Genomic DNA, 60,986 nt, shown 5'->3' with positions numbered 1-60,986 from the left:
AAGTCGCCGGGGCTGAGCGGGAGATTCGTGGTCACCGCGCTGCCTACGATCTTCCAGTGAGTAGGCTTACTATCTTCTAGCTAATAACACTAGGTTTTCAAGCAAGAAGAGGTACTTAAAAAGACTAACAGAGGTACTTAAAAGGACTAACAGAGCTAAGCTGGAGACGTCACCAAGTCGCCGGGGCTGAGCGGGAGATTCGTGGTCACCGCGCTGCCTACGATCTTCCAGTGAGTAGGCTTACTATCTTCTAGCTAATAACACTAGGTTTTCAAGCAAGAAGAGGTACTTAAAAAGACTAACAGAGGTACTTAAAAGGACTAACAGAGCTAAGCTGGAGACGTCACCAAGTCGCCGGGGCTGAGCGGGAGATTCGTGGTCACCGCGCTGCCTACGATCTTCCAGTGAGTAGGCTTACTATCTTCTAGCTAATAACACTAGGTTTTCAAGCAAGAAGAGGTACTTAAAAAGACTAAGAGAGGTGCTTACTGACTTATTACCCTCTAGGTCTAGCTGATGGGAGTAGGTTTATTAAGTAAGGCAACTATCTTATTAAAGAGAGGTAGGACTAACAGAGCTAAGCTGGAGACGCCACCGAGTCACCAGGGTTGAGCGGTCGGTTCGTGGTCACCGCGCTGCCTACGATCTTCTAGTGAGTGGACTTACTATCCTCTAGGTAATGGGAGTAGGTTTATTAAGCAAGGCGGCAATCTTAATAAAAAGAGGTACTTAAAAGGACTAACAGAACTAGGCTGGAGACGTCAGGAAGTTACCGGGGCTGAGCGGGAGATTCGTGGTCACCGCGCTGCCTACGATCTTCCAGTGAGTATTGTGGTATTATTGACTAATGCAGAAGAAATATTTAGAAATACAAACAAAGCCAATAAAGATGTTACATATTTACAACATAGACATAAGCACAAAAATTGCTAGTTCAAGGAACAATAACGCACCCACAAGGTGGACAAATAAACCTTATAAAATATCGAATTTACCAATCCGGAAACATTTTGCACCTATGATCAGAAGTAGACGTTTTGTAAATGATGTAAATAAGATAGCCTGTTTTGAAATTGAATACAAATCTATAGCTAATACTGGGACAGTGTAAAAGCGCTTTTTAAAGCCCCTTTTTTTGCATATAATAAATGACTTCATCATCATCATCATTTCAGCTACAGGACGTCCATTGCTGACCTCATACTCTCCTCTTATAATTTCCACATCGCCCAGTTGGCAGCGGCCTGCATCCAACGCCTTTCTGCTACCTTTATAGAGGTCGTCGCCACCTTGTTGGTGGACGTCTCACGCTGCGTTTTCTACATAAATGACTTACATGACTTTTTATTCTCTCCAGCGTGAAAGACGGCGAGTTCCGCCAGTACAAAGGCCCGCGCGACGCGGATTCAATGCTCGGCTTCGTGCAGCAGCAGCGGTGGAAGCAGACGGAACCCATCCCCGGCTGGAAGGCGCCTAACTCGCTGCAGATGACGCTGGTGGCTGAGTTCTTTAAGCTCAGTCAGGCTTTAAGGGTGAGTGGATTAATGATTGCTCCGTTCATTTCAGCCTAAGGCCGTCCACAAGTAGACAAATGCCACCCCCAAAGATTTCCACTACAATCAGTCCTGTACTGTCTCCATATTGGTGCTTCCATTCTTATACTTTTAATGCTATAACTTTTTATATTGTATACCTTTAATGTTAGACATTTATCTTTTTATTTGTATTTTACAACACATTAGTGTTATACTTGGGAGTTTTGTATTGTAATCAAATATGAACTTTTCATATTTAATTTATCCACGAGTAAACGGTGAGCATATTCAAGCTGTTCGCTCGCCAGAGACCTAATAAAAATAACGAAAATATAAAAACTTGCAACTTTATTCAGTTGTTTTTATTTTCTGTGGCCCACTTTCAGCTCATAATCTGTGTCGAGTGGCCCCTGGTCTGTGCATCCCTGAATTAAAACTTGCATATTAAACAGTTTCTATCTATCCGTTGCAGAGCGTGCACAATACTTTGATGGAGACGTACGGGCTGCCCACGTGGGGCTCGTACCTGATCTTCGCCATCGCCACCATCTTCATCGGCGCGCTGCTCGGACTGGTGAGGACATAAACATAATACATGTATATATATACATTTTAGTTAGGCCCACTGGCCACGGTGAAACGCAATTGCAACGAAACTGCAACTTCAAGTTACTTTTGAGTTGCATCTAAGTTTCTACCATAGATTCCGTTGAGAGACCACACATGACGCGACCAGTTTGAAACCGGTTTGACTCATACACCTTTACCACGTACTGGCTTGCATTACGTGGAGGTCCCTTAAGGTGGGCAGGTGACCTTATGAAGGCTGCAGAAAGGTCCGCTTTCAAATCTTGGAGCGGTCTTCTTATGTTTTTACATTATTTTTGCGCTTGTTCTCATCCAGTCACACCATTACTCGATGGGACATCTCTTTACAATGTTTTGTCCCGACAAGTCACACTGCTACTGGCTGCACTGTTACTCGTTAAGACTTCTTTCATTACGATTATTTCCCAACGGGTCACACCTTAAGTTTAAGAGAGGATAAGGAGATTTCGTTAATGCGAAAGAAACAATATCACTTGTTGGGAACAAGCAATTTGTTGTCGCATTATTTCGTTTACATTATCGGCGGCCATTGAAAAAGTACTCTTGACATTTGAAATTTTGCATCTGTCCTTATTGATACTGGAAGGGCCTTCCTTACAAGATACCTTCAGGCTATTTTCAAGTTTTTAATATAATTTTCCCTTACCCAGGTGTTGGTGTGCGTGATCGACCTGCTATATCCAGTCAGACGCTCCGACAAAGTGCTGGTGACGCGCGCCGAGCTCGACCGCCTGGCTAAGGGCGACCAGGGCAAGAAGCCCGACGACCAGGTACGACAAAAGACAATGCCGGAAATTGGAGTCTTTTTTTTTCGCGCGGCTATCGACCAAACCATGTTTTTTGGTTACAAAATAGTGTAATAAACCAAACTTACTATGACATGCATACCTCTAAACTCAGTCTGAACTGAGTTACGAGCATTAGAAGTTTGATGATTTTACATACTAGATTTGCTTTTAGCGCGCAAGTTTTGTAAGAAATTGCAACAAAATAGTGACGTATTTTTTTATTCCGCTGATTCTGCTCCACACTGATGGCTGGAGCCTATAATGGATGGTATTGTTTGTTTTTACATACAATGTCACTATTTTGTTGCAATTTCTTACAAAACTTGCGCACAGAAAGCAAATCTAGTAGCAAATGTAAAATCATCAAACTTCTAATGCTCGTAACTCAGTTCAGACTGAATTTAGAGGTATACATGTCATAGTAAGTTTGGTTTATTACACTATTTTGTAATAAAAAAATAAGGTTTGGTCAATGGCCGTGCGAAAAAAAAGACGCCACCTTCCATACAAAATCTGGCATTGCCATTTTTTATATTATTGAACGTTATACATCACTATGCACTGCGCTATCTTGGCCCAAACTCAATAAAGCTTCAAATACTTCGTGATGCCTGTGGCCAAAAGTTGACAACACAACCTTATGACGTGTTGCGAACTTATTGGCTACTTTAATACAGTACCCGGCAATAAATATTGCACATCGACCTTTGGAAAGAGAATCGGTTAATTTCGGCTCGTAGAGCGTTATCTCTCTCGCACACTACCTATACGATTGACTAAACATTATTCAATGAAAATATAGTCTAAACTCTTAGTATTTCTCTTCGACAAACACTTTAACACATTGTAAACCACTTTTCTTTCACGACTATAAAAAGTTTTTAGCAATTTAATTCACAAAATCAATTGCACACATTTAATATAAAGTTTGTTTACACTTTGACAAAACGTCATTGTCAGTCATTGTTCAAGTGCGACAGTGATAACGCTCTACGAAACCGAAATTAGCCGATTGTCTCTTTCTAAAGGTCGATGTGCAATGTTTATTGCCGGGTATTGTACATATTTGTATCGTGCGGGGATTGAAACCGCGACCTCGGGAATAGTTTTCCGATATGCGAACCACTACACCAAACGGGCATCTTATAATTTTGTAGATATGTAAATTGCTGTTTTACGAATTTACGACCTAGCTCCAGATTGAAGATTGTAATTTATGTCTAAATAGGTAATAGTCATCACAAATTGTTTGTCTAATCTTTATTTAGTATAAGTTTCTTCCGCCAGTTCTCAGCACCAGCCCATAATATGGTGACTCAAAGTAGTGGTAGGGTAAGCTGATTGGGAAGAGTATAAGCGCCCTAAAAACTTTGACTTCCAAATATTTTAATTTTTTTTTTGTTTACAGGAACTCCTGAACGACGATATAGTGGATGATGCCGATAACGCCAACAGTGACGCTGAGAAGAACTCCCCGAGCGACGTAAGTTTTTGTATTTTTATTTTATTATGTATTTAGATTACATATTCATTTGAATAAAGCGATGCGCTTACTTATGACCTAGCTATTTGTGTCATAGAAGTGATTTAACATAATTAGGTACCTTAATAAATATTTATTTAGGCAAATTAATAAACTTATTCTTACTGCGCTATTAAGTCTCAAATTAATCAACATTTGTAAGTACTAATACAAAAATATTATTAACTTTTTTGTAAATCATTATCATCATTCTATAATTTGTGTAGTGACCCGCTTTTGGACTAAGTCTCGTGTAATATTATGTTACGTAACTATAGACAGTTTGACACCATACCCCAATAATTCAAAACCACAACTGTTTTAAAAAGACTCTTCATTCTGCTCTTAAAAACCTAATTTATTTTAAATAACCTGTAAATTTAGATTTTTGTTCGAATTGTAATTGAAAAAATTAGTTTAATTGGGTTTCAAATTCAAATTCAAAACGTTTATTGCATGTCACATTACAATTTATATGTTGTTGCAAAATAGAGGTAGGTATACATGTGACGCCCTGCAAGGGCACAGCAAAACATCAGAGAGAGGGTTAGTATTTACCTTAAAAATAATTTTAAATAACATTTATGCATTTAACATTTATGGATGCAGTATGGTTAATTTCAACATAGCGAGTGTTATTTAATGCCACAATCGCGAAATCTTATGCGTAGTACGTATACATCGATGATATTTTGTATGTAAATAATTCAAAACAAAACTTTTTTTCTCTTAACTCCAGGGATAAATTTCAGTGCGCTCCGGTTTATAAATTAGTATTGGCCTGAGGAACAAAATGCACTATGGTTTCATTCTGGGCAGCACTTGGTCCAACTTCCATACATGGATTGGCACTGTCCTTTGATAAATCAAATGAAAGGAAAACCATGAAATCTTAAATTATTTTAATTATGTACACNATAACAAGTTTTTCTCTAAAACTGATAGTTTGGCTAGAAAAAAATATTTTCTATCCACGCAGTACGCCGGCAGCGTTCGGATCGGATATAGTGACGTCATCGGTCCCGCGCCGGGCGGTCAGTGAACTTTTTTAGTAATTTGGCCATAACTTCGTCAATTTTTGTCGTAGAACAAAAATTTTTGGACTGTGTATTAAGGATTTCTTAGACCTATAAATCTGCATTCACAGCTAAAAATCGAAATGATCCTCATTGTATACTCGTAAGCCCGGATGTGCCTCAGAAGGAACTGAAACTTTGTAGTCAGTAACGCCGAGACATTTTCGGAGGTGATTTCGAAGTATCGCCGGATGTGCCTTCAGAGGAACTAAAACTTTAGCGATAAATTTAAGTTCAAAAATTCGCGCCTATCGAAAAAAAAGAGTGATACTCTATGGCTTAAACTGTTCAAAATTAAGTATCCGAACCTATCAATATAAAAAAAACAAAATGTCACTGTCAAATTATCATTTTTCTTTGACAGAGTGGTTCGTCGGAGAAGACGTGATGAGCGATTAATTTTTTTTCTTCACGTAAACGTAGTTTAATTGCAAAACTGACCAGTATAATTTAAGTTAAAATACTGCTTAACAAGCAAAAAAATTTTTTTTCCCAATTTGAAGTAGTTATGTAAGATTTTTTTTCGTTTGAAAATAATAGTTCTTTGCAAGGAACATTCGGTCTTGATGGTGAAAGTATTGTTTTTGTATATTTTTTCTTTTAAGATGAAATTGAATATTGGACTTTTAAAATTATCATATGATTGAGAAAATTTACCATAAGAACATACTGATTTTTAGTTTAGTAAATATTATAATTAACATGAATATTCACTTTACTTCTTATAAATTCTAACCTATCATTAGTGTATATTATAAAACCGATAGTACTTTTAAAAGTACTAATTATGAAACATTAAATATAATTAAAACCGTTGTAACTTTTCAGTTACATTTATTAATATCATTATTGTATCTTTATGTAGTATTAATTTATTAAGAAAGTTACATTTATGTTTTGCTTTAAAGTATAAAATACAATTTATTTACTTTTTCTTTTTAAAGTCTGCAATACCGAATGTTCTTTTAAGAGAAAACATTTTTTTATTATTTTTCACCTAAAATAAGCTCTATGCACTATTATATAGGGCCCCTGAAAATATGAATGCAAAAGAAAATCTCTAACATAGAAATTTTTTTACTCGAAGTGCTCGGCGTTTACTACTACAAATTATTCGTTCTTCTGAAAGCACATTCGGCGATACTTAGATGTCGACAATATTTACTCTTCGGTCTTACGAGGGTATGGTATGGTACAGAAATTTCGAAAATTTTTCGAAAATCTTTGAATGCAGTTCTCTTTATTTTCAAAAATAAAGGAATGTTTTCTTTCAGTAAAATTTTCTATCTACTTGTATAATACTACTGTATTAAGAGTACTTTCCCTCCAGGTGGCATTACAAAATTCCACCCTGTATTTTGTGTAATGTTATAATCTTTATTCCAGTCGTCTGGTTCGGAGGCGGCGGCGGCGGGCGCGGCGGCGGGCGACGCGCGGCGCGAGGTGCGGCGGCGGCGCGCGCGCAAGGCCGACTGAGCGCGCCTCACTCCTCACTCTCACTCCTTGTACACGAACAACCATGTTGACCGCTGTCTAGTGTTGCCAGTATAGTCTGGTCTGCGAGCACGTAGAATTTTGTCCAATGACCCCAAGCTGCCCATCCTTATTGCTCGCGCGTAATTATATTGCTATCGCGCTCGCACACTCACTGCGGGCGCGCGTCGCACAGTCGCGACGGCAATATAATTACGCGCAAGCGATAAGGATGGGTAGCGTGGGGTCAATGGACAAAATTCTACGTGCTCAGCGACCTATCGAAATATCAATAATTATTGAAAATCTGCTACTCCTTCCAATACTAGTGATGTGATACACCATTTACCCACAACAATAGTAGCACATAATAATGTTTTTTAGATCTTCAATAAACTTCGTCAATATCACATCCTTGTCGGGAACGCCTACACGTTAAAATAACACATGTTCTGCCAGCGTAGGTCTGGACATTTAAAGCCTACTTTGTCATATTTACTTCCCAGAACCACGTCAAAAGTTGTTCGTCTACAAGGATCTTAATCAGCTTGTCGTTTAAAAATTTCCAATTTAAAACGACAGCTATACATCAGTTCTGCAGGACAAAAAAATCATAAACGATTTGTCGAAATCACACAAAAAATCATTGTAACTTGTCCTAAAGAATTTTAGTCTCAAATATTACTGGGCTGGGACTAGAAATGTAAAAGCTGAACCCATTGAGTTCTTATGAAAAAAATCGAAAAATTTAAATGTAATAAACCTACATTTCTCTGGTACACATTATGTATACCAGAGACATGATGGATTATAAATGATTGTATTGTAATATTATTGGTTTGATATGTTTGTTAATTCGAAGTGTCACATCAAATATTTAATTTGTGCCAGTAACTTTTCTTTCAGCCAAAATATGCTATGTAGATGATAAACATATCAACCCAATATGTTATCAATTTTGCTAAACACGCTCCTGAATAGTGCGACAACGAGTGTGGCACACAGTCAGCGTCAAATAGTGCAAGACATCGAAAGTGGTCAAAAAGTTGACAACACAACCTCCAAATTGTAACAAAGACGTGTTGCGAACTTATTGGCCACTTTGTGTGTCACGAACTATTTGACGCCGACTGTACCGATGCAAATGCAATGTGACAGGACGTCGTATGACGTCTGCGCACGTCGTATCCAGCTCGTCATGTGGCAGTGTCCAAAACCGTGTCAAAATTTAGGTACGGACGTAAGACTGGCATTTATTTTGTGAGCTAGCTCAAAATATGCATTTTACGGGACACGGCTCTGAATCACCAAGCTTGCACCTTCAAAATATAATGCAATATAAAAGGTCCGCACGGTCATAAGACCCGTGTCCCCTAGAACGTCGGAACAATCTCATCCTAACCGTATATTCATAGCATTTACCGTTCACTAGTGTTTTGTTTCTCGCACCAAATTCTAGCGTATCTTACAATTAATTTTAGGTGTATCGTCCATTATGTAATTAAAAGTATTATTCGTCATTTTATAATTTAAATTAACTCTTCATAATTTTAAGTTTTCTTACAGAAATAATACGAAAAATTCGAAGAAGCGACGCCGAAGTCATGGTCGATTCGCTTTATAACTGCACATTCCTATTTGTAACCGAAAGCTCAAACTGACAGTGAATAAATTTCCATACGTACTTACGAGATTTTTTTATTTATGTTGAAATACTCAAATTGTTGTGTTGTGGTCACTTCATGTTTAGGCTTGTCAATCTGCAGCAATTATAAATATGTAGTGTAGTAAATGTTTAATTAACTACGAGGTCGCGGCGTCAGCGGGAAGCAAAATATACTGTTTTTGAACCATTTTATTCGTGCAATACTCACATTTTGTACACTTGGGTTCGATAAAATCAACCCAATTTTATCCGATCGATGTAATCGTTGTGTTCTGCAATTATATTGTTTATTCGCCTTTTATTTATAACATTATTGATGAATTTTTGCTTCCCATTGATTGTGAATATTGTTGATACAAAATTGCCTTGTACAAAGACTTAAGATTGTTTTAAGTGTTGCGTTTATATTAACTATTGACGGTAGTGACTTGCTGAATAAAAGTGTATTTATACATTTGCGTTTTATTTATTGAAAAAGGAATCCTTTAATAAAACATACAGATTCATTCAAATGTTTCTTTATTTAGGTATTTACATAAAATAATTAAGTATTGAATTTCATGTAATTGCAATTAATATTAGTCAATAATTTAGATTTACATACAAATTATAATATAGTGTATGAACCGTTAGATACAAGGAAGATATCCGCGAAGGCTATAATACTATTTCTTGCAATAAAACTACGCAACTTTGTTCGTAAATGGCGGACGTGTGAAAACTGCAAACGACTGGATAACCGATTAGTTTCAACGCCCGCGAGAAAGCGATCTTAAATCGCTTTTATATCGATTTCGGATTTCACTTTATTTTCCTGAATGATCGATTCATCAGATCTGAAATATGCTGTGCGTATACTGAACAAATGAGCTACATTTAGGCCAACTCATTCAAAATAAACACATACGTTTCAAGTCTGAGAAATGATCAAAATTGATGGCACCTATTTCAAAAAGCACTTCAGATTAATGTCGCACTTAAATTGAATACAGTTTATTTATATTATTTATAGCAAAATATTACTCTAAAAACTTGCTTTTTCTGTAAATACTGAGAGGGTTATTAGATAGAATAATACTTTGCTATAGCGCAAAACAGGAGCGTTACAGACTAAGAGGTACATAGAGATATAATTACTTTCGCTTTACTAGTATATTGTCCAATAATTAACAAATAAATGATAGTGGAAAGCTTACGTTTTCGCAATATATGTGTTCTCGATTATAAAATGCATAACTCTTTATATTAATTTTAGCAAAATCTACATTATATAAAGTCTGGTGTACAACCGTGGGCAACATTTTGCGGAAGTAAATCAAAATCCTACTTTTAAGGGTACGTATCATTTAAAAAAAAAACTGTGTTATATATTTTTCGTTACAGATATGAATAAATGTAGTGTGCAATCAACGATAATGTGCAATCTTTGTAAAAATTCACAAATATCCAAGTCGCCCGCAGTTGTACGCTCACCTTTATTTTATTAATTACAATGTTCAACAATACCCCCCGTATGGGGTCATAATTCAACAAATTTTCGTTTTCACATTTATTAGGTTACAAAATCACAATTGCCAATTTTTAAGTCACTGTAAATATAATTTCATCAATTGACTATCATTACATATGGGTGGACATAATGGAAGATTAAAATTTGCAAAATACAAAATAAAACTGTATTAGAAAATAGATTATGCTAGTTACTATTTCATTGTAAGTGACATACATTATATCATACATAATAGGTTTCGCGAGAATAATATGTGGAAAATACAACTCATTGAGAAATCCATTTTAACTTGGCGTAATAATAAAACAGCTTATTTTTTAAAATTTGGTGTTTCGCGTTCATAATACACATTGGTACCCAAAAATTTTGATTACATTTTATATGTCGAAATAAGATACATAATTTCAACTCGCTTCACGCAATAAGAACTGGGAACCTATTTTTGAATCATTCTAATTCACATAAAAATCGTATACGACATTTTGTACGCGATTCACAATTCGAATGCTTCGAAAATACGTCTCCTTTAATAGCCATACAATTATCAAACTAGGCGTCATACAATCCAAGCCGTAAATAAGTCCATTTCTGCCAATTAAAGCAATAATTATAAAATTCAGTTCTCGTACAAAATTTAATAAATTTCAATTTCATATAAAAAAGCTAATTATTTTACTAAATTACCGACACACGATCTTTTAAGTCTGACAGACAGATCTTTGGATAACTTATAAAATCGATGTTTTAAACGTAAAAAATAAAATAAAAAATTGCGAATTACACTGTTTTAAAAATATTTATGGAAGTCATTTTTGATTGAGCAAAACTACATCTAGTATCCTTTTAAGTCTCGTCATAATCATAAGGCTATAAATATCCAAACATGTTGCTTAAATCAATTTGCTCGACCAAAAATGTTGTTCTAGTCACCAGACGACCATCCAATATCAATTATTCTAAAAATCTCAGTGTTCATCTAAACGAAACTAATATTACGCTTACAACATACAGCGAAGATACAAAAATCATAATAATACATTATGGTCATAATATAAACAAACAAAAAGACTAGATTGTTAAAAATAACAATTATTTAATTATTCATTGACTTAAATTTAAATATATAATCACATAATATAATGAGATAAGAACGTCGAAGGGTTCGCAAATTAAATCGGGCAGTCTCGGAGACAGGGCCAATACTGGAGGAAATTAATGCAAAAAGTATAGTTTTGCTTCTGTATTCGCGATACAGAATGCAATATTCGTGAGCTGGCTTTTTGATATTATAATTAATATCAATAGAGCCCATTTTCTGATTAAATAACTTTTTTTTGTCAATCAGTGAATAAAACTCCCAAGCTTTTGGACCCTGTGGTAGTTGTGAATTATAACCGAGTCTAAAATTTAAGGAGATTCTCAATTTATCTGTATTTAAAAATATTTCACGAATTGTTGTTTGTACAAAAGAATTACAAACTTCGCCCTTTATCAACCAAAGGTTGCTCTATTAGCTATGGTTATGCTTCGAAACCACAGACAAAATTCTACAAACTGTAAGAACTAATTTTGATACGTATTCGAATAAAGATTCTATACCGAGATTTTTTTTTTGTTTTTATAAAAACATATTCACAACTATAAATCTCGAGACTGTTAGCCCCGCAGAAACGTTATCAAAGTAAAATGTGACAAGCGACATTGTGTTAACGGATATACATACTCCAACTTAAGGTAAAAATGTGACAATTATTTTGGTAAAGTAATTATAAAATAATCACGTTGCTAATTTCATTGAAACGGTCTTATTAAAGGTAGCCTCATTTAATTTGTGCAGTTTTTGATCTCATTTTGATTCTCAATTTTTTGTTTACTACTAAAAGGGTTTACTTTTCAAAAAACACGACCGTTCAATGAAATTGACCAACTCTGAAATTAATAAAATTCTATGTAATATTTCCATCAAAACTAGCTTAGCATTAGAGAAACCTGGAAGCGATTTCATGTTATTTATACAATTTATTTGTTAGCTAAACTATCTAGCGCAAACATGGAACCGATCTAATCTTCCTACTTCATACATTTTCATTCAAAAAACTTTATTTTCTAAATGAAAATACATGTTCGTAACACTCTTAAATTACAAGGCAAACCTATACTTTTATTATCATACGAGATTTTGTATTCGAGATTATTTTGAATATATTTTAGTCAAACGAAAATAAAATGTAGGTATACGTTGTCGAAAAAACTATTCGAAATATTATGTCATAGATTTCATCGTATTATTAGGTACACCTGTAAGTTGGCAGTGATATTTGTTCACGCTAGCCGTCAATGTTAAACTAAAACTAAAAACAACGCCATTTCGTTTGATTAAATTAAATAAAATCGGCGGTGCAAGAATGGTAACAAAATGGCGTACAGAGTATTCTTAGGGCCTTAGAAGCAAATAAATACAATTTGGTTAATAAAATCTACACCTATTTTTTATTTATAATATTTGTTAATTCATATAAAATACGATATACAAATAGCCTTGACGGTGTCATTGGAAATCGTCAATAATACCGGGTGGTAAAATATAAAATCACTAAGTTTATCAACTTACAATACATTTGGTCAAATGCGAACTCCGCGGTTGCATTAGGGATTTTGAAGACAAATTGTGAAAAAGAGACTATTTTGTAGTGTTTACAAAATTAATATTCTACATTTCAGTTATTTACAAATCGTGTTTGATTTCAATGAACACGAGAAGGCTATGAAACAGTTCATAAATAGTAGTTTTGACGATTCGTTATCACCGAACGAAATAAAATCTTGAATAAATAATATCCCCATTAATTTCAATGGTCATTTAAAAATATCGTTAATTTCTGTCCGAAATCGTGTCAATTCTATTATTTACAAACGTACATACACACGTATGTTAGCATGAGATTACATTGGGACGTCCCAAACTGTTTCTAATTGACCTACAAGCCACATCGGGTATTAACTAATCCAACTATTTTATTATCATATATTGGAAGGTATTGTGTTATCTGTCATGTTGATATCTCCGTTTTTATATAATAAATATTGCAAATAATTTCATTTATATATAGGAACCAAATTCGTGAATAAATTATGCGTAACGCCTTCGCGATAAGGTCGACTTTCGCGCGTCTCGCAGGCGCCGAGCGCGGTCGCTCAACAGAAGCAAGCGTAAAAACGGGACATGTCGATATTCCATGACGAATTGAGTTGGTTTCTGGAATATAGATAACAATTAATTGCACAAGTTTAGTGAGTATGGCTTTTGTGTAGAAATATACATTAAGATAAATACAATAAAAACAGCTGTTTAATCGTGAACTAATATCTTTCGTTGTACCTACTTCTAATAACCATCGAAGTAGTTTTACATTAAGGAGTAATAAATAAATATCTATCTTCACGAACTTTCGCATTTATCATATTATACATACAATACATGACTTTAATGTAAAGTATCATTTTTTTTTTGTGTAAAGGTTTTTCCAGACGCAGCGGCCAACGCTCTTATCAACATTGATTGGTTAAATTAATAGTTAACTTTATTTTTTTGTCCTTCAGACATGATAAGAAATGAAAATATTGAATACGTATTTTTTCTTTTTTTCATACTCAAATAATTACAGTGTTAAATGGAGTTCAAACACGTGACGTCACTATTGTGTAGAATATTACAGAGTGGTGACATTTGAACTCGACGTTGAAAAAAGAAAGAAAAAGTACGTGCCCAAATTTTTTCTATTATCTGTCTGAGGGACTAAATACAATTTTTATAAGACCAAATCATGTTGCTCTGCAATATGTTTTCACACATGTTTAATGTTTATGTAAATAAATATCTTTATCTTTATTTCACTACCGAGGAATCATTCCTTTTATAATATTAGTAGGATGGTGACGTAACTCACCATCAGGGGTCAAGCGGGTGCGGCGGGGAGGCGCCGCAGCTGCTGCCTTCAGAGTGCGGCTCGCCCTCGCCCACCTGTGGGCAAAGCTGACGCAATCACGTGACAAGGGGGTAGTGAGTGCGTGCGAGCGAAGGTGATAATATAACAACTGTCTACAGCATTTTTGCGCACGGGTTATGCATAGCTTATTTTTATTGCTTTATGACCTAGAATTAAGAATAACAACAAAAAATTGTTCTGAATTTGCTTTTATGTGTAAAAAATAGAAAAATTCATATCAATGAATGTATGAAACATGAACATAGAGACGATTCAATTTGTTGCCAAATATATTTTTTTCTTTCTTTCTTTCATTCTTTTTAATTATTAAAACATACCAAAAATCCATTTAAGATTAATTCTCACAAGAGAAGATTTAAAATAGAGTCCAAATATTTATTAAAAATGAAAAGTTCTAATTTCCTGTCATGTTCCATAGAAGATTTTTCGCATAAAAATCTAACCCTATCATGCTTTCAGTATAATGGCCTTGGTAACGTCGTCTCTCAAATCTCACGATATTTTGATGAAAGCGTGCCCCTTGTTCTTGCGAATAAGCCCCCATAATTATTTATAAATATATCCCAATGAGAATGGGACGTGCATCTTTAGAGACATTCTACTATGAAGATGGAAAATTCAAATCGCTATAACTTCTTAAAAAGCAAATATTTTCGATTTGTAATCGCACTTTTTTATATAAATTTACTTATATAATTAGAATATAATAAGTAAAATCCATGCGCAAAAAAAAATTTTTTTTTTGTTGACCGGTGATATAATATCTTTGGACAATCTCACACAGCGCCATCTAGCCCCAAAGTAAGCAATTAATATGCTTGTGTTATGGGTGCTAGCTTAACGGATATACTACTTATATACTTTTTTTTAAATACATACATATTATACATAGTGACACCCAGACCCGTCACAGAAATTAAAATTCATCATTTCAATTTCTGCCCGGCCGGGAATCGAACCCGGGACCTCTCGGCATAGTAGTACGTTCTGAACCACTACACCAAACGGCCGACAAATGTGATGCGGCAAGAGATGTGTCATCAATCGGTTATCTTGTGATCTCAGGGCCATAATATCAAGAGACACTACGGTTCGTGTGATGAAATGAATTCCAAAACTCGATTCTAAGGCAGGATTCACATTGACCGGCGCGAGTCGTCGCGCAGCGTAGCGTAAAAATCCGATGGAATACGCTCGGAAGGGACCGGCTGCCGACGCATGCTCGCGCATCCGTCAGAATTGAAATGTCAGTTGATTAGTTGTAAGCAATTACGATACTAAAAACTGTTAATAAAATACTATTTTCTTTACGACCGTATAAGTGCGCTCCGACGTGCACTGGTCAATGGACATCGTAACTAAATCTGAGCTCTATTCATATTCAAGGTCTGTAATTTGTTAGATTCAATATTATAGATCAATCAAAAGACAATCTATTTCCAGTGTGAATCGAATTTTGAACGTCATTTCATTTATGATGAACCTTTAAATCTATATTCAATATTGATCGAATTAATATTTATATCATTCACAGGTCTGTACATTTGAATGCGAAGAATCAATTTAATCAAACTTAGTTATTAAATACACAAAGTTACATTCGTAACAAAGTCAACTACACTACCGCTTACGGAGCAGTTTGTCTTTTTTACGGGACTATTCCCACCGCTGCAACTTTTGTATAGCCAGAAACTACAGCTTGACCGCCTATAAAACCCAACCAGTGAAGGTCAAATTTGTCCCGGGGGAAAGTTAAACTGTCATTGGACCCGCAAAGAAATTAATTAGAAGAACAAAGGAGGAGTTCGAAGTTAAGATGCGACTTCCGAAGATTGACTTGTGTGAGCTACTCAATGAAGATGAATGATGATGATAATAATTACCTTGAGCACGTCGTGCAGCGAACTCATGGAGCCGAGGCTGAGCGGCGTGATGGAGCGCTCAAGCAGCGAGCCGCTGCCAGCGGAACCACCGCCGATTGACCTGCGGGAGGTATTGTTAGATCAGCGAGGTATTTCGGGTCTATTCATCAGGCGAAGTTATAGATGACCCACGCTGAACTGTCCCACCAAACTCAATGACAGGGGGGCGCTACCATCGTTCAACTAATGGTTTCCAACATGGCAAAAATAGGAACCAGTGATCCGGTATTGACGGTGGCGCCCCACTGTCAATGTCATGGATAGGACAGTTCAGTATTTTGGAATTATATGAGAAGTGATGACATTTATCAACGATAGCAGCCCGACGCGAAGTACCGTATTTGTGGTGTCAAGCCCCAGAAGGGAGAGAATTGACTATGAGAAGGGACATGGATCAGAGAAATTTGTAGGGAGTCAAGCTAAGCGCCCGGGGAAAGCCCAGAGCGAGTACCCGCGCGCTCTCCCGAGATTCGGTTCGTACGCCGTGAGGCAGGAAGAACCATGGGTGGTGGTGGGTCTATTTCGGGTCTATTGTCAAGGCTAGTAAATACATAAAAAAAAATCAAGGTCACGAAAATTCATAATTTCGGCCGGGAATCGAACCCGGGACCTCTCGGCATAGTAGTCCGTTTTATAACCACTACACCAAATGACCGACGAATGTATATTGACTTTATTATGTACCTTTTGTAAACATTATGGAAGCAATAAACTATTGTGTATTATCTAACGAAGGAAACCTATAAACTGGGCAGAATGATAGGCTTTATCCTAACTAGTGAGGGTTCAGTAAGATAAGCGAAGAGGTTAGTGGAAGCATTTCTTTGTGACCTCCCACTTGCGATAACCGTACTTCCCGCGAACTTCACCAGATTGTCGGTCTACCCACAATACGTGTTCCGGCCCGTGTGCCAATAGCCATCAGCTCTGCGAGCTATGCGCCCTGCCCACTACCACTTGATTTTTGCAACTATGCGGGCTACATCGGTCACTTAAGAGCATTTGACGATTTGCAAGAACTAATTTAATTAGTCTAAACAAATAAAGAAAATTTTGACTTTGGTTTTCCTGCCTGTTGGCATCTTACCAGGCCTGTTCATCTCCGCGAGTTCACATCGAAAACAAAACACGCACGATGGCCCCCTACAGGATACTATTCGACAAGGCCTCACATACGAGCGAACATTGACTCACGCACGCGTATTCTTGTGTATGATGGAAAAAATAAAGAAAATAGTGTACTAAATACTGTGCAGTATTTAACTGCCTAAATAATTATAAAAACACAGAATGTACTTTTTTAAGTTGCCTGAAGACACTGAGAGGTAAATAAGTAGTTAATATTATTCACGATAAGTCATGTTATATTATGTACTTCCTCCGCCATTTTTTGCAGTTTGCAGCACCTCACGTCACATCATTTCACCGAAGTCAGCCCTATAGCTTCGGCGCAGTGCCGATCACTGACGTTTGTCAACAAAATGGTGCTTGACTCTTGAGACAAGCTAAATAACACCATATTAGTTATTATTATTCTGTGATCTAACATCGCGGTAACTGGAGCGGTTCCACAATGAATATCAACAAGTTGTTAGTACTGACCTCTCCATGGGGCGGTGGATGGACAGCGGCGGCGAGGGCGGCGCGTCGGGCGCGGCCGGCGGCAACTCTCGCGGACGCGCGCCTCGCCACGAGCCTAGGGCAGTTAAGACATTATTATACAGGGTGGAATTTTGTAATGCCACCTGGAAGAAAAGTACCCTTAATACTGTAGATAGAAAAGTTTACTCAAAGAAAACATTCCTTTATTTTCGAAAAGAAAAAAAAACTGCATTCAAAGATTTTCGAAAATTTACCACCATACCATACAATTTTCTGTAAATAATTACAATAATTTAAGATTTCATGGTTTTCATTTCATTTGATTTATCAAGTTTGTTTGAGAGATTTCATCTTTATACTTAACCCTAACGATCGATGCAATAAAAATACAGGGTGTAATTTTTAACAGATTTTAGTTGGTTCGATTCCCGAGTGTAGCAAGCAATTTTTTGAAAATCTTTGAATGCAGTTCTATTTCTATTCAAAAATTAAGGAATGTTTTCTTTGATTAAAATTTTCTATCTACAGTATTAAGAGTACTTTCCCTTTCCTCCCAGAGGTGGCATTACAAAAATCCACCCTGTAGAGGCATTCAACGCCGTGGGGGTCACCGGTGAGTCCCACACAATAAACCTTCTATTGAGAGTAGTCTAAACAGTTAAGGTCCTTACACAATAGTATAGTCTGGTCGCGGAGCAGATAGAATTTCGTCCAATGACCCCAAGCTACCAATCCTTATCGCTCGCGCGTAATTTTATTGCTGTCGCGACTGTGCGACGGGCGGCCGCAGTGAGTGTGCGAGCGCGACAGCAACATAATTACGCGCGAGCGATAAGGATGGGTAACTTGGAGTCATTGGACAAAATTCTACGTGCTCAGCGATCGCACTTTAGTTAGTAATAGTAACCAGTCAATAGTTTTTTTACTCGTAGTAGACAATTCGTAACAATACTACATCGGATACTGTTAAAACTCGTTTTTTTTTCTTGCAAATAGGCTTTTTTAAAGTTTTTATTCTTAAATAATTACTTGAAGTGACTCAAAACAAGATTAAAAGCTTTTTGTTTTATTTTAAATTAGTATCATTAAATCACTTCTTGACTTAAAAAACATAAATTAAAATTACTTCATGCATAAATCTACGAAAGAGTACATGAAAAAAATTGAGAGCTAATAAAAAGTATCTCAATAGACATCAGTAACATCACATCATCATAATGATATTATCAAATTACTGACGAGAAGAATATTTTGAACAAATCAATTTCAATTAAAAGGGACCAAAACCACAAACAACTCACCATTATAAGAACCCGTCCCGTGCGATATCGTTAGCGGTGACGTTCGTTTACTGCTCTCTCGACTGCTGTACATCTGTAACAAACATACAGTTCAAAATATTTGTAACATTACCGTTAGGGTCAATTATTATAAGGATGAAATTTTAGTAGATTTTAATCCGTTCTATTTTCGGGTGTGGCAAGCGAATTATCGGAAATCTTTGAATGCAGTTTTCTTTCTTTTCAAAAACAAAGATTTTTTTTCTTTAGGGGCAATTTCTATGTACTTCGATCTCACTCTAAGGCTGGCATACTTTTAGTATGGAAGCTGGAAACATAGTTTTTTTTTTATATAAATCCAGTTTATTCTGCAACCTATTTATTGATACCGTTAAAGCACGTGGAGCACTTTCAGGATCAGTAACCAATTTTTCAATATCTAGTATTGTTTAGAAGTAATCCACCTTCGGCCTGATCATCACATACCATCAGGTCAGATACAGGCTTTCCTTGTTGTGGATTAAAAAAAAATTGAGTGAGATCGCTTATCAATTCCACCCTGTATATTCTTAAGAGTACTTTCCCTTCAGATGGCATTACGAAATTCCATTCTGTATACTGTATACCTGCTGCTGCTCGTCGGCTGTTTCCACGGTGGTGGGCAAGTCAAGCAGACGCTGCGAACGGATTCCATCACCAGGACCCATGTGTGATAGGTGCGCGAAGTTGGTAGGCGCTGAGATCAAGCGCGACCGGCCCTGGGACCTACGGTATGAAGCAAAAAAGTATTTAAACATTATGCATTACCATTTGTTTTTAACGATGTTTCAACAGCTTCTAGTTGTATACATGCGTAGAAAGAAAGTTGCTACTTAAACATGGGAAAAATATATTTAAAATGGAACGGTGAGTTTGGGAGTTTTGGGGCGCAAATATTCGGTCAGTGCTGAAACCCATGTGGACAACGTGCTGAGTCAAGTCGCAGACAGAGATATCAAATTTTTGTCAAAATAGGAATCGTAGAAAATTACAGCTTAGTATACACGTTATCAACTATTTAGGCTATCGTTTTAGTGCTCACCACTGTCTTCGCCACTAGGAAGTGACTGACTTTACTTTACAGTACTATCGGCAACAGTGTTAACTGTCCATTGCCAGTCATGTCGTCTTGTTCTATCGCAAAGAATCACCATTTGATGAGAGCGAGAGCAAAAACGGAAATGGATAGTTAAGGTCTCTACCCACTACACCGTATCATACCATGGCCGTGCTAGGAACGTGTCAGGCACGAAAAGCAACACGACACGCTCTACTATGCCCACTGAACGGATCGAAAATATTCTCGCCGACATTTGTTGACGCTCCGTGCATGGCACGCGTCGGTGTTGGTCGGTGACGGAACGGTCTACTGCAGTCTTTTCCAAAGTGGGCGATAACGCCCCCTTGTGGGCGCTGCAGGCTTAAAGGGGGGCGGTAAGAGACCCAGAAAAAAAATCGGGACGTTGTGTAGAGGAGGCTTGGGAGGCGTCATCTACTAGGAGGACTCTTAGACATAGACTGAGCTCGACTCTTGACTACAAAAAAGGGGGGGCGCTAAAAAATAATTTATTCTCAAAGTGGGCAGTAGACTAAATAAGTTTGGGAACCACTGGTCTACTGGGAACAGTGTCATACTTTTCAATACAAATAATATTTATTTGCCTGACACGTTCCTAGCACGGTCATGGTATGATACGGTGTAGTGGGTAGAGCAACTGGTGAGACTGAAGCGGTAGGTGGACTCTCATTTACACTCACCATGATAACGCCAATGCAAATGGTGCCAACATTAGGTATAAAAACGATAGCATTCATTCAGCCTCATTAATAAACGATATCAATATCACGTATATCTATACTCACAGTCGGTTATGCGCCTCGATGGCCTGGTGGGATTGTTCTCGCACAGAGTAGCGCCTCTTGTGCGCGCCCCACGCACCTAACGCCTCTACGCTTAGTGGCCCCTCTGTAAAGAAATAAAACAAATGATATATTATTAGCATTATAATACATTTTTCAACAGTAAATAGCGTGATTCTAGAGGAAGGTTTACATGTATAGTACCCGTGCGAAGCAGGGCGGAACGCTAGTTATGAATAAACAATTAGAAAATCAGAAATAAGTCGACCCCATTCGTCGGAGATCTGACGAAAGGTAGTTCTCTAAGGCCCAGAACAGACGGTGAAACGCAACTGCAACGAAACTGCAACTTTCTGATGATTCTGATGAATGAAACTGAAACTGAAAGTCTCTCAACGGACGCTATGGCAGAAACTTAGATGCAACTCAAAAGTAACGAGCAGTTGCAGTTGCTATTCTATGAACTGGAGGCGTAGTATGGTTTATGTCATTCGGATTCAATGTCAGCTGCGTAAAAAAGTGACATCAAATGTATGGCGGATTGTACAACGCCCCTAGCGGAAACTTTCAAGAACTAAAATCTTTATTTTTTTAACGCACTCACTAGTGACGACATTTGATGTAAACTCACACTAAGCCAACAGTGGTCGAATTGTTCAAAACTTTACGGAATTCGGTAGAAATGATTTAACACTAGAGTACACGCGTGGCCTACTATAGTAAACCAGGGTAACATTTTACGGCATAACTTTTTAAAACTTGCGCCAGAGAGCTGGCATTCCAGGAAAGCCTTGTTTACTAAATTTGTCAATAAGCCAGTAAAGCTTGGGTCGCTAGCGTCTGCGCATTTTTCTAAAATTGGCCGTCAAAACTGCGGGTCTACTCAAAAGCCCGAAATCACTCGACAAAAAAATATGGAAGACTTGCAAAAAATGGATTTACCCCGTGTACCAGGTAGTAGAAAGTCTTGGATACTATAAAAGATAAAAAAAAACACATTTTTTCAGTAAATAATTTTTTTGCTAACATGGATTTCAGAGTGCAATTTTGGTCCAAAAAAATTACAAATTTTAAATCCGTTTATAATGTTTAATCCCAAATAGTATTATAAAGAAACTTTGATTATAAAATAACTATAATAAACACTTTTATTATTTACATAGTAATTTTATTCATAAATTGCTTACAAACTGATTTACAGTGATTTTAAATTGGCTTACCAGAGTAGGCCGCGCGTGTATTGGTATAAAAAAAGGGGCGCGTGTACTGTAGTGTTAATGATAACGTACCTACGTGCTAGCAGCGGCCGTAGGTAGATAATGTATGGCGCCGCCTCGCTTCCGAAGGGGAATCCATTGCCTCCGTTGCCGCCGCCTACGGCGCATATCCAACCACACTCGTCTACTGGCCAGCCAGTCACGATAAAATCTTATCGCACTCGTCTAATGGCTCTCATAATTCTACCAGCCTCTTTTTATCATCGGGGAACACAGGTCACCGCACACCGACATGCTACTTTTAGCATTGGCGATCGGCGATTTTGCGACTGTATCGATGCAGTATCACGATTTCGCGACTTCATGCGTACGGACGCGCTATCGGAATCGCGCTTTAAGCGACTGCTGTCGATGCATCGAGCTTCCAAAAAGCAACTCATTGCCGCTTTTGGCGTGCGGTGTGGAATGTATGGTCGTTGCTTACATCTTCTAAACAGAGGCTAATGCCCGTTTTGACCATCAATCCTATTTTTTTAATCCCTATGGTAACACATAACAGGCATTTTGTTTTCATAAGGGTCACTTATGAGGGATAGATGGTGAAAACGGGCATAAAATAGCATGTATGCTGTGGCTCAAATGTATCATACAAAATCGATAAAAGTTTATCGTGCCGCACATCCCAAGCCTACTGACATTCGCTGTCGAATCTAAATAAGTACTAAAAGTAATACGTACGAGCTAACAGCGGCCGTAAGTAAATGATGTATGGCGCCGCCTCGCTTCCGAAGGGGAATCCGTTGCCTCCGTTGCCGCCGCCCACGGCGCATATCCAACCACACTCGTCTAGTGGCCTGGCGTTTGCTGTCGAAGGAAAATAAATATTAGGATTACGAGAGCTTATAGCAAATACAGGTTTAGAGCATAACTGAATCAGTGCCTGAGGTATTGAAGCGACACGGGAGGGGTGACATAAATTATGACGTGACAGAACATACAAGTCTGAAACACATCTGAAGTCTCGCTGACGTTTGACGTCATAAAAACACCCCCTGTATGTATAGTTCCAAAATACTGGACTGTCCTGTCGATGACATTGACAGTGGGGCGCCACTGTCAATACCGGATCGCTGGTTCAGATTTTTGCCATGTTGGAAACCATATAGTTGAACGATGGTAGCGCCCCCCTGTCATTGAGTTTGGCGGGACAGTTCAGCGTGGGTCATCTATACCGCTGCCTTACCTTAGTCACTGACTTAGTTTAATTATGCATAAGACCTTTAATAAATAAATATTTTCTTCCAAAAGATATAGCCCTAAAGACAATAATTATTAACATTTTATTTTCACAACAAAATTGAAGATAATATGTACAATAAATGAACGTAAAGAACGTTTCTTCTTAGCACTGGCCCATTTATTGTCCTGAAGCAGTGGTAGGGTTAATACTGGGACGTGTAAAACTGCGTTTTAAAAGCCTATTTGCAAAAATAAATAAGTTTTTTATTTTAATTTTACATAACTTTTTTTTTTATATATATTTTTTATTTTACAATGTAAAATGCGGGTTAACTTAACATTGTTTACTACTGGCGCCACTAACGAGTGGCAGGACAATACTCGTCAGCGGCGCCAACTGGTTCGTTTAACACTATAAAAACAAAATAATAATAAAACTCACGTATATTGATGGTCTGCACCCACTCTCCCGACTCGATGTCGTAGATATCGATATGCGTCGTCGTGAAGATCAGCAGGTGCGTTTCGTTTATAGCTGTAAAGGAAAAAACGTTTATTTAATAAAAGGTTCTTGCATAAAACAATGTTCAAAGACTCGTTGAACTACGTGAATGTCGTGTTCTAAGAGCAGCATCGTAGTTTTAATAGTCGTCGACGTCAAAGTTTAAGCAACGATGTTATTTATTATTAACGCTTACGCTGATTAGAAATAAATTAATTATATTCTTGCTTCACATGAGAATCCTCCTTGACATCGATTAAACTTGTTGATACGCGAACTCAGTAAAAAAAAAAAAGTTTCGTCTCAGACTCAGTTTCCGAAGCAATGTGTGACGAGCAAGTAGGTAACTCGCAGCTCACAGAGCGTGTAGCTCGCAGCCACTAGCTCAGAGCATCATATAGCTCACTCACCATGGTATGCCGGGTGCTGCGTACACATTAGCTCGGTGTCCCTTGCTAGATGTCGCTCGCGGTCCGATGTCTAACGCCAGTGAACCGAACACAAGTAGCGTGTTGGAAGAGCGAGTAGGTAGCTCGCAGCGACAGAGCGTGTGGCTCGCAGCAACAGTCACAGTTACTCACTTGCTCACTCGCTAGCTCACAGCGCAGTTACTCACCATGATATGCCGGGTGCAGCGTATACATTAGCTCGGTGTCGCTTGCCCGATGTCCAGCGCGGTCTACGTATAACGCCAGGTAACTAAACACGAGTAGCGTGTCGGACGACCGAGGAACTGGAGCGCAAACTAGCATAACGGGAGCATGTAGCTCGCGGGAGCATGTAGCTCGCAGGAGTGTGTAGCTCGCAGGAGCGTGTAGCTCGCAGGAGCGTGTAGCTCACAAGAGCATGTAGCTCGCGGGAGCATGTAGCTCGCAGGAATATCTAGCTCGAAGGAGCATGTAGCTCGCAGGAGCGTGTAGCTCTCAGCTACGTAGTGTATAGCTCACTCACCATGATATGCCGGGTGCTGCGTATACATGAGCTCGGTGTCCCTCGCCCGATGTCCGGCGCGGTCCACGTATAGTGCCAAGGAACTGAACACGAGAAGCGTGTCGGACGACCGAGGCACGGGAGCGCAGGCCAGCGGCCGCGCGCCGGAGTTTGTAGCTCGCAGGAGCGTGTAGCTCGCGGGAGCGTGTAGCTCGCAGGAATATCTAGCTCGCAGCGACGAAGAGCTAACTCACTCACCATGGTATGCTGGGTGCTGCGTACACATTAGTTCGGTGTCCCTTGCTAGATGTCGCGCGCGGTCCGATGTCTAACGCCAGTGAACCGAACACAAGTAGCGTGTTGGAAGAGCGAGTAGGTAGCTCGCAGCGACAGAGCGTGTAGCTCGCAGCGACCTTGCGTGTAGCTCAGTGTCAGAGCGCGTAGCTCGCAGCGCCGGAGCGTGTAGCTCGCTGCTAGCTCACAGCGTAGTCACTCACCATGGTAGGCCGGATGCTGTGTATACATGAGCTCGGTGTCCCTCGCCCGATGTCCGGCGCGGTCCACGTACAATGCCAGGGAACTATACACGAGTAGCGTGTCGGACGAGCGAGGCACGGGAGCGCAGGCGAGTGGTCGCGCGCCGGAGTGAGATAAGAACATGTTACTCGCAGGAGCATGTAGCTCACAAGAGCATGTAGCTCGACGGAGCATGTTGCTCTCAGGAGCATGTAGCTCACAAGAGCATGTAGCTCGCAGCTACGTAGTGGCACTCACCATGGTAGGAACTGAACACGAGTAGCATATCGAAGGAGTAAGTAGCTCGAGCGTGTAGCTCACAGCGCCGAAGAATGTAACTCGCAGGAGCGTGTAGCTCACAGGCATATCTAGCTCACAGGAGCATATAGCTCGCAGTAATATCTACTATCTAGCTCGTAGAAGCGTGTAGCTCTTAGTTACGTAGTGTCTAACTCGCTCACCATGATAAGCCGGATGCTGCGTATACATTAACTCCGTGTCCCTCGCCCGATGTCCAGCGCGGTCCACGTATAACGCCAGGGAACTGAACACGAGTAGCGTGTCGGAAGAGCGAGTAGGTAGCTCGCAGCGACCTTGCGTGTAGCTCAGTGTCAGAGCGCGTAACGAGCGTGTAGCTCGCAGGAGCGTGTAGCTCGCAGGAGCGTGTAGCTCGCAGGAGCGTGTAGCTCGCAGGAGCGTGTAGCTCGCAGTAATATCTACTATCTAGCTCGCAGGAGCGTGTAGCTCGCAGTAATATCTACTATCTAGCTCGCAGAAGCGTGTAGCTCTTAACTACGTAGTGCTCACTCACCATGGTAGGCCGGGTGCTGCGTATACATTAACTCCGTGTCCCTCGCCCGATGTCCGGCGCGGTCCACGTACAGTGCCAGGGAACTGAACACGAGTAGCGTGTCGGACGAGCGAGGCACGGGAGCGCAGGCTAATGGCCGCGCGCCGGAGTGAGATAAGAACATGTTCACTTGGTTCTCGGGGTGGACTAGAGCTGTGAACAGAAACATCGTTTTGATTAAAGTCAGTCGTGATAATACAGCTCTGTGTTGAACAATATAAGAGCTTGGTAGTTGACTATAACAATCAATAGAGGTGAAACGACAAATTAAATACGTCAGTCAGTCAAAAAATGTGTCTGAATATATTGATGTACGGGCGAAGGCAACAAAAGGCGGAAGGGAGAGGAATATAATATTGATATTCACGAGTTGGCGCCACTGGTGAAACACATAATTTATTCGTCAGAGGCGGTATCTCGTGAACGCTGTTAAGTTGAAACTCATATTTAGATTGGTCGCGTTTAAATGAATGTAATTCTTAAACACAATGGTGAACTTAAATGTAATTTTTACCAGTTTCTAGTAAAGAATTAAGTTATCTGCCCAATTTTTTTCTGATTTTTGTGATGGCTAGAAACGAATGATGGCTTGTAATACGAATTCAGCGTAAAAAATCTCGTCATTGGCTGATATGACTTTCCTCGCTAAATTGGCATTGAAATAGCACCTGAAGTCAACCATTTGGGCATATTTTGCAGTTGTAAAAAGCGATATTTTACTACTCACAGACGGCGGGGTGGTCGACTGCAGTCCGACGCGGGTCATTTTGGCATCTTTTGCACTTGTAACAGGTGTTATTTTGCAATGCACACTCATATACGGTGGTCGACTGGGCCTTGGACTTTGGGCCAGTTATTTTGCCATCTTCTGCTGTTGTAATACGCGTTATTTTCCAACTCACAGACGGCAGGCTGGTCGGCTTGGGTACCCCAGCAGCAGGCGGCCGCGCTGTGCTGTGCTACAGCTCGTGAGACACTCACAGACGGCGGGCTGGTCGGGCTGGGCGCGGCGCGGGTCGGGCAGCTGGTGCTGCGCGAAGCCGCCGCGGTAGCCCAGCAGCAGGCGGCCGCGCGCCAGCTGCACGCTGAGCACGGCGCCGGGCGCGCGGAGCTCGGCCACGCGGCAGCGGCGTGCAGCCGTGCGCGTTATCTCGTACACGTTCACTACGTACGTGTTCTGGAAGACAGACAAATGTTTTTTTAATGCCGACTGTACACTCTCGTTAAAGTCTCGCCCGAATGTCTCACGAATGTGCGAACACGAAAGCGAAAGCAAATTCAAAGAAGAACGGTCACGCCCCATACAAAAAAAACCCAGGCCCGACAGAAACGAGACATACCTCAGTTTTTTTGTCATGTCTTAATTAGTTAAATGATATATTTTTTATATTTGAAATCTATGTATAACACCAAAATATTACCCTTTGTTTTTGTTCAGGCGTTATACAAAAACTAATACAAAATGCCTATTTATCACCAAAATTGGTAAATGTATGTACCTAAATGTCTATTACAGCTGCTATGGAATGTATCTAGGTGACCTGGAGATACAGCCGGACTATACAGGGTGGTTATACATATGAAACGATAAGTGATCTCACTCGATTATTTCTAAACTATACAAGATATCGAAAAACTAGTTACTGATTCTGAAAGTGCTTCACGAGCTTTTTCAAATGGTACCAATAATAGGTTACAGATTATGGAAGCTGGTAACACTGAATTTTTGGATTTTGTAACTTCTCGTTTCCACCCTGTATAATCCGGCTGTATCTCCAGGTCACCTAGATACATTCCATAGCAGCTGTAATAGACATTTAGGTACATACATTTACCAATTTTGGTGATAAATAGGCATTTTGTATTAGTTTTTGTATAACGCCTGAACAAAAACAAAGGGTAATATATTGGTGTTATACATAGATTTCGAATATAAAAAACATATAATTTAACTAATTAAGACATGACAAAAAAACTGAGGTATGTCTCGTTTCTGTCGGGCCTGGGTCACAGATGACCGTTCTTCTTTCTCGATGAGAATCTCGTACGTTACAAGCGCAAAGCATGTCACAATGTTATGAAAAAAAGAAATGACAGTTGACATAAATTTAACAATAAAAGTACCAAATCAATTTTCGTATTCCTCCTGAAATGAATTATATCTAAAATTGACCGATATTGATGATAGGAAATTGTCTTCGTATTCATATCAAGATATGAATACAAAGACAATTACCTTGCGTAAGCTTTAGTGCGAAAGGGAACCATAACATACCCTACATCACTTGATACTAAGATGACGATGATGTGTGATGAATAAGTGAGTGAATGTTGAATGAATGAATGAACATATCTGTCGCTTGCAAACCTGTGGTCTGGTGTGGTATGGTGAAGCCTTTGGCATGCATCCGGAACTCTCTCACATCGATGATGTGTGATGAATGAGTGAGTGAATGTTGAATGAATGAACATACCTGTCGCTTGCAGACCACAGCGAAGCCTTTAGCGTGAGCGTGCAAGTCTCCTGCAGCGATGTCGACCGCGCCTTTGGTCTCAGCCAGCTTCACGCATTCCAGAACGAATGAGTGAACGTTGAACGAATGAACATACCTGTCGCTTGCAGACCACAGCGAAGCCTTTAGCGTGAGCGTGCAAGTCTCCTGCAGCGATGTCGACCGCGCCTTTGGTCTCAGCCAGCTTCACGCACTCCACTTCGCTGCATTCCAGCGCCCGAATCGGGACCAGACGCACGTGCCGGCCTCGGCCCGCTATCACCACTGCAATAGGGTTGAAAATTGATGAGCAAGTATGCAAACAATCGTGGTTGATGATAAAGCATATAAAAGACAACTCATACGAGTCTTAGGCCCAGAACAGACGGTGAAACGCAACTACAACGAAACTGCAACTGTTAGTTACTTTTGAGTTGCATCTAAGTTTCTGCCATAGCATCCGTTGAGAGACCACACATGACGCGACCAGTTTGAAAGTTTCAAACTGTTGTCGTTTCGTTGCAGTTGCGTTTCACCGTCTGTTCTGGGCCTTAGAATGCTACAAATCTTGACTATAAAGGAATTGCAGTGGTTGGAGCGAAAGGGAGATTAGACCCGTAGTTGTTAATTTACATAAGGTCTAATAGCTATAGAACCATCTCAACTCTCTCCGTGGATGTCATAAGAAACGAAAGGGATAAACGCGCGAGCATCAGGCCAGCATGGGAAAACTTACGCCAAATTCATTTCATTCTAGTAAATTGGGAGAGGGTCGCGCAGTGGATGTTAGCATCGTTTGCTTCATTACTGAAGATCTCGTGAATCTCCATTATGTTTCTCCTGCCTGCTGTTCTTGCAGTTTCAGTTTCCTAGGAGCCGCCTAGCGGGCTATCTATTTGCCGCTGGTAAAATTGAAGATGGTCATGTTCCTACTGAGACTACATGGAGACTGAATGACCTGATGATGAAAGACACCCCCCATTCGTTGAGCGGATGCTCTGAAACGTGGGTTACGAGTACGATACGATTGCTTTGTACGGGACTACCTGGAGCGGGTCGCGTGCGCACTAATCCGCGTCGCTGTGAAATGATGTTCTAGCTCCTCATGTGTGCCCCTGTTCCGGGAGCCCGTAGTAACAGCCCGTACGGGTTTCCCGGACAGCTGTGAAATCAGCCTCACTCCAGGTCCCGTCACCAGCGACACTCACCCAGCAGCGCCAGGCCGCCGTCGCCGCCCACGCACGCACAGCGCGGCGCACAGTGCAGGCCCCTGCCGGTGACTCACCCAGCAGCTGCTCGGCGGGCACAGGCCAGCGTGAGTACGCCACATCTGGAGCATTTGGCAAACTGAAGGGTAGTGTTTCTGTCTTTGATGAAAGTATCTATTTCTCCTGTCTGCAGTTCCTGCATTGTAGACTAAATGACCTGATGATAACTCGCTCCAGGTCCAGCAGCGCCAGGCCGCCGTCGCCGCGCACGCACAGCGCGGCGCACAGTGCAGGCCCTGCTGACTCACCCAGCAGCTGCTCGGCGGGCACGTGCAGCAGCTTGGCCACGGGCGCGTGCTGCCGGCGCGGCGTGAGCTCGGCGCGCTCCAGGTCCAGCAGCGCCAGGCCGCCGTCGCCGCCCACGCACACGCGGCCGCCTTCCAGCACGCACGCGCACAGCGCGCCGCGGAGTGCAGTCGCCGCGGCGCCCGCGCCGTCTACTAAGACGCATGCGCTGTACACCTGGAAAGGACCCGAAATATACACACGGATTCGGGACAAAGTCAAAGGGAGCATTCAAGTTTTACGTAACGCAATTTTTGAAGATTTTAGACCCCTCATCCCCCTCTTGTAACGCACCGTAACGTTTTTCTGTACCCCCCCTCCTCCTCCCTAAACGTTACGTAACACTCAAGTGACCATTTAACAGATGGATAGCGATTAATCCCAACTTAACAGTTTTATAGCAATAAAAGTTGGCTCGACAGATTAGCAAGCTGAAGTGGCAACGGGCAGGGCACATAGTGCGCAGAACTGACGGCCGATGGGGCAGCAAGGTTCTGGAATGGAGGCCGCGTACCGGAAGGCGCAGCGTGGGACGTCCACCTACAAGGTGGACCGACGACATCGTGAAGGTAGCAGGGAAGCGCTGGATGCAGGCCGCTACCAATCGATCAATGTGGAAAGCATTAGGGGAGGCCTATGTTCAGCAGTGGACGTCCTATGGCTGACATGATGATGATGATGAAAAGTTGGCTCAAGCGTAACTACCTATTTTTTGAAGAAGTGACTCTGGATCCTTCTAAAGACACATTTTTGGGGCAAAAACCTTTCCTTTAATGAAATTAAGTTTAGAACTATGCTTTTAAATGGTGCCAATATTGGTGAGAAGTGGGGATACATACTTATGAAAATGCTTGTCGCGGGAGGTACGATTTATTTGATGTCGAGTGTATAAACAAAAAGGTTTGCCAACTTGCGAGAATAAATGAAAAATGTCGACCAGACTATAATACAATCGAAGGATTCCCCGTAAAACGTAAACGGTTGCCAATTTGGGAGTTTTCATTCCCTAAATTTTTATTAAATAAAAGAAACAATGTTACGTAACGTCTTGTAAGAAAGACCCCCTCCCGCCCCTGTAACGCATCATAACGTTTTACGAGACCCCCCTCCCCCCCAAATTGCGTTACGTAATACTTGAATGCTCCCAAACCTATCACAACTATAGACAAAAGTGCAGTCGCCGCGGCGCCCGCGCCGTCGACCAAAACGCAAGCGCTGTACACCTGCTAAGAAACCGCGGAATATACACACGGATTCGGGAAAAAGTCAAACCTATCACGATTATAGACAAAAGTGCAGTCGCGCAAGCGCTGTACACCTGTTAAGAAACCGCAGAATATACACACGGATTCGGGACAAAGTCAAACCTATCACGACTATAGACAAAAGTGCAGACGCCGCGGCCCCCGCGCCGTTGACCAGAACGCAAGCGCTGTACACCTGTTAAGAAACCGCGGAATATACACACGGATTCGGGACAAAGTCAAACCTATCACGACTATAGACAAAAGTGCAGACGCCGCGGCGCCTGCGCCGTCGACGAATACGCATGCGCTGTACACCTGGAAAGAACCCGAAATATACACACGGATTCGGGACAAAGTCAAACCTATCACGACTACAGAAAAAGGTGCAGTCGCCGCGGCGCTCGCGCCGTCGACCAAAACGCAAGCGCTGTACACCTGGAAAGAACCCGGAATATACACACGGATTCGGGACAAAGTCAAACCTATCACGACTATAGACAAAAGTGCAGTCGCCGCGGCGCCTGCGCCGTCGACTAGGACGCATGCGCTGTACACCTGTTAAGAAACCGCGGAATATACACACGGATTCGGGACAAAGTCAAACCCATCACGATAATAAACGAAAGATATTATTGCCATTATATTACAGTGTGGACGCTACGGCTACGGTTGTAGTACGAGACCGTAAGCACTCCTGCCCCCCTAGACAAAACGCACTTTTTGATCGAATCGAAAATCGAATCCGTCAAAACTCCATACAAAAAAGGGGCTTTTCGACCACTTTTCGACTGGTTTGCGATTATAATTTGCACTTTGTCTAGAACACCTGCACACGACGCCGCTTTATTATGCTTTGATGGTGCGGCGGCGGCTTTGCTCGACTCGTATGAACAGTGTGGCGGCGTCGTGTGCAGGAGCCCTAAGATACGCTACGTCGCTTCATTATTATTTCAACCTTTTTTAACCGGAAACAGACATTTTTTTGTACTTTCAGTCAAATCGGAGTGTATTAATTAATTGTCCCAAGCTTAGCACAACTTTTCTGAACGTGTGCCATGGAGTTTATCATAGTATCAAGTACCGTAGGGTATCTTACGGTTCCCTCTCGTACAGCATTCATTTTCTGTACACATCTGTTACACAATCGCTTGCTGTACCTATGACATATTAGTACACTAACGCATGCGAAGTGCACCTGCCAAGGAACCTCAGAACTATACAACCAAATTCAGAACAGATTCAATACGAAATGAAATGAAGATATTTGTTATGTTTTGTGTGTATGCAATAGTAAATATTGCCAATATATTGTTTATATTGCCAATAGCACTCAAATAATATTGGTGTTAACAAGTTGGCGCCATTGGAATCGTGAACTTTGACAGAATAATTATAATATTAAAATAAATACACCTGTTTTTAAAGGTTCTGTGAGCTATGCAAAACCATTTTAATGAATCCACAAAATCTCGTACAAAACTGATATGAATATTTGGAAAAAAATACTAGTTACAAAAGTTACTTACACATTTGTCTGGCAAATTGTTTCTTTTCAATATCCTATGTAATTCGCTAAGGGCGACCACCCACTTCGTCTTCTCAGACTCGGATTCCGCTAACATTAATGTATGAGATCGCTTCCCTCCTTCTAGTTGTGACGTTGATATCTGTGGACAAAAATATACTTATGTTTCAAAATACTTGTATGTATAGCAGCTAGGAAATCAATGCTTGATTGTATTATGGTCAAGAAGTGTCACCTAATAATGCATTGTTAAACAATAAGATGCACAAATATACTTGGTTCGCAGTGACGTTGGTAAAATCAGAAAATTCGAAGAAACAAATGATAAAAAAGCAAGTTGATTATAATAAGGATGCAAAAAATTATAGCAAGTCATTGTGTACCAGGTTTTCTCTGGTACACAAACTTTATATTGTAAACAAAGTCCTCAAATCGTCCTTCAGGGAGGCATCACTTTAAGTAGACACAAATCAGAATTTTTTTAGTCTCAGACTTACTGACATTTTAAAACAAACTTTATTTTACACTTACCCTAAATATACACGGTATATCCCTCTTGCTGGCGTGTATGACGTCAGACTCCTTGACTGACGTCACACTGAACTCTGGGTCTCGCATGTCTAGCACTTGACTGACGCACACTGACGGTAAGGCGTTCCTGGGAAGGTAAAGGTATGTTAATAAATGGTAAGAACGTTTGATAACAACGACGAAAATAGTATAGAAGCAAAAACGTACACAATTTACAAGTTGATAAATGTTTATATCACAAATTCATACAAAATAGCACTTTGAAAATAAACTAAGTACTTATGAGTATGGAGTAGCTCGAATAATGAACATATCAGTAGGAAAATGACAATTTTTACCTCCAGTTTCTGAATGGTCATTTTTAACATGAGCGTACTCATTTTCTGCTTAAGTATGAATTTAAGCCTACAAAAATAGGCTTATGTATAAAATAGGCGCGCTCAAGCTAAAAATCTCTAACCAGAAACTGGGGGTTAGAGTTACAATTTAATTTTACAAATTGGTTTATTACAATAATGAACAGTACTAACAGTAAAACTATGGTTTGCTTCTATACTTTTTTCGTGAGTTGTCTGGCTCTTGAATTCTGGCAACATGAGTATAATAGTTATTAACGTGGTTATCTAACTAGCAGTATACGACGACGTTTACCGTTGGTGTCTTCCAATGTAAGACCTATTGAGAAAAAGTTTTCTTCTAAGTTTATCCCACAACCTGTTTTTTAAATAGCTGCAACAAGGCATTCTCTGATTTTATGCAATAATCGATCTCCATCAAAGCATTGAAGCACAAAAGAGAAGGTGAAAGGATATAAATATAAAAATTCAAGCAACAGTGTCCATAATATAGTCCGCACTATTAGAATTTGGTACAGTCCGCGTCAAATAGTTGGTGACACCCAAAGTAGTCAAGAAGTTGAAAACACAACCTTAATCCAATTGTAACAAAGACGTGTTGTGGGCTTTTTGGCTACTTTGGGTGTTACGAACTATTTGAAGTTGACTGTACATGAAATAAATGAGAGACATCAGTTGGCGCCACTAATGAGTCACAGAACTTTACTCGCCATGACGCCAACTGGTGGACGTGAATTTTAAATAAAAAAGTGAAACAGATACTGACTCAGTGATATCAAACATACTCATGTAATATTAATCATCCTACTCTACTAGCGAAACCTTTATGTAAAGTTACTTAGAAAGTATGAATGAAATAGAGATTAAGAATAGGGTTTATTAACTAAATATCGCAAGAAGCGGCCATAAAGAGCTTAGGCTTTTGGTGTTTGCTGAAGAGGGTTAATAGTAATTTGGTATTTGCTAGCGGAAAGTGGCGTGGCAACATCAAACATGCATTTTTTTGCTAACAAAAATACCCCACATTCTGCAAAACATTTTACTGTTAGTATCATAATCTGGGCCCAATATTTCATCAATCCTTTTGATACACTTTGACTAGGCATTTGTATAATTCCTTTCTCATACTTAGAACTCTATGAAACACTGTGAGGATAAAAAAAACTAAAATAACAAAAAAAATAATTCAATTCATACCTGTCTTGTGAAATATCGTAGAGGAACAACTTGAAATCGCACACCACCACAAACTGTCGCATCCAACCTTTCTTCACCCCGCCCGGTTTGGGTACCTGGAACAAAGATAGCAGTATAATGAAGTGAATAGATAGCCTATAATCATTGTGCACTGTAGCCTATACGTCATTGTACACGATGACGTATACGTCACCTTTGCCGTACGTTGACGTAGCCCTCGTAGGCCGTGCTTTGGCCACAGGCAGCTCAATAACTAGCGGATACTGTGCATTGTTACCTATACGTCAATGTGTACTATAGCCTATACGTCATTGTATACTATAGCCTATACGTCATTGCGTACCTTGACGTATCCCTCGTAGGCAGTGCCCTGTCCACGAGCGGGGTCGATCCCCAGCGGGCGCCGCGATCGCTCAGGCGGTAGCGGACAACGCGCCGCAACTCGCGCACAGCACCGCGTGTGGACCGCTAGGCCGCACGTCTCGCATACCACGCCTTGACGGGTTAGGCCGATCTGGAAGGGAAATTCAAATGATTTATACGCAGGCCCTTGGAGCACTAACATACGTACCGAATATAGCTTGTTTAACACCCTTTTGGGAGTACATATCGGCTGGTGCTGACAAGTGACAGAAGTAATGCATATCTGTCACTCTAGTTCACAAAAACTCCGACGTAATGCAGAATGAATGACTATTTCCAACAGTGGTTCATATAAAATTCATTTAACACCTTTCATCAACACCAAGGCTGTTATAAAAACACAAACACAAAATATTTCGTTCACAAATCGATTCTGATAATTGCCGGTGTCGTGGGACAAATGTAGAAAACGATTATTACATAAACAAAAAAACACACAAATTCGCTGTATTTGTATTGAAAAGAGACAAATATAAATCAAAAACAGTTTAAATCGGCTGGTATTGTAACATCAATTAGAAATCACACTAAGGATATTTGTTAGTAAATGAATATGATTTCACAAGTAAATCGAAATTGAACATGATTGGATAACACACGAGAAATCAACACACTAATATCTGATACATACAACCTATTTGTCCTTGTTTTCTCCTGAAATTAAGATTAAATAAAAATATTTGTATTTTTCTTCTACGAAACCATGACATATGACTTACCACGATTGCTAAAAGGTCAACTACAACCTGACATCATAAAAATTCAAAATATAGTACCCGTAAACATCACAGTAGCAGCTTATTTATAGAAAAAGATACTTAACTCACCATGAGAGAAGTACAGTGGTTACATTTGGTGGGACTGCTGAACGTTCTGACGAGGAACTGGTGGACTTTCTGCTTGCCTGGCACCGCGGGACCTATTGACGGGTCCTGCAAACAAAAAGAAATAAAGATTTTTAAATTCTATTTCATTCCCTTTTATCTTCAATTATGATAAAATTGATAATTTATTACGTTCGTTTTAAAAGTGAGTTCACTACAATATTCCAGCTGTCGATGGGGATCGAACTATAGAACTTAATCGCCAGTCCCATGCGTCGTGGTAAGTTTAAGAGTAGCTGAAGACCTTAAGTCTGTCCACACTGACCACCAGCCACCAGTCTTCTTATGACTACGACTGTAGAAATACAGTGTGAGTCACGTTAAAGTGTACATATGAAAATAGATGAAATTAGACCTATTTTTATCGACAAAAAAGAGGTCAAAAAATTTTTGAGATTTTTTTTTAATTTTTTATAGAATTTTTTTTCTTCCAATTACTTATTGTAAAGAAAACGTAATAACTTTTAAACTAAGCGGTATATCCTGATAAAATAAAAACAGTGATAATGCTAAATAACAGGCAATACTAAAAACATACATAAAATACATAAAAAAGGCCAACAAATAATAAAAAATTAAACTTTTTGAAAAAAATTTGCTTTTAAATTCGTGTTTTTTGGTTATTTGATAAATTTCTCCAAAAAATGCCCCTATAACCGGTGGTTTTTATTGCTTTGTATTATTCTCTATCGTATTACCTTCGTAAAACCAAAAATCGCATGTCTCTATCCCTATCACAACGTTTGCAATGATCGTTTGAACTAAGCCTCTCCGGGCGCGCCATTCAACGCTTCGTTAACAACGAAACTGAAAATGGCTCTAGATTTGTTATTTTGATAAAGACAAGTTAGATTTCAAATAAAAACAAAAGATTTCAAAGTAAAATAAGCATTTTAGTTAAAATTAAAATTGTCTCTAACTGTAGCGGAGAAAAATGTTGTGGCAGGCCTTTGTTCAAACGATCATAGCAAATGTTGTAATAGGGATAGAGGTATGCGATTTTTGGTTTTACGAAGGTAATACGATAGAGAATAATACAAAGCAATAAAAACCACCGGTTATAGGGGCATTTTTTGGAGAAATTTATCAAATAACCAAAAAACACGAATTTAAAAGCAAATTTTTTTCAAAAAGTTTAATTTTTTATTATTTGTTGGCCTTTTTTATGTATTTTATGTATGTTTTTAGTATTGCCTGTTATTTAGCATTATTACTGTTTTTATTTTATCAGGATATACCGCTTAGTTTAAAAGTTATTACGTTTTCTTTACAATAAGTAATTGGAAGAAAAAAAATTCTATAAAAATTTAAAAAAAAATCTCAAAAATTTTTTGACCTCTTTTTTGTCGATAAAAATAGGTCTACTTTCATCTATTTTCATATGTACACTTTAACGTGACTCACACTGTATATCCAGTACGTCAAACTGTAAAACTCATTATACCTACTATAGGTCTAGCCTTTAACTCAGTCAGTGCCCGAGGTATGAAAAGCGGCACGGGAGGGGTGACATTGACATAATATTATGACGTGACAGGACATGCAAATATGAAGTCTCGCTGACGTTTGACCGTCACAAAACACTATCTGCACACAGAAAAAGCAATAAATTATATTCTATTCTATTGAAAAAACACCCTCCCGGTCCGCTCCCATACCTCAGACGTTGAGTACTGCAACTTCTTTGAAACAAATAAATACAATCCATTCCTATTCATCAGTAAGCACATAGATAACATGAATTAACATACCGTAGACATTTCACTAGGCGAACTCTTGCTCGACGCGGGTGACGCGGCGCGTGGTTCTATCGAGTCTTGCGAGTCTATCGACCCACTCAACACTGCCGACTGCTGAGATCCGTACATCACCTGGAAACAGTTTGAGTGTTAATACCTCTTTATAAGGGATAATGTATTTTTTAAACGGAAAATGTATTTAAAAAAAAAGATTTAATAACACCATTCCGTTGTCGAACACACGATTATGTTAGTTCAAATTACGAAATTAGTTTGGAAAGGGGAAAATGCAGAATAAGGATGTTGGATTATTTCCAAATACATAAAATAATAATTCAAAGAGGATATTGAGTTTGGTTGTGGTAGACACCACCGCACATAACATGCCTTTTTTAAGTAAAGTAACAAAAATTTTAAGTGAGATGTGTGTAAGCATAGCAATAATTGTAATGTAATGATCAACCCTGTTCAATCATCTTTGCTCCAATTTAGTACTATGATCTGTTATTAAATACTCGCCTAGTTCCAATAAATATCGTTTAAACGAGACTGACGTATTCTATAGTTAAAAAGAAGCATTAATAAAGCATGAAATAAAATACAAACACCACAAATATGAAACAAAAATGCAAAAAATAAAAACACAAAAATACCTTTGAGTTACAACAGTACTGGTTATTTCTGTAACGGTACTGCGGCGACATCTGTGCGGGAATAAACGAAACTAAAATTGCAACACAAAACATAAGCATGATGGGTATTAGCAAAGACCGAGGAATATACTATAGATTGTGAAACTTTGGGACTACTCCGAAAAACGTTATCCGAAGTTTCGAATGTTGCCATCCTTCTCACACAAAGCGAGATGCCAGCATGAGCGACGGTGACAGATATGACCGAAACTATGTAAACAGCGTTTCGGAGTAGCCCCCCTTACTACAAAGTGTTAAGGTTTGAATTTACAAAATTTCAAATTGTTATCATTTTGGATTAAATTAGATTTTAATAATGAGGTTTTAGTCTTTGCCAAGTAAAGGTAAATAAAAGCAGTCACCTAGAATTAGTCACAAATTATTTCGGTGATATGTAAAACAATTAATATGAATTATACGTGTAGATGATTTATTGCATTGTATCGAAACTTCAATGGATGTCAAATACATTTCAAACAATTTTAGACTTTAACAGCTTGACATTAAGGCCCTTTCACTCTATCCATTGAAATTCCGATCCAATACAAGCGTTATTCACAGTAAATAAAAAACTTGCCAAAGCAAAACCAACCTTCTGCTCGTTGTTGATAGAGGGCACATTGTCGTAATGCCTTTCCGTGGGTGCTTCTTTCAAAAACTGATCCAGATAGCTCATTTGTGAAGGGGGCCGGTCCAAGACTGAAACGAATAAAGATAGATTAGATATTGAAAGATTATGTGTGAGTTTTGGTTGTGTGAGTAAATGAGTGAGGTGTACCATACCACAAGCACAAGAACTAAAGTGATTACTTATATTTTTGTAAAAAAAAAATGTTCTTTTCGCGGATAACAGTTTTTAGATCTCAATAGCGGTCTCTAGAAGCTGTGTTTTAGTTCATCAGTGGAACTTAAAAACTATGTTGTTTTCTTTAATTTGTAATTTTGTACCTAATAGAAGTTATTCTTTAAAATATAGGGTTTAGATACACAAAATTATATTATTAAAAATTCGCCCTATTTTTGAGCTTTTGAGAAATTGGCTCTGTATTTTTATCCGACTGTGCCAGAAGAGGGTTATTATTCAGACTTTTACAAAATATGAGGTACGGTACACTGGTGAATAAATGTATGTTTTGAATGTGTGCATTAATATGTGTATTGGATAAAAAGGAACATAAACCAATCCCAACCGAAACCAAACGTCACAAAACGATGATACAAATACAAATCGTGGAAGTGAATACACATTACAATTTAGTCAAATGAAAAAGCGCTTTGATACCAACAAAATAAAAATATATTTAGTTTATTTTTTAATTTTTAGCACTTTTGCACCCGACTGCACATAAAGCACAGTTTAGTCAAGAAAAAAACCGGGAATATGACATGCACAATGGACTTAAACGCAATTACACAGGCGCGAAAGTGATCAATGGCGAAACGAACTGAACTTCGCGTTTACACTATCTGATTCGATCAATTTCGCGAATAGTGTAACTACGCCATTAGGTTGCACGTGAGCTGAGGTAAGTCGCATCATACGAATATAGTTTTAGGAAACGTGGGAATACAGTGCATATTTCACAGAATTGAGATGATATATTGATTTTCGTGTGCAATTTGTCGACTCGTTGAAATATACACCTTATGTCCACCGAGTTAGGGCTTTATTTGCTATGTCGTCCTATACCCAGCGTACGCGCATCCTTACACAAGACGACTTACTATGCCCCGCGCCTTGAGCCAACATACACACTGGTTATGTGATAAATACTATTGCAATGTATAAATACCAGAATATTGTAAATAAGTATACAGAAAATAAAAGCGTCCTTTATAAGGAGATGGATACGAATAATATTTTGTGAAAATCAATAATCATTTGGCTTGTGTATTTAAAATTACCTCTATTTTGATTTGAAATATTTAAACATTTTAATTACTAACAATAAAAGAAATAGTGTTATGGAATAATCGTTTGTATTTGCATGGATGTTGACTCACGTCTAAAGGAAAACGAAATTGATATAAAATTGATTACATTAAACTGTATTAGTCAAAATATTTCTTACAATCTACGAGCGCCACCATAATTATACTCAAAATCGAAAGTGCACTGAAGGATACCGTATTTGCGTATATCACCAGTTTAGGCGCCAGTATTTTAGCGGCTAGTTAGTAAATGACTTTACTCGCCTGTGGCGCCAACTCGTGAAAACAAAATACGTAACTATTTGTTTCATAACAAAACAAGTCTCGCGGCATTGTACTCCTTACCCCCAGCAATAGGCTAGTTGCCTAAAAAAATTTTTTTTGTCCGTAATGTTTAATATCAAAAAATATTGGACACGTATATTTTTATTTGTCAATCTAACAAAATATTAAATAGTTATGGTGCGTTGAAGTTGCGCACGACGTCACAACGTGCGGCATTTTTAAGCAAGCGTTGACGTCACGGGCCTCTTCTTATGAACTTTGGGGCGCTTTATCTCTTTAAATTTTCATTAGTTTGAAAAAGTGAAAAATACGTGTAGAGTATTTTTTGATAAGTTAACTGACGGACTAATTAAAACTCTTGCTTTTTGACCCAGGCAACATCCCCATTGAAAAATTGTACCCACTGTACACAGCTTATCTTTGCCACGTCAAACCACAAAAGTGGCTCCCTCTACCGTCAAAATCAGACGCTCGCGAACCGCAAGAAACAAACCTATGTGATACAAACAAGTGTTAACGAAAACCATGTCGCTTAGCGTTATGTGGTGTTATGTGGACGTTTTAAGGAATATCTTCAAGGATGTACAGGATCACACAGTCGCGGCGATCGGAAGACGAGTGGCCGATTCCGTATCCACGCCACCGCAACAAGCGCAAGCAAAAGCGAAGCGGAATATAATTTTGCCTGATTGGTGGCGAACATCAGTGTTTTGGGGTTTTATTAAAAAGTTTCTAAATTATAATTAAGCACACGATACTGTCCGTCATTTAACGAGAGATATTAATCACAAAACGCAGTTTACACAGCTCATTTAATGTCATGAGAATCATCATCGTCATCAGGTTATTTGGACTCCATTGTAAGAGCACGGACCTCTCTCATTCAACAGAGGCAAATGCGAGATTTAGCCTGCAATAAACACGCTGGCCAGACGAGTTTGGAAGTGAAAATGATAACCTGAATTATTTAAAAAAAGAGAATAGATATTTGACAGTACTGTCAATTGATAATATTATTGCTCGCTCTTTTTAAGGATTTTTTTAAATAAATTTCTTAGTAAGCAGAACATACAACGGATATAATTAAATGTATTTAAGTACTAAGACGAGTTATTAGCAATCTCATGGATCCATCTTTTTTGATTACTTTAATAACATATTTATTTACACTTTAGTACTGTCACTTCATTAGCAAACCCACAAAACAGTGATATCGCATTATTTTATTAAAATAATAAATTTTTCCTTGACACTTGCTCGTATTTACAATAAAATGGTACAAATAACTAAAATTAAAACTAAAAAAACGCAGCACAAGTACGGGAAGTAAATCAAACTTACACCTTCAAGTTGTTTTTGCATTGATTGCTGTTATATCAAATTCAAATCCGCACTAATACGAAAGTAACTCCGTCTGTATATTGTCGAATTACACGTCAACCACTGAATAAATAATAATAAATAAATAAATAAATAAATAAATAATATAAATGAACCGATTTAGATGATTATTTCAAATAAACTTTGGGATAGATCATCATTTTTCGAAAGGGGACACGCACGCGATTTAGTATTGATCGAATTTCTTCTTATGTTGGATATAATCCAGTCATTTGGTAGTTTTACCTGAAAACTGCAGGTAATTTGTACCAAATGACTGTACTAATAGACCATTTATCGAGAAAGGCTTTGGGCAATATAACACCACCCTACAACCAATAGGGGCGGAACAGTTAAAAAAACGGGAAAAATTATTAAAACTATTTTCACGCGTACGAAGTTGCGGGCACAGCTAAAGCCCGGTCTGTGAGCAAGTAGAATTTTGTCCAATGACTATTGCTGTCGCGACTGTGCGACGGGCGCCTGCAGTGAGTGTGCGAGCGCGACAGCAACATAATTACGCGCGAGCGATAAGGATGGGTAGCTTGGTGTCATTGGACAAAATTCTACGTGCTCGGAGACCGGGCTTTAGTCACAGATATAACAACAATCATTGCCAGGACAAACAATGCACAATCACATACGATAAATCTACTTCTATTATCTATTATATTGCAACGAACCGTTCTCTTCTTTGCCGCTCCAGTACGTCGACGACTTGGCCGATCCCTGCCTCGCTGCTTGCGCATAACTTACGACTTTAATCGTGTGGAATTAAGTTTCAAATTACAAATGAATGAATGTGTGTCATTTTTGAGAAAAAAACACCAAAGTCAAGTAATAATTCAACTAGAAGTCTGTCTGTCTTTTACACTTTGTATTTTCTATGACAAACCTTTAATGGGTCATGTAGTTCTAAACTCATTTGGAACCTTAAAGGTGGGTCGTATGGTTTAAAATTCATAAAACATGTAAAATCAGAGTGCTTCGTGCGAGTTTGCATTGAAATTCGTCGACAGCAAGCGCGTCATTAAATCTATGAAGATTTTAGTACTGAAAGTATCCGCTAGGGGCGCAGTATAATCTGTCATACATTTCATGTCATTTTTTACGCAGTCGCTAGCGATGACGTTAAGTGTAAACTCGCACTAAGCACCTAGGAGTCGAGTCACACACAGATAAAATAAAACTAAATAAATAATAACAACATAATTACAACAGAACTTTAATAAATTATGTACAAGTCATCCGACACAGTATTACACCGTTAAGTACAACATAATATCTTACTGCAAGACAAAAAACATAAATGCAGAGTAAATGTGTCGATAGTAACTTAAATACAGTAAATGAAAAGAAAGTTATAAATTTTAAAACTATGGGCTCTTTTTATCAGTGTATCTGTTTTTGGTTGATCACTTTAAGTCATTATAATGAGACTCGTAATTATTTTATAAATTATAATTACTAGGTAATAATTAGTTGTAGCTTAAGGTGGAACTCAAATCTTTTAAGTGCTTTAATCATAATAAGGCTTGAATCACTTAATTTTAATCTTTTTTTAAAATTAAGTCTAATTTTAAGCGTGGTTTCAGAATACGATTCTTATTTTGTCGAGTTCTGCACAATCGAGTCGAGTCAAGAAATACAGAATGTGTGACGTCGGCGGACACCTTGTTACGTCATCTGTTACTAAAAATAGTCGTGTTACGTCATCTGTTACTAAAATTGCCGTGTTACGTCATCTGTTACGGGATTCCGTGGAGGGTAGTTGAACGGGAAGCATGATCGATCTGTTTTAATGGTTTCAATTTATTATTTAATGGACTTTAGTGTACAAATTTGGTGTTATTTTGTGTTCTAAAGTGCAGTGAAGTGATAAATTATAAAAAACATTGAAATACTTCGAATTTGAGCGCGCATCGAGTGTCGAGTGGGTTGTCGTATGAACAACCCGCTTTGGACCCGGTGGCGTCTCGAAACCTGCTTACGGGCATACTTAACTCCACGGAATCCATGAAAAATCAATAGAACTGAAACACCCACGTTCTATTGATAACTATGTCAATATTTTTCACTCGACATTGGCAGAAATAAACCTCCCAGAGAGGTTTGGTTGCCACAAATAAAAAAAAAAATAAAAAAAAAAAGTCATCTGTTACTACAAATTGACGTGTTACGTCATTGTTACTACAAATTGACATTAGACACGTGTCACGGGACACTTGTTAAAAGACAAAATAAACGAAGTCTCATCGTTAGCTTATTTTATATTTTTGGGTTAGCTTTTTTAATTTGTGGATCAAGCAAGAGTCTCCAAAATAACTAAGGAACACGCCATTTTGATACTGCTTGATCTAGCTGCCTTGTCTATTTATTAGAAGTGTTTTTTTTTTTAAATTAAATATCGTACTTTATGTTTATTAGACCAGTGCTAGAAACCATAGTTTTAAAATTTATTGATACAGAACTCATTGAGATTCGATATCTGATCTAAATAGAGAACTTAAAAACTATCTAAAATAATAAATAAATTCTGCATTGTGTTGTCAATTTAATATTTTAAGGATAACATACAATTCATTATTAATAATAAATAAAGTTTAAATAAATCTTAAAAACAGTGGAGTTTGTGTAAGGAATGTCTAACATTATACTACCCTCACATTCTTTCTCTAAGGCCCGGTTTTTTGATTCGTAGTTAAAATAACCAATAGTCAAATTTGACAGATGTCATGACAAGTGGTTAAATATCAGAAAAAAATGTTTTTCGAACAATGGTTAGCTTGACTTTTAGTACATTTTTTAACTATTAGTTAACATTTTGTTAATATTTAACCATTAGTAGCAAAATTTAACAATTTGTTATTTTAACTATGAATCAAAAAACTGGGCCTAAGTTTTAAAAGAGGACTTCACCAACAGTTGCCATTTTTATTATAGGAATATTTTAAAATTAAGGGAATCTAGTGAGTCAAATAAAATATTTATAAGAATGAATTAACTTAAGAGAAATAAAATAAATGTCAGCCCTTTAATACTTACTCGAATTTGATTGATTTCAGACGCATAAAACACACATAAGTAAAAGTATTGCAAAATAATGATTTGTACATTACCCTTAATACCAATTCGAGGTGAATGACTAGTTCGACCGTAACTTATAAAATTTTAAAATAAAATATAATTTAAAAATCAATTATCTTTGGCAAATATTTTCGACTAGACTAAATTTCAAGGACTAGAAAAAACTATCGCGCACACCTTTGGTGTATTTCTACCAATTTCCGAACTTAAAAAGTTCATTAAAAATTAAAGCGAATTTAATATCAATATTTAAAACATTTTGTATAATATTTACAGTTGCATTCATTCTATGGTCTCAACATTATTTTTACAGTTGGTATAAAATAAAATCTTTGGTTGAAAAGGTGAAAATAAGCAATCAGTTCAATAAACCCATATAAAAAAGTAAAATGTTGGGACTATAGAAACAAAATTTAATTAATCGTATATTTGATGGTATACAAGAATCGCCACGCCCCATAAGCATGACGTCACGCCTATGAACAACGGGATGTACGGTCTTAGCCACGCGCGAACTGGCATCAAAAACACAATGCAGAAAAAAAACAAAAAAGAGAAAAAAACAAAAATAAGAACGCGTCAAACGCGGATTAAATAAATGCCACAGATAATACATGATCGTTGCGTTACGGGTAACAAAAACGACGTTCGGAATTCAACAGCCAATCATCACAACACAAGTGATATTCCAAATTTAAAACAGCCAATATTCACATCACAGTTCGGATTTTCACACACGATTTAGAGTCCATAGAGTATGGCATCCGTTGACCATAGAGTTTATTTTCGTTTTTTCCGTCGCGGACGACGTTGGACTTTGTGATGGGAGCCCAAGTTTCCATGATATTGGGGCGGACGGTGCCATACGGCGTTCGTTTATGGGATGGGAATGTGCGGTAACATGTAACGAAAACAAAAAGAAATGGTGCACTAAATAAACATATTATAGATTGTGTGTATATGTGAAATATATAAATAATTAGTAAAATATTAATAAATACATAATAAATATAAGAACAAAATAAAAAACACATCTTTTGTGACCTAGCAGTTTATTTAAACTGCTACAGTGCTAAAGCATTTTCAGTTTCTTGCAATATTTTTATTTGTGCTTGAGCTGAAGTAGTCAAGCAATTTATCATTAAATAATGTCTCTTCAATGTGTAGTATACAAATTATTTTGGAAACGAAGGAAAAACACGCTCGTTTAAAAAAAAATGCACAAATAATGAAAAAAAAGCCTGTCATTTTGGTTTCGTGACAAAAATAATATTTTGCACGAAAACTATCGTGCGGGTTCAGAGTTGTTGGTTGAGAGGAGGTTGGCGTTTTTATGTCTTGGCAATTTACGTGAGTTTAATAAAAATTTATAAATGAAGAGTATTTCGGACTCTCTTGTGTTCAAAATGTAAAATTAAGACCTTTTCAATTATTTAAAACATAGAAAAAATATCGCGCGTGGAGGTGTAAAAAATCAACCACTCACTGAGTTTTACTGAGTTTTAACTGTCGTGGGTCGAGCGACCTGTCATTGGCCTTTGATCGCGCCGATGGCGATCTGCACGCGTTGGTGTGGTTGAAGCATAAGTGGTTTCGTAACTGAAGTATACCAACGGGAATAGTAAGACACGGGTCTTAACGCCGAACGGACGACGCCGCGAGCCGCCAGTCTGCTTGTGACCACGGCTGCAGCATCGCAGCCGAAACGTCAAGCCGTGAGTACATAATGTAACTCATTAATAAACGTCACGGGTCTTAAACCCGTGTCTTACTATTTTGGTTGAAATGGAGCGCGAAAGTTTAAAATCTTATATACCAACGGGATCCTATAAATATGCTTTCCTTGTCTGTCTTATCATCTCAGTTCACCTCTCACGCTCTAGCACTTGAACTAAAGCGTATGTGTGCGAGTAATATAGCGTGGCATACTCACAGGAGCTGGCGGGCTGGTGCGGCGCGTCGAGGCGCGCCTGCATATCGCGAATGTGTTGCTCCTTGTGTTTCATATCGCGCGCTAAAGAGTCCAGCCTCTGGCGGGTTTCCATCAGCTCCCTGAGGAACAAGGCACAGCTACAGAAGTGTACACAAGGTGGACAGACGATTTCATAAGTACCAACAGGCCAATCTTGAAATTATTGGGGATTTATTAATAATGCACAGCTACAGAAGTGAACAATAAGTGAACAGACGATTTCATATATACCAAAAAGATTACCAATCTGGAAATTATTGGGGAAGGACTATGGTAGTGAACGTTTTTTTAGCTAATGAAATTCAAGAAAAAAACCGGCTCGAAGGACCATATGTGTCCCGTAGGTTAGTTTTTAGAATTTGAGCATGTGATGGTTGTGAGGAGTGTGGTCCCGCAGTCTTTTTAAGTCTTACACCCGTATTCACAAACGATGCTTGCTTAAGTGAAGCAGCAAATCGAACGCACAGCGCTGAAAAGAGCTCTGTGATTGGTTCGTGTGTCACCCTGTGCGTCCACGCGCACTGTGAGACCTCATAGTGATGTTTGTGAATATGGGTGTTAGTTGTTGGCTTGGATCTCGGAGTGCAATGACGCCTGAAGAGTGAGGAGAAAAAAGAAAAACGTCGAAGGCGCTGCGTACGGGTCTGATGATGATGATGATGTTGATGACAACAGACTTATGGTTGGCCAGAGCAGTCCACTGCGCGTGCAAGAGAGACTGAATGACCTGGTGATGATGATGATGATGGGGACTGACCTCTGGCTGGCCAACAGCAGCTGCTTGGTCTGGATCTCGGAGTGGAGCGACGACTGCAGCGTGAGGCTCTCCACCTGTCCTGATGATGATGATGGTGACGGGGACTGACCTCTGGCTAGCCAGCAGCTCGGCTCGCGTGCGGCTGAGCTCCTCGCCAACAGCCTGCTTGGCCTGGATCTCGGAGTGAAGCGACGACTGCAGCGTGAGGTTCTCCACCTGTCCTGATGATGATGATAATGACGGTGACGGGGACTGACCTCTGGCTGGCCAACAGCAGCTGCTTGGCCTGGGTCTCGGAATGAAGCGACTTGGAGCTTGAGGCTCTCCACCTGTCCTGATGATGATGATAATGACGGTGACGGGGACTGACCTCTGGCTAGCCAGCAGCTCGGCTCGCGTGCGGCTCAGCTCCTCGCCAACAGCCTGCTTGGCCTGGATCTCGGAGTGGAGCGACGACTGCAGCGTGAGGATCTCCATCTTGTCCAGTTTCTGGGAACGCCGGTTCCGCCAGCCACCTGGTGCGGCGCCCGGAGGCGACGATGGCGGCACGCCGCGTGATGCACTCGCTGCAACACAGATAAATGCTTCTGTAACTCCTGGGACATAACACACGTCGCTATATAACATGCGGATGACAACGGAGTGAAGTCTTTTGACTATGCAAAAAAAAAAGAACTACACGCGAATACTATGCAAATATTTTTAATGTCAAATTATACACTTTTCTTCACTCTACAAGTGGTCTTTTCTTGCATCTAGCATGACAGAAATATTACTAAAGAGCCCAAGGATCGTAAGCTCGTCCGGTTTCTCCGTAACCTCGTTGAACCAGATTATTTGTAACATCGCAAAAACTCATTCTTAAAAAACTAAAACTCATAAAACTCATTTATTTCTGTAAATAGGCTTAAAAAAAGCACTTAAATCACCTATTCATTAATTAAATCTTATTTAAAAGAAATAAAACCCACCATGTTTGAGATACTCCAACTCCTCAGTCATCTTAGTCGCGAGCGCTTGCAAGTAGCCTCTAGCCTCTTTCTCGTCTGCCACCCATCGAATTATATCTGCTATCTGCAAGCCAAAAATAAAGCTAGTTAACAATCTAGACATTAATATCCGTACAAATGAAGAATGATCTGCTTTAGATTTTGCATTCATAAAGATGTCGTCCATATACACGAAAATAAAATTGGAACAAATCTCTTGATAGAATAGTATAAACCGCTTAACAGCAATATGAATGCCAAAGACAACTTAAATACTTTATTTGAGACATTTAATGTATTGTTTTCTAAAAACTTTTGACATTAATTTGTCAGTTACAATGTGCTAGTACCCTTTTCACAAGTCAATGAACAAAAAACAGCATTTGAAAGTGTTTTACTTATTCAGATATTGTGTATTATTATTTAAAGACAGGTCTGTGAGCACGTAGAATTTTGTCCAATGACCCCAAGCTACCCATCCTTATCGCTCGCGGGTAATTATGTTGCTATCGCGCTCGCACACTCACTGCGGGTGCCAGTCGCACAGTCGCGACAGCAATATAATTACGCGCGAACGATAAGGATGGGTAGCTAGAGGTCATTGGACAAAATTCTACGTGCTCACAGACAAGACTATAGCAATAAAACAAACTTAACACACGAGTGTAGTGTTCGAACCTGAATCTCCCAATGCTGCATGGTGTCGCGTTTCGCTCTATACTCTTCCAATTCCATTTCCAACTGCCGCCTTTCCGCATGCCACCGCCTGCCGTTCTCTGCCATCTGTTTATGATATAATTCAAATATGTAATTCTAATATTACCGCAGTTTCTTTTTCAGACTTACCACTTTAAGTCCCATTTGAAATTTAATAGTACATCCCTCACAACGTAGCGTAGTCAATAACGTCACATACTGGCTGCCCTATTTTGTTGATTCTGATGTCAATATACTTAATTTCAATTACTAATTACTGATAAGAGGGCTTAGGCCCAGAACAGACGGCGAAACGCAAATGCAACGGAACTGCAACCTTCTGATCATTCTGATGAATGAAACTGAAACTGACAGTTTCAAACTGGTCGCGCCGTGTGTGGTCTCTCAACGGACGCTATGGCAGAAACTTAGATGCAACTCAAAAGTAACTAGCAGTTGCAGTTTCGTTGCAGTTGCGTTTCACCGTCTGTTCTGGGCCTTAGTGTGACTTTACATCAAACGTCTTCACTAGTGACTGCGTAAAAAAGTGACATTAAATGTATGACGGATTGTACAGCACCCCTAACTAAAATTTTCATACATATTTTTAACTCAGTCGAAGCGTTTGATATAAACTCACACTACGCCTACAGAATAATATCTTTAAAACGGGCAGTATGAGATTTTTCATTGATTTTCGATTTTAATACAACGACATAAAGTTCAAAATACACGCACCGCGTCCAAGTCTTTGGCCAGTTTCCTGTTCTCGTTGATGAGCATCTGTTTGTCTTCGCTGTCGCTAAGTTGTTCCAGGCGGCGACTTTCCAGCTTTTCTTTTGAAGTTTGCAGCTGAAACAGATTTGGTGTTATTAGTATCATAGTAAAAGCAGACCTGTTCATCTCATACATCGAACACAAAACACGCACGGCGTACTCTCCTGGGATTTTTAATCCACAAGGCATTAAAACAAGGAGTAGTGAGTAACGTATATGTAATTTACCTAACGAATTTTGATTTTGTATAACCACGCGTATTCTTCAGCCATTGTTAACAAATTATTCACTATGGAAATAACAAAAAATACGCGTGTGGTACGCTAGGTGGCGATACAGTTTCTTGTAACAGTCAGCCCTATCGCATCGGCACAGTACCGATCACTAACATAAGTCGAACGAAACTGTGCTCGAGTCTAAGACAAGCTAAATTACACCACGTTGGGCAACATTTCTTTCTTTCAATGAAACCAAGCTTCTAGCTTGGAACGGACAATATTTTTAACTGCCCAAGAATATTTTTATTATTTATTTGTTTCACTGTTTAAAAATGATAGATGAACAAAACTCTTTCGAAGCTATTTCTCTAGGTGTAAATGAAAGTTCATGTTCAAAAATGAGGCCTTATAAAGTAACCTCTCTCCTGAGGTTTCTGTTCCATCGATTAGTTCCATAACATTTTTGACGTGACTGTAACAAAGTCAAAGCATTTTTTTTGTACATCAGACTGCACAATTTTGTTGAGAAATAGAATCTATTGCAACCACATAGAGTTGTTTTCTCACTCACCTCTCGGTTGAGCACATTCCGCATGGCGTCAGTCTCTTGCAGTTGGTCGCGGAGCGCGGCTATTTCGGAGTTATACCGGGCCTGCTGCTGCGCCAGAGATTCCTTGTATTGCAGCTGTTGGAACAAACAGGTGACACATAAAATGCTTTCCATTTAACACATTAGATGCCACACAGATCAACGATCGATTTGTCACGGGAAGCGATGAGTGACGTCACTCACGCACGGGTGAGCGAGTCTTCCAATTGATTTTTGATCATCAACCAAATCTTAAAAAAGGGGTTTGGCATTATTATGCCAAACATTATTATTCTATTTTCCCCTAGTAAATTAGAGAGGATCATGCTCTTGCACTAGAAACTAAGCCTAGGCGCTTACCACCGACTTTTAGTTGGCAAATAGTCGAGTCGGGCTGTTAATCAGTATAGAGATATATGAAAGTGCGCACATTACACCGATTTGGTATCAGCCGATTCTTCGTACAAATTAAAATCGGGCTCAACTATCAGCCAACTAAAAGTTGGTGGTCTGCGCCTAGGTTAAATTAATGACCTAATGATGACGAAAAAGTATGCCAACTGAATGTCGCGTCCAATGGCCACTCGTTTCAACAAGAATGGACGAAGACATCCACCGCGGATTTCCTGCGCTGCTCGCATCCAACTGCTTCCCGCGACCTTCACCAGATCGTCGGACCACCGAATGGGGCCTGTCAACTCCTTAGTACTGACCTCCAAAGCCTCCACTTCGTGTTGCAGTCGCGCTACATCTGCGGCTGGCCCGGCGCTAACTGTCTCGCCGCGCTGCGAGCGAAGCGTCTCCTCACGAAGTTTGCGCTCCTGAAGAAATATAAACCAGTTACAAACAAATCACACTAATGAGGGCCATCGTATCCTCACTAGTTGGCAGTTGGCACCACTGTAGGGTAAGGTTCTGTCACCAGTTGCGGTGGTGCCAAATGTTAAGTATAAACAAGATAGCCTCCATTAAAAGTTACACGAATTTTGAACACTACTAAAACTCAATTTCCATACTAAACGTCACTAGTGTGTCACAACTAGTGATCATCTAGTCTTCTTTAATCTTAATTTATGGGTCTGACCGAGGGGAGACATTGACATTTATGACGTGACAGAACATAAATCTGAAGTCTCGTTGACGTTACAAAAACACCGCTAGACCTATATTAACGGGGACCCAGTTCCTTTTGCACGAAACCAGTAGCAGAAATGTATTATGCCGGTCACAGACTGTGACAAGATGTTTGCGAAAATGCGATGAATTGTAATTTGTACTCGTCAACGAAAATGTCGTCCATTATGTGCGCTATCTTTACAAGAACTTTTACAAAAACAAAATTAGCGAAACAAATATTATATACCTTGGTGGCCTCAGCGATGGCCATATCCAGCCTCGCTTCCAGCTCGCGGCGGCCTTTATCGGAGCGCCGGATGTCCTGGCGGAGAGCGTCGATCTTTTGCATCTCTTTCTCGAGCTCTTGCTCTTTGTCCCGCACCTGGTAATGAACGTTATTATTATTGAATTATGATTTAATTTAATTTGCGAGGGCTATCATATGCATAAAAAATATAGGACATCTAGGTGTAGTCTCGAATTTGCACACGATGAAAGTTACAACGTTGAGCCGCTACACTAAAGCCTGGTCCGTGAGCACGTAGAATTTTGTCCAATGACCCCAAGCTACCCATCCTTATCGCTTGCGCGTAATTATATTGCTGTCGCGACTGTGCGACAGCAATATAATTACGCGTGCGGGGTCATTGGACAAAATTCTACGTGCTCACGGACCGGGCTTTAGTTACCCCGCACGCGTAATTATATTGNCTGTGCGACAGCAATATAATTACGCGTGCGGGGTCATTGGACAAAATTCTACGTGCTCACGGACCGGGCTTTAGTTACCCCGCACGCGTAATTATATTGCTGTCGCACAGTCGCGACAGCAATATAATTACGCGCAAGCGATAAGGATGGGTAGCTTGGGGTCATTGGACAAAATTCTACGTGCTCACGGACCGGGCTTTAGTTACGTACACACTTCGTTGATTAAATTGATATTACAGAAGGTCGTAGCTAACTCTGCTTCAGGGGTGTAAATGCCTGAAGACAGTTTGTAGAATAGCCAAACTTAAGTGGCAGTGGGCGCGGCAAATAGCCCATAGAACTGATGGTTGAAGTAGATAAGTGTCGAGCAGCGTTGCCAGTTTTTTTTTTCGCCAAGTCGGGACTTTGGTACTTTTTGAGTGAAAATAGCGGGACTCTTCCGTCAGAAGCGGGACATAGTAAAAAAACGTATACACAGTGTGAGTCACGATAAAGTGCACATTTAAATTAAGGTGAAACAAAAAAAATCTGCTTTTAAATTCATGTTTTTTTTGGTTATTTGATAAATTTCTCCAAATAATGCCCCTATAACAGGTGGTTTTTATTACTATATGTTATTCTTTATCGTATTACCTTTGGATAACCAAAAATCGCATGTCTCTATCCCTATCACAACGTTTGCAATGATTGTTTGAACAAAGGCCTGCCACCAAATTATTCTCCGCTATAGTCTGGTGAAGTAAGTGTCTCTCTCCGAAAAGCGGGACCGAGCCTGTCCCGCGCGGGACATTTAAATTTGATTTAAAAATCGGGACGTCCCGCCAAAATCGGGACGTCTGGCAACGCTGGTGTCGAGTGTAGTTCACGGTACAGGTAACCCTCGGTAGACAGACGATCTGAAGGTCGCGGGTAAAGCCTGGATGCGGACAGCGCAGCGACTTTACATAGCTCGTAGAATTCACATGATAAGCAGGCTCGTCCAGCCATCTTGGGGTCAATCCCCTGCAGTGGGGACTGACCTGATGACGATGAGTAAAGTGTAAACCTGTCGCAACAAAGACTGACACTAAAGACATGGCAAGCCCATCTGGACATAATAGGAGTCATTTTCCTGCAGTGGGGCCCGACCTGATGATGATGAGTGAAGTATACAGTCACCTGTCGCGACAGCTTGTGTTTCTGCTGCCTTAGGTCGGCCAGCTTATCCGCCACCTCCTTGTACTCGGCCATGGCCAATCGCCGCTGTTCCAAAGCGTCCTGCAACTCCTTGTCCTGTCGGGATAGGTTAGCAACACGCCGTGTTAATCACGCTTATGTTAACCACACTTCGTGCTATTGTCTATGGCCGTAGCGTACAGTCAGCGTCGAATAGTTCGTGACACCAAAAGTGGCCAAAAGTTGACAACACAATCTTGTTCCAATTCTAAACAAAGAGTTTTTGGCTAAAGATGCCCTACACTGAACCGCCCTAGCTATGACATTGTCAGGAGGGTGCTACTATTAATACCAAATTATTAGTTCCTATTATTGCCACGTTTGAATTGATATATTTTGCAGGTGGACGCTATAGATGAACTACACTGAAATGTCCCACCGACGACATTGACAGCAGGGCGCCACCATCTTCGTGCAACTATATGGTTTCCACCGTGGCAAAAGTCGGAACTAGCGATCCGCTATTGACGGTGGCCCCCCTGTCAGTGTCAAATAAAGGACAGTTCAGTGTAGTTCATCTATACTCTCAATCAATACTGTGTTGTTAGTTTTTTATTGTTGCCACTCGACTTTTCCAAACCGTTGGACTATACTTTGGGTCTCAGGAACTATTTGACACTGACTGTACTATACGAAACAAATATGTAATATCAATGTCAGATCACACAAACACATAAAACTCAAATTATTCAACAGAGGTGATTATGGTACGATCTTATGCTAAATTGCACCAACTTACTTTAACCGTATCTTTAACAATAACCGGTGCTTTTTGTATGGAGTTTGACAGATTTTTGACGTTTGCTAAAGCCAAAGTAAGATGGTGCAACTAAGCTTGAGTGTAATAAAAACAATGCAGTATCGAAACTCGGTGTTATATCAATTATATGTAAGTACAAAACAAAAAAAGAAACAAATCGACGACCATAAACAACACACGCACCTGTAGCCTCAGTTTCTCGCTCATATCGGCCTTGTCTTTGGCCAGCTCCTCCTTTTCTTGCGTTAGGTTGGCAACACTGGCTTCTAGCTCTCTGAGGCGGGCGCCTATCTCTGGCGGACACGACGCCATATCCTGGGATTGAGAAAATAAAATAAAACAATATTAGTTTATTTACAGTAAGACACATCACAGAAGAACACATGTTTGGTAGACACAAGAAATAAGAATATACACTGGTCATCACAAAAATCGACCCTCCCGCGACAAGCACTTTCAAACGTATGCATCCCCACTTCCCACCAATATTGGGACTATTTAAAAGCCTAGTTCTAAACTTGATTTCATTATAGGAAAGGTTTTTACCCCAAAAATGTGTCTTTAGAAGGATCCAGAGTCACTTCTTCAAAAAATAAGGTCTTTTTTCAAGTCACATTTATGGTATATGTTAATCATTTATTAAGAAACTAGCGGCCGCCCGCGACTTCGTACGCGTGGATCTCGTTTTACCCCCCCTTCATCTATCTTACGCGGTTCAGATTTTTTCATACAATTTTTTTCCCGCTAACTCCCCTTCCCGTGGGAATTTTGCAATATCCTGTTGTAACTAAGCTTTAAGTTTACTAAGGTACCGGNTATTGAACCCTATTTACCGATTCAGCTGATCTACACTAGTATAGTTACGTCTCTAGTTAATAGACAAATCGCTCTATGTCGCCATCTTGTTGTCTGTGGTAATCTCTCTGCAATAAAACTGCGTCTGCTAAATTTAAACTATTTTTATTTAAATTCATCAGAGCGAATAAGGAGTACTCATCAAGTCTAAAGCCTGGTCTGCGAGCATGTAGGATTTTGTCCAATGACCCCAACCGCGTAATAGTATTGCTGTTGCGACTGTGCGACGGGCGCCCGCAGTGAGTGTGCGAGCGCGACAGCAACATAATTACGCGCGAGCGATAAGGATGGGTAGCTTGGGGTCATTGGACAAAATTCTACGTGCTCGCAGACCAGACTATAGAAGCCACATTCGAGGCGATAATAGCCCAACGGTGTCAGTGACGGACCACCGATTCTAGATCGAGTGTCGGTAGCTCGACTTAAACCCCGTCGACCGCTAAACTATTGTGGTTAACACATCTAAACAAGCATATATTTAGCATAGCGGGAGAGATTAGCAGGAATAGTAGTTAGCTCATATTCTTAAAAAAAAGTTTTAGGTGAATTTAAAGAAAATACCTGCGCTGTCATTCCGCTGTTAAGTTGTTCGTAGCATCGCAACTGCGCCTCGAGATCCGCGTTTCGCTTCGACAGCGTCGCCAATTCTTCTTTCAACTGTATTAGTTCCTCTGTAACAAACTTATCCAGTTAGGGCGTCCAGTTAAGAACAAAATGCATGCGCATGGCAGTTACGAAGTGCGAATGTGATGTGCTAAGACAATAAAACCTCTTCAACCCATCTAGCCAGTTTGGGAAGTGTATACTAAATGCTCCATTTGCCTCTGGTAAATTAGAGACGGTCGTTTTCCTGCAGTGTATCCTTAAATTACATTTGTTTTTTTAAGTTACCACTTTGTTCAAAATATAATGCACCATTGACCTATTTATATTCTACAAGCAAAGGTCAATTTGATTCTGATTCGAGAGTTTAACTATAAGGTAAGGAAGTCAAGGTAGCAGGAAGGCGTTGGATGCAGGCTACAACCAACCGGTTAGTAAGGAAATCATTGGGGGAGGCATATGTTCAGCAGTGGACGTCATGTGGCTGAAATGATAATGATGATGATTAAGGATATCATATCCCACTACTTTTGAAGCACTTTATCACCAATTACAATGAGGGCTATCGTTTTTATACTTAACAGTTGGCACCCCTGGCGATTGACAGGACCTTACTCTACAGTGGCGCCATTTTGATGAGTGCAATTGCGATAGTCCTCCTACCACTTTAGCGCTCACCAGTTGGTGCCACTGTCTTCGCTACTAGCAAGTGACAGGACCTTACTCTACAGTGGCGCCATCTTGATGAGTGCAAATGCGATAGTCCTCCTACCACTTTCGCGCTCACCAGTTGGTGCCACTGTCTTCGCTACTAGCAAGTGACAGGACCTTACTCTACAGTGGCGCTAACTGGTGAGCGCTAAAACGATAGCCCTCATTGCAAAATATGTCAAATGCTATGTACTTACCACCGCCGGCGTCTAGGGCGGCGCCGCCCGCCCTAAGCTCTGCGATGGTCTGGGCTAGTAAGGCGTTCTCCCGCTCCAAGGCTTTCAGGGCGGCGCGGTCGCCTGCGTTGGATGGCGCCTGAAATTAATATATTAAATTAAAATGGCTGTTTTCAACAAAGGCTTCTTTAGAGAAGCTATTTTTGGATTCGGTATGGGTATTTCGGGTTGCCATAAATTATTTACAAGTAGTATTAGTTACAAGTATTTTAGTATCTCTATCTTTCACCTATTGGCATGAAAAATCAAACTTATTAATTTTAATTTAGATAAAAAAGAATTTTCACTTAAATTATCTCTGAAGTGTCCCAGATATAACATTGACAGGAAGACGCTACTATCTGCTGCTGGTAGGGCAAAAAAAGAATGAGACATGTATAGGCTCCTTAAGAGCATTTGACGATTTGCAAGAACTAATTTAATTAGTCTAAACAAATAAAGATAATTTTGATTTTGATTTTGATTATCAATACTGGGTTATTTAGTTCGTATTTTGCCGCTTGTCGTTTCAGAATCGTTGGACTTTACTTTAGACTAGGCGCAGACCACCGATTTTTAGTTGGCAACCAAGTTGGTTGGTTGGATAGTTGTACCTGATTTTAAATTGTATGAAGAATCGGCCAAATCAAATCGGTGTAATGGGTTGTCCAACATGTATTGCTACGTATGTACCGACCTGACTAGGAGCATTCTTAGCTGGGCTGAGCGGGCCGGCGGGCGCGCCCAGGTCGGACAGGCGGGACCCAGCCGTGAATGTAAAGCCCACGAACGGCAGGTGCAGCCCCGAGAACGCGGACGACGCTAAAGCCCTATCCGTGAGCACGTAGAATTTTGTGTAATGACCCCTAGCTACCCATCCTTATCGCTCGCGCGTAATGAGGGCTATCGTTTTTATACTTAACAGTTGGCACTCCTGCCGATTGACAGGACCTTACTCTACAGTGGCGCCATCTTGATGAGTGCAATTGCGATAGTCCTCCTACCACTTTAGCGCTCACCAGTTGGTGCCACTGTCTTCGCTACTAGCAAGTGACAGGACCTTACTCTACAGTGGCGCCAACTGGTGAGCGCTAAAACGATAGCCCTCATTATATTGCTGTCGCGACTGTGCGACGGGCGCCCGCAGTGTGTGTGCGAGCGCGATAGCAACATAATTACGCGCGAGAGATAAGGATGGGTAGCTTGGGGTCATTGGACAAAATTCTACGTGCTCACGGATCAAACTATAGTACCGACCTGGCTGGCGCGTTCTTGGAGCGACTCAGCGATCCACGTTCACGTCACGTAGTACGTTAGGGTTGTTTCATTTTTAGATTCTGCACTAGGGTTGTCCAATTGTCACGTTCTATGTTATTAGTGTCGTTTGAGCTGTTTTATACAGGGTGTCTCAAGTAGTCGTATCAAGCCGAAGCCCAGAGGTAGAGCATCACTAGGGCTATCCAAATCACCCCCATGTATGTTCCGCGATTTTTGATAGTTTTCGAGCTATGATTGTTTTTCAACTAGTATCCAATATGTTAAGGCTTATTTCTTTACAAGTTGTACCTGACTAGGAGCATTCTTAGCTGGGCTGAGCGGGCCGGCGGGCGCGCCCAGGTCGGACAGGCGGGACCCGGCCGTGAATGTAAAGCCCACGAACGGCAGGTGCAGCCCCGAGAACGCGACGACGCTAAAGCCCTATTCGTGAGCACGTAGAATTTTGTCCAATGACCCCTAGCTACCCATCCTTATCGCTCGCGCGTAATTATATTGCTGTTGCGACTGTGCGACGGGCGCCCGCAGTGAGTGTGCGAGCGCGATAGCAACATAATTACGCGCGAGCGATAAGGATGGGTAGCTTGGGGTCATTGGACAAAATTCTACGTGCTCACAGACCAGACTATATCTGTCTACAAGTGTTACCTGGCTTGGAGAGTTCTTGGCAGGGCTGAGAGATGTGTCTTTAGGGCCTTTCGAGCGTCACATAGTGCTCCTTTAGAGCTTATCTTTACGTCGCATCCACTATGTTAAGGCTTATTTCTTCACAACTTGTACCTGGCTAGGAGCATTCTTAGCTGGGCTGAGCGGGCCGGCGGGCGCGCCCAGGTCGGACAGGCGGGACCCAGCCGTGAATGTAAAGCCCACGAACGGCAGGTGCAGCCCTGAGAAGGCAGACGACGCTTGCGGCGGCGGGACCGCTTCGGATAGCCTGGGGGATAAACAGTCTTATGTTGTAGGTGGATAAGTTAAATATTTATTGGCACGTACAGACGACAGCACATCAGACTATACATTTTCGTTGCAAAGTCGCCCTTATCGCAACTAGGTAAGATATCACAGTGTTTACGTTGACGTGCTGTCGACTGTACAAAGAGCTGGTCCAAATGGCGTTTTGAATTGTGCGATTGAGGTTCACAGGCACAACGCGCGACTACAGTGGACAGAATGTTTGAACCTCTACGAGCCTAGTTATTTAATTTTTAGCTCTACGAGCCTGTCAAGATGACGCGTTTTTACTCGCGAGTTTCGAATCGCGCGATAGTGAGATACTAGAGGACGAGTAAATACAAATGAGTAGGTCGGAGTAGACCGCGCTCGGGCGTTTCTATGAAGATGACCTACTCATTTGTATTTACTCTGCAAGAAGTTCATACATTCTGTCCACTTGCAGTCGCGCGTTTCGCCTAAGAGCCTGTCCAGATGACGAGTTCTTACTCGCGAGTTTCGAATCGCGCGATTGTGATTTACTAGAGGTTCATACATTCTGTCCACATGCAATCGCGCGTTTTGCCTAAGAATCTCAATCGCTCAATTCAAAACGCGCGAGTAAAAACGCGTTATGTGGACACGGCCTACTAATCTCGCAATAGCGCGATCGAGGTTCATAGACAAAAAGCGCGATTGCATCTAGACAGAATGTACGAATCTCACAATCGTAAGATTCGAAACGTGCGAATCTGAACAAGCTCATAAATACGGCAATTTAGAAGTAAAATAATCAGTTCCTCTGTAATAGATTCCGGATGAAATTTGCTTCCACCTTTAAATAAATAAATAATTCATTTATTTGCTTAGAAACATCTTCGACCTGATCATCACTTTCCATCAGGTGAGACGTAGATCAAGAGCTTCCTCGTTGTGTAAAAAAGCTTTACTTAATTACTTTTTAAACCACCAATAACTCACCTAATATCCGTGTCATCGACGTCAAAGTTGGAGGTGTCAGTAGGAGATGACACGTCAGGCACAAACGGCGCTTGCATCTCGCGGAGATTCTCCCAGTCGAGACCCGCGAACCAGGGGTGATTCTGGAACATATGCAAATGATGATATTAA

General features: G+C 40.0%; 2 protein-coding genes across 2 annotated transcripts in view; one reads left to right on the top strand and one right to left on the bottom strand.

Annotated features, from left to right (window-relative positions):
* LOC114365803 (thioredoxin-related transmembrane protein 1) overlaps positions 1–7,147 on the top strand; it is an 11,349-nt gene extending 4,202 nt beyond the window's left edge. The window contains exons 3-7 of the mRNA XM_028322473.1: positions 1,358–1,532; positions 2,008–2,109; positions 2,795–2,914; positions 4,341–4,415; positions 6,917–7,147. Of these exons, the coding sequence (XP_028178274.1) occupies positions 1,358–1,532; positions 2,008–2,109; positions 2,795–2,914; positions 4,341–4,415; positions 6,917–7,006 (562 nt within the window). The 3' untranslated portion in view covers positions 7,007–7,147. The remainder of the gene's footprint in view (positions 1–1,357; positions 1,533–2,007; positions 2,110–2,794; positions 2,915–4,340; positions 4,416–6,916) is intronic.
* Positions 7,148–9,171: 2,024 nt separating this feature from the next.
* gek (serine/threonine-protein kinase gek) lies at positions 9,172–60,967 on the bottom strand. Its single transcript, XM_028322474.1, has 36 exons — positions 60,837–60,967; positions 59,706–59,859; positions 57,633–57,750; positions 56,683–56,792; positions 55,450–55,581; positions 54,450–54,563; positions 52,828–52,962; positions 52,178–52,285; positions 51,447–51,560; positions 50,619–50,732; positions 49,863–49,967; positions 49,167–49,269; positions 48,566–48,761; positions 47,400–47,518; positions 39,375–39,481; positions 38,744–38,794; positions 38,103–38,222; positions 36,295–36,399; positions 35,388–35,558; positions 35,045–35,139; positions 33,492–33,618; positions 32,962–33,102; positions 30,152–30,365; positions 28,754–28,920; positions 27,125–27,320; positions 26,105–26,296; positions 23,788–23,880; positions 22,845–22,970; positions 22,183–22,317; positions 20,893–20,995; positions 19,617–19,755; positions 19,012–19,084; positions 17,711–17,804; positions 16,070–16,169; positions 14,127–14,200; positions 9,172–13,435 (listed from the first exon to the last, which is right to left on the bottom strand). The coding sequence occupies exons 1-35, from the start codon at positions 60,965–60,967 to the stop codon at positions 14,129–14,131; spliced, it is 4,374 nt and encodes a 1,457-aa protein (XP_028178275.1). The 3' UTR covers positions 9,172–13,435; positions 14,127–14,128.
* Positions 60,968–60,986: the final 19 nt, after the last annotated feature.

Source organism: Ostrinia furnacalis, unplaced genomic scaffold (assembly GCF_004193835.3).
Source record: "Ostrinia furnacalis isolate ACB-3 unplaced genomic scaffold, ASM419383v2 OfSCF7650, whole genome shotgun sequence".
NCBI lineage: Eukaryota > Metazoa > Arthropoda > Insecta > Lepidoptera > Crambidae > Ostrinia > Ostrinia furnacalis.
Note: the sequence above shows the minus strand (reverse complement) of the source record. Positions and strands in the feature narration are given on the sequence as shown.

Coding starts and splice junctions, on each gene's coding strand:
- gek (XM_028322474.1), bottom strand. CDS start 60,967: ATGTTCCAGAATCACCCCTGGTTCGCGGGTCTCGACTGGGAGAATCTC. Junction 48,762..49,166: donor GTTGGAGTATCTCAAACATG/GTGGGTTTTATT, acceptor TCTGTGTTGCAG/CGAGTGCATCACGCGGCGTG. Junction 33,619..35,044: donor TACGATATTTCACAAGACAG/GTATGAATTGAA, acceptor TTACCTTCCCAG/GAACGCCTTACCGTCAGTGT.